This window comes from Haliotis cracherodii, unplaced genomic scaffold, assembly GCF_022045235.1.
Source record: "Haliotis cracherodii isolate W230 unplaced genomic scaffold, xgHalCrac1.p SCAF_16, whole genome shotgun sequence".
Taxonomy (NCBI): domain Eukaryota; kingdom Metazoa; phylum Mollusca; class Gastropoda; order Lepetellida; family Haliotidae; genus Haliotis; species Haliotis cracherodii.
In genome coordinates this window covers 22,130,529-22,190,713 of record NW_027266271.1, presented here as the reverse complement: position 1 = coordinate 22,190,713, position 60,185 = coordinate 22,130,529, and the positions used below count along the sequence as shown (strand labels likewise).

The following is a 60,185-nucleotide window of genomic DNA, read 5'->3' as shown; positions in this document are numbered from 1 at the left end:
TTATTGATTCTTGTATTCTCATACTTTCTTATGCTGAATTGTCATACTTTTTTATCTAGTCTCATGTGCAATAATAGTGATTTTAGAAATGTTCAAGTCTGTTTGAACATGTTGTTAGGAAAATAGCATTGGAAAGGAATGATGTGCATAATACTGGTTCAGGTGCCGTGTTCAGTAAACAATATTTGTTACTTGTATTACAAGGTCTGAGCTGTATGTTGCACAGTCAATTTGGAGAGCTGCCATATCTCATTATGTTTTGGTTTTTATTTGTATGCTGTTGGTTTTTTATTTCAGCATTTGATTTCTTTGAAACCTGGTTAAGATTTTATTTTTTGTCATAATATCATATACTTATAACTAGTCATAAGGAAACTAGTGCAAATATTCTGTCAGTTAGCACTTGGAAGTTTAAAACTTCAACTTTCTCTGTACCGTGTAATGTGATGGCATTACCACCAGTAGCTGTGGGCACATTTGCAATGACAATTACCTGTATGTACAGGGGTCGATTTAACTGCTGGCCCGTTGGCCCGTGGCCAGTTAAGATAACAAAGGGCTGGCTGAAACGTAAGTAGATGGCCCTACTGGCTACATACAAATTTGTTGTTAAAGCTACCCCTGATGTATACAAGTAGTGTGAAAAAGTTTTGATTGTCGTCAACAAGTCATTTCAAACCAAAGTTACCAAGAGGAAGGGCCTAGTAAGTGATGTCCATCTCTTTTGATAGTTTAATAAATCATATTATTATGACCAATGGAAAACCATGAATATTGCAAGAAGTATGTCTAGATTCAAGGAAATATCTACATTACTTCAGGCAGAATATCATCACATAATCTGATACTGTATGTGATGATTTATCCGTTGAGGTTATTCCAGACATATCAGTTGTCCCTATAGATTGCTGTTACAGCAAATTAAACACCATGTCCTCAATCAGCATGTCTGCAGCGAAGAGATCTGAATTCAAATTATCTCAAGATGTGGATTGAATTTAATGTATTTCTGTTTGTGCTGTCCTATCCTATGAAAATCTTGTACTTTACTCGTACTTTATTCTATCAATAACTGTATTTGACATATCAGTCTTAATGTAAATGTCATGTAAATAGAGGAACATATTATTTTCTCATGATCTATATTCACCTCATCGCCTTCACCCTCCTCCGTCCCTAGCTCGCACACTGACAGTCTTGTCTACTCAGGGGGTGGTCGGGTAGCCTAGTGGTTAAAGCGTTAGCTCGTCACACCGAAGACCCGGGTTCGATTCCCGACATGGGTACAATGTGTGAAGCCCATTTCTGGTGTCCCCCCCGTGATATTGCTGGAATATTGCTAAAAGTGGTGTAAAATCATACTCACTCACTCACTCACTTGTCTACACAGCGATTTAGTTTTTGTCACCCCCCTTAGCAAATTAATGAAGGCCAGACTAAATAATTAAGTCAGAACCAGACAATCCATCAGGGTACGATGACACGCATTCATCAAAGTCTGTCCACCAAACCTTTAAGTCGCCCTTATGACCAGCATAGGTTGCATTGGGACCGATTCAAACCTGGTACCCCCACAGAGCCTTAACATACCAATACTGTTTGTTTCTTCACTATAGGTGAAAGGGGCACAGACGGCCAAGTTGTCTAAGCTGCTGCTTACGCTGTGCAGAGTTGCATCCCTTAGGCACACCAGAAACCTATGATTGTGGTTCGAATCCTGGTTCGCCCCGATTATGTTTCTAGGTTTGCCAGCACCATACCCGTGCTCGTGGATTTCACCGAAGTGGTAAACATCTGAGACTGCATCACTTCGGGCTTTCCTCCCTCATTAAGCTGACACGCCGTGATATAACTGGAATACTGTTAAAAGCGGCGTTCAGCCCAATGCTCACTCACTCACTCAGTCACTCACTCACTCTAGGTGAAAAGATAAATGAAGCACTACAAAAGGGTGTAGTGAGTGGATGTTGTATAAAGTACCAATGAAAATGTTCTGAAATGTTGAATCAACATTACAATGGTAAAGACTCAAACGTATTCATACGTTATTATCTATTCACAAATTAAAATATTAGTTTGTTCATAACTTTGTTCTCATCTGACAATGTATTCATATCCTCGGAAAGGAAAAATGGAAAATTCATTAAAAAAAGTTAACAAATTAGGCTGTGAAGTGGTACTAGTTTTTCATACTGCAGGTTGTGCAAAAGCCTAGTGGTTAAACCGTTTGCCCGTCACACCAAAAGGACTGGGTTTGATTCCAACATGGGTACAATGTAGCTCGTGTCCCCTGCGATAATATGGATGGAATAATACTAGCAATAAGCAACATAAAACAATACTCACTCACTCTTCTACTTGCTGGTGGTGATAATGATGATAAATGAACAAGACTGACAGTGTGTGCAAATCTTTGGTAAGCTTTGTGATGCTGCTCTCAACTGCAGTTTAAACACTGTACTTTCCCTTCTTCAAATAACTGCTGTCCTTCAATAAGTATCTGCGTTAGTCACAGTATCTGATGGTACCTTCATGGTTAGGTGAAATGGCACTACCACTGTATGGTACCAAGCCCCTAGCTGGACCTTGTCATGCCTACACAATATGACACCTGTTGTCTTATATGATTATACTTATCTGCTGTCAGAGCCTATGTTCATCATAACCTACCACTGTGTCGTGAGGAACATCATGTCTACGGCACAAAAGTATCATGCTTGTAAATAATCCTAGCTAACAACTGTCTGCAGAAGCCAGTGATTTATAAGAAGATTAACATCGTGTGTTTTCTGGAATTTCATTTGGATGCAACAGTCTTAGCCAGAGGTTTAATTCCTGGGTATAAAATACACCCGCAAAATGTGAAACACAATGTTTTCATAAAGTCATGGGGGAAATCACCCAACCCAACCCAACCCATAGTGCCCCGCCCTGCCCCGCCCCGCCCCAATTTATCCCCCCTTTCCACCCCCACCCCCCAATCCGCCAAGACTTGTTGTTCAAGTGTTTAGAATAGATTGAACCTTTGCAATAAGTTGTGTAGAGAATGCAGGGTATTATTTTTTCAGCTTTGTCATCCCTAACCTCATATTACTGCTTCAGATAACAGTCTTTCAATAAGTTTGTTGGTTGTTTTGCATGGCATTTCTACTAATTATTATTATTATCATTACGTTTAAGGCATAGATTTTGTCTGTTTGATAGACTTCTGTGTTGTACTTAGTTTTGTATCCTGCATCAATGGCACTTACTTCAGCTTATTTGGAATATTTATAAGTACAATTTTTGATGATCATTGAGCAAGAAGTAGCTCTAAAACGTCGTACAAAGAATAATAGAAGTTGCTATCCATAAAAAAAAGTGTCATGTATTCATGTTCTCCCAACTTCTAAATGCCTATCAAAAAGACTTCTGGTATTGTCTGTATATTATACCAATAGTGTAAACTTGTGTTTGTTTTGTGGAACCATCTAGACCCACCTATTCTATTTCTTGATGTGTAAAAAAAGTAAAAACACACAATGGGGGAGGGGGGCAGATCCCAATTCTTTGTAACCTGCAGTCTATAGTGGAACTGACATAAGTTGTTCAAATCATTAAAATCCAATGTTGTACTCTGATTTGATACCTCTGTCTGAAGAGAGGTATCAATTCAGAGTACAGTGTCTGATTTTAATTAAATTGTAGTTAGTATTTTGTGAAGCATAATGTGTAGTTTTTTGGTGAAAAGTATGTACGTTTTAGCCATGTTTGTAAGGACAGAAAAATGGTTTTACAGACACTTTGTTACCTTTGATCTCAGATTGGTGCTATATCTCATGCATGTACGTTGTGTTCTCTTCCTCAGTCTCTCACATTCCTCTTGCTTCATAGACATGTTATTTATTTGTAGGAATGTACATGAGACGTGTTATAGACTGTGCCGATCTTTCTACCTGTTATCTATTGAGTTTCTGTTTGTTGTTGCAGTTAGTTTGTCATGAGAGGGATTAGTGTTGACATGAAACAACAAGGTCTTGTGTGTGCAACTGAAATTTCATTCTCGACTGTCAGGGTGGATAATCGGTCCTGTTTTGCCAAGCAAATCCTTATCCTTTCTTTCAGAGTGTTTCAACTTTCACGTGGATATTTGAATTGCTCATTTGTCGGCAATATGCTGCTCATTATTTGCTAAGAATATTACTAGTGCTTGATATCAGAAAGGAAGAGGAGTCCTCTATTCATGAAGCAACCATACAACACAACCATATATACCGTATTCGAGGTAATAAGCGCCCACCGCGATATTTGCTAATATATTGGCTAGTGAACAATCCCAATTAGCACTCCTTCCTATTGATCAATGTACACAAGACTTATTTATTCGCGTATAATACGCAGTTGTGTTATATGCATTCTTAATTATGGGCAATTAAATTCTGGAAAAATGTATCTGTCGCATATAAACATTTCAGTGTGTCAGCATTAACCATGAAATTTATCTTTCAGCTCTTCTTTTTTCCACCAAAATGATATTCTAATAAGAGCCCCCTATTTTTAATTTTGAGAGCGCCCTGGGTGCTTATTATGTCGAATACGGTAACACAAAGAGCATCTTGTTTGGATAATAGGGCCTTTTTTTATATCTTTAATTGTTTACTGAAACAATTTAAAATACACAGGGTCGGTGGTTGAAACAAAAAATGCAAAATATTTAAATATTGTTTCAGGTGTCCTTAAAATATTTTTATTTGGGTGATGAAAGAATAGGTGCTCTTGGTCCTGTCCGTTGTGACATCCTTTGATGCAGCGGATGGGTGTACATCCCTTTTTATTAGGCATAAATTCAGACATTATTATATAAGTGATTGTTTATACTAAATGTAAATGTATGATATGACTATGACTAGCTTGTGTGGGATATATTTAAAAAAATATTATGCAAAGCTAAATTTGAATTGTCAAATCACAAATCATCTTTCCTTTCCCCAAAAGCTGTAGCAGCGGTCAGGTAGCCTAATGGTTAAAGCGTTCGCTCACCATGCCGAAGACCCGGGTTCAAGTCCCAACAAGGCTACAAAAGCCCATTCCTGGTGTTGTCCCCCGCCATGATATTTCTGGAATATTGCTAAAAGCAGCGTAAAACCATACTCACTCACTCACCAAAATCACTGTCCTAGCTTGAATATAACCTGATTGGTCCATGGTCCATCCTGTAGCCAGAATCACGTTGACTCTACAGCAGTGCAGTAAGGTTGGCACATATTCTTAGCATATTGTGAGTTGCATATTGTCCAAACAACAGAGAATTTGATGTTTAAGTTATGCAGAGTTTCTCTGCAGTAAGGTATTTCTGCTGTTGATGTTCTAACTGTTGATACATCGAGATTGGACTAAATACTCACCTCATGTACAGATGCTACCGGCTATGCATGTACAACATATTAGCATAGAATATAATAAATATGCTTTTAGGAATACAGTATCTTGTTACCTTTATTTGACATGAACGAAATGCTTGCGATTTTAGCTATTTGACACACAGATTATGTGTGCAGTAGTTGGGATATTTTGGAGGGTGTATGTAATTTCAGACACAAAACGATCTTGTACACAGGTAATCTGGTACACCAAAGACGTATGTAGATGTATATACGTCCGTGGGTACACGAACCAATCTTGAACACCATAAAAAAAAGTAATTTTGTACACAATAAAACATAATAGCCAAATAAGTATGTTTAATCAGATACAATGCAATATATTACTTTTCATTACTATTTCATAGATTATTATTATATTTGAGACATTCACTTCAGAGTTACCTCCCTTGGAAATAAACAACTATAAATAACAAACAACGAATGTTAAAAATGGTAACTGAAATGAGTACGTATCAATTATCAATTAATAAATATAAATGATAAATATCAAAGATTTATAATATTTATTATTTAGAAAGGATATATATTTTTTTTATCTCGACATAATGTATTATTTAGGGGGTTTATTAGGATATATACGGAAATAAAATACTCTTCGTGAACCACTGGCTCAACTTCGAAACTACACTGGGTAATCTATAGCAGCCACTGTCTTATCTTTATTCCATATAACATAATATTGCATAATATATAGATATACCGAAATTGTATCAGTAGTTCAAATATACTCTGAAAAAAACACCCGCAAAAGCAGTAAAATCGTAAATATTATGCACGTGAAACATCACATATCAAAAAGATTATTTACTCGCCAACACAGCTTCAACACAGGAAATACTATCAAATAATATCTCTCAGCGACCTAGGAAGAGTGCCCAGAACAGCTTATTGAAAGTCAAAATATCACAAAGACCTTTCAAAGATATATATTGTTTAATACACATAAGTTAAAATAAGGTTTATTTTAAATGAGGCACATATCAATGTATAATAGCACCCAATCACCATCTTCCAAATATCAATGGACCTGAAGAGTGAAAAAATCAAGTCGCAGTATATAAAAATAGGAAATATACAAAATACATGTACGTGTATTCCAAAAAATATCACAAACGCACGCGCACACGCACGCACACACACACACACCTTGTTATTAAAGGTGGTTCTTAAGCATCTCGTGGAAACGTTATCCAGATTACCAACTTTCGTATTGCTGGAAAATTGCTAAAAGCAGCGTAAAACCATACCCACTTTCATAATATCTGGGGCGGTCGGGTAACCTAGTGTTTAAAGCGTTCGCTCGTCACGCCGAAGACCCGGGTTCGATTCCCGACATGGGTACAATGTGTGAAGCCCATTTCTGGTGTCCCCCGCCGTGATATTGCTGGAATATTGCTAAAAGCGGCGTAAAACCATACTCACTCACTCACTCACTCATAATGACATCAGCCAAAATGGCTTGTACCTCCTGTTCAGGTGAGCTACAACATGTTTAAAAAGCCTATTGGTACATGTTCAGTCCAGCTAATCCCCAGTACACTTAAAACAGATGTGTTTTGAGCTAGGTCTTCTACAAAGTGTCAAATAAAATAAATAAGAAGATGATCTCAATTCAGTTTGCCCTGGAGGAAATAGTCAGACTATCAACTGTAATTCACCATACCTACGACTCAAATCACTCGCTCACTCATTCGCCATTGATATTTTGTTTCGCATAATGACAGTTATGAATCTGTACTGAAGTAATGAATATAAGCCACAAAAACCTCACCATATTCATCAGAAATCTCTGCTAAAAACTGCGTCCATATACGATTCCGACTATACATGAACAGATCTTTAAGAACCACTATCAAATAGTAATGATAGCAAGTGTTCGCGAAAAGGTGAACGTATCCTTCCCCAATGGTTGCGGCACTTGCGGCACCAAGTCATGCGAAGACAAGCTCACTTTTGTTAGTAACTTGTCTGCAGGCCATTGTGTTCACTTTTCAAACACCAGACAACATCTCGCATTTTTGGTTCCATGTGACAACAAATGACACAAAAACAGTTTGATATAATTATTGTTCTACATTATTGGTGCCTCATATATTTGTTGTTTTATCCCCCTACTGACGATTTTCACTGACCGATCTGAAAGTATCTTCTGCCATTCTCGGCAACGAAACAACAATTAAGAATTAAGAGTTACTTCCCTTTGAGATGTTGATGTTTGATTCTTATGATTTATGTCACAGAACTGAAGAACGTTTGAATATATCTTGGGAAAGTTGTATGTTTAAACGGGAGACACGTAGGTCAACATGGTTAATCTTATCACAGAGCACTTGAAATCATTAGTCACTAAAATTATCTTCTTAAAAGAGCTTTTTCAATCCCAAGACATGGCGCCTCAACAAGCACCGCAAATATGAAAGACAGTCCATAGGTGAAGCTCCACGTGCCCAGGAACTCGTAGCTCTAGAAGAAAGATACGTGACATCATGTTACTTCCACACAGACTGGGTGTGGCATATGATTACAAGTTATACATAGAAACATAACCAGAGCGGGGGACATGGGTGGCCCAGTCGTCTAGGGCGCCGTAGGTTGCTATAGATATATGCAATCCGAGGACGGGCCAGAAACTGGCGATCATGGATCCTGGTTAAGATTCTAGGTTTGTCAGTATAACTTCGGGGGCACGGGTGGCCCAGTCGTCTAAGGCGCCGTGATTCGCTGTGCAGAGTTGCGTCCCTTGGGCACGCCAGAAACCTATGATTGTAGGTTCGAATCCCGGTTCGCCCCGATTATGTTTCTAGGTTTGTCAGCACCATACCCGTGCTCGTGGTTTCACCGAAGTGGTAAACGTCTGAGACCTGCATAATTTCGGGCTTTCCTCCCACATTAAGCTGACACGCCGTGAAACAATGTGTGAAGCCCTTTAGTGATATTGCTGGAGTATTGCGAAAAGCAGCGTAAAACCATACTCACTCACTTCCTCCAACATCAACACGCCGTTATATAACTGCGATATTGTTCAAAGCGGCATTAATCACTCACTGTAATTTAAACAATTAAAATAATGTCATGGTAGATGTAGTACAGGTATAGTTAGGTCTGCGCCATGTTACCTTGAAGATTTACCAGTTAAAGTTTGTTTGTTTGTTGTTTAACAACGCACTCAGCCCTATTCCAGCTGTATAACGGCGGTCTGTAAATAGTCAAGTCTGGATCAGACAATCCAGTGATTGACATCATGAGCATCGATCTACGTAATTGGGATCGATGACATGCATCAAACTAGTCAGCGAACCTGACCTGCATCTTACGACAAGCACAGTCGTCATTTACGGCAAAAATGGGTTGCTGAAGAATGAGAACGGCTATTGTGAAGAATGTCCCTTGAAAACACTGTTAGAAATGAAATAACTGTTACGTGTGAAACGTACCAGATGTTCTATGCTGTAGTAGGGGGGTGTCCGCCTGTTGGCCTGGTGGTTAGTCAGAACCATCACGTGGAGGAGGTATGCCCCGTACGTCAGTCTCCCCACGGGGATCCAGGCTTTCCACGACAGTATGGAGTTGACAATACCTGCAAGAATATTCTATATAAGAACATAATTACCAGTCTCCTACTGACTATACGCAGCAGCAGTTGTCGACAGGGGAACAACTCAAGTTGCAATAGACACTTGCTGAAGCAGACTACCATCTATACCCTTGAGCTGTAGAATAGCCAATAGAAGACATTAGTTCCACTCCCCATCCATGTACCACTGCAGCAGAGGTTTATCATCAGGAGACACCCTTACCCCAACATCCACTGCGGCAGAGGTTTATCATCAGGAGACACCCTTACCCCCACATCCACTGCAGCAGAGGTTTATCATCAGGAGACACCCTCATATCTTACCCCCACATCCACTGCAGCAGAGGTTTGTCATCAGGAGACACCCTTACCCCCACATCCGCTGCAGCAGAGGTTTGTCATCAGGAGACACCCTTACCCCCACATCAGCAGTGTTCTAAGCAATGATTACAGTTTGTGTGAGCCTGACTGAGTGTGTGTCATTGTGACCTGGTGTTGTGGATCGATGTTCATGCTTTCAGTCACTTGTTTTCCTGAGTCTTGTTTTATTTAATTGTTTGTTTATTTAACAAACCAACCAACAATGACACACAGTCAGTTAGGCTCACACAAACTGTAACTAATATGGACCTCTTCTGGGTTGTTTTGTTTGTTGTAAAAGCCGTGCTCAGCAATATTCCAGCTATATGACGGCGGTCTATAAATAATGGAGTCTGGACCATATAATCCAGTGATTGACATCATGAGCATCTACGCAAATGGGATACGATGACAGGTATCAACCAAGTCAGCAAGCCTGACCAGCCTGATCCTATTAGTCGCCATCTTTCAACAAGCATAGTCTCCTCTTACGACAAGCATGGGTTGCTGAAGACCAATTCTATCCCGGATGTGCACGGTCTCATCCATGTGAACTCATACCTCCATATCCACTGCAGCAGACAAATATCATCCAGGAGACACATAGAGCCCAGGCAGGTCTGAACAACACCTCATGTGCGAGGAGAGATGAGCGACCCCAGGTGATCTGTCCATCAGTCCACTCGTCGTAAGTGATGTAGGTACATACCAGGCCCACGCCCACAGACAGGATCCACCCCAGGGTCAGCCACGCCTGAAAGACAAAGGATCGGAATACATGTACTATTAAGAGAGCGTTAACATGTAAAACACATTGTCAATTAATCACAATCCTGACAGATATAATCTGTATTCACTTATATATTGACGTAGTATACAGGTGAGGTGAGGTGAAATTGGGTTTAAAGTCGCGTCCAAGATTATTGCACTTATATAGCGACGTGCATGTACGTGTGTGTGTTTGTGTGGCTGCTTGTACTAGTCCGGACTGATGCCGATTTATAGTGCTAGCACACTGAGATACCATGCCGCAGTTTAACATGAATACCCTACTCAGACACAGCATACTGACTCCGAGCACACCAGTCCTTGTTTTAGCCCCTTAATGCCGAGCGCCAGACAGGATGACAACAAGGGTCCTCTTTAGCACCGAAATTCGCTGTGCAGTTACTTTTCTTAGTTGTGCCAGGATCCGCGACTTTCAAATACCATAGTTTTCACCTAGGTCCACTTGCACAAAACGATCTTAGCGCAAAGATTATCTTTACTCCCATACTATAACATAGGCTTACGATAGTCTTAGCACTAAGATCGCTTTGTGCAAGTGGTCCCTGGTTATGAGTTTTAATTTTTAAGCACAATAACCCTGCTCATTGGTTTCACTTGCAGGGGTAAACTTCAACGAAATACCACATTTTGGCTTTACTCACTCTCTTGTTTCAATTAACCATACCTTTGGAATGTTTGCTTTACACTGCGTTTTGTGTAAAATATATCCCAGGGTCATTCCGATAGCGAACACCCCCACTCTGCAATACGGCATGAAGTAGATCTCCGTCGAGAACTGGGCAGAATTGCTGGAGAATTCACGAAAAGAGTCTTTCTTTATAAAGGTGAGTGAGTGAGTTGGGTTTAACGCCGCTTTTAACAGTATTCCAGTTATATCACGGCGTGTCAGCTTAATGTGGGAGGAAAGCCCGAAGTGATGCAGGTCTCAGACGTTTACCACTTCGGTGAAACCCACGAGCACGGGTATGGTGCTGACAAACCTAGAAACATAATCGGGGCGAACCGGGATTCGAACCCACAATCATAGGTTTCTGGCGTGTCCAAGGGACGCGGCGCCTTAGACGACTGGGCCACCCGTGCCACCCTCTTTATAAAGGAGAGCTTTGTATTCTTTGCCTTACAGCAAATCTTCAGCACAAGCACGAATTGGCATCAAATATTCATCAACAGTCATCGGTCATTCCTGTCCAGTTATTGGGTATTTGCAAAAGCATTGGTCATTCAACAAAGATAAGTTTGAAAATATTGCTCGTTTCGTTAAACCTGAAATGTACAGAAGTAAAAAGTTCGAAAATCAATTTGAAAATTATTTGATGATGTTTACAGTGCCAGCCTATCGTATTGCATTGTGTAAATTCCGTTATTCTAATCATTAACTATTAAATGAAGAAGGGAGATAGATGCTTTTAGTCCGTAATGAAAGATTATGTCCATTTTGTATCGTTCCAATTTTTTAGTCATTTCTATCACTTCTGTATGGAATGTGCATTCTACAATGACCTACGTAACGACCTTAATCCTAGGTATTATGTTGTTGCTCCGAATAGCACGAAGTTTAAACAATGAACTAGCACACTAACTGCGCTCGCAAATTCTAAACCTCATCTGTGACAACTTACACGACTGCCGAGCCTTTGACGAAGTATTCCAAATACGAATAAGAGATGATGTGTGTTGCGATGAGGACAAGGATGACGAGGAAGCCGATGAACGGCCAGCTGGAACACAATGCAGGAAATCAGACGTGTCTCATGGAGGAGTTAGGACGCTGTTACCAGCAGGTGTTCAAAACATGCTTCTGAATTTCGTCAAGCCTTTCGAAAACATCGGACTTAGTGATAAAATGAGGTTTGTTCAGTTACCTTATTGTCGAACCGTTCTGGAGTATTAACCTGACTATGTAACCAGGTTGTTTCAATACCTTCGCTGCAAGATTGTGGGTGCGGCGTTAAATAATAATCACTCACTCATTCAGTTACACCTTCTAATCAAAACGTTATGGAGCATCGTTGATCATAAATTACAACGGTAGGACTTGATATCATCTCGGAAACATTTTCCTAAAAAACAGATGGAAACCATTCCACACGTGTTCACGATTGGGAGACATTCACTGAGGTACTCTGATATATAACATCACGACCCAAATGCAGAAATAGCAACAAAAGATGACACAAATATGGACAGTGTGGCACGATGGAACAAATGTGATACGTTTGGCATGATGGATCAAAATGTGGTCAGTTTGCATGGGACTGTTTTAGACCCCACGGACCTACCCACAAGCCAGGGGGACGAGAGCCAGGGGCGCAATCCAGTAGAACTGCATGTCATTTGCCAGAAACCAGGACTGGCCCAAACACTGAAATGGAAACGATGTCAGTGTGATTGTTTGTTTGTTGTTTAACGCCGCACTCCTACTCCGCAATATTCCAGCTATATGACGGGGTTTGTTAATAATCGAGTTTGGACCAGGCATATCCAGTTATTGACACCATGAGCATCGATGTACACAATTGGTATATACCACGACATGCATCAACAAAGTCAGCGAATCTGACCACCCGATCCCGTTAGTCGCCTCTTACGACAAGCATGGGTTTCTGAAGACCAGTTCTAACCCAATCTTCACGGGACACGATGTCAGTGTTAACAATTGAAGTATTCCCTGTCATAACTGATAATGGCCAAAACTGATAACACAATAATGTCCAATTTCTTATTTCTCATTCAGTTTCATGCATTTCAATCAACACATGAATGGTGACAGCGTCTGTCAGATTGATAATTATAAGACAATAGGATTAACTTGAACAACTGTTGTACCAAATAGGCGCCAGGATAATTGAAAGAGTGAGTGAGTTGGGTTTAATACCTCTTTGGACAGTATTTCAGTAATATCACCGTGTGCCAACTTCCCATCGAGGAAAACCCATTCAGGTTGCAGACATTTTGATAAACCCTACACTCGGATATGGTGCAGACAAACCAACAATCATAAGTTTAGCGAATTTGGATTACGAACCAACGATCATCGGATCCTGGCATGCCTAAGGGACGCAACTCTGTCAGCGAATTTCGTGTATTTGACGACTTGGCCATTCGTGCCCCTGATTTCGATCATATTGGGAGGAAAGAGCAACAAAATGTTTCAGTTGAGAAAGTCAGCACTTACAATTTCTGTTGGTGAGGATTTGTAGACATTGTTGATGTAGAGTAGATTGATCCACCAGTTCCGCCGGCAGTTCTCCCGGTCCGGGAGTGGTGTTGCCAAGGGCCCGTCTCTGAAGTAGCCGCTTATACACACATAGAACATGATCACCATCATGTACAGGGGCGTCAGCCTGGGGAGGGAATGAGTGGGTCAGGGAACAGATCAACACACCTTACATTGAGACACACCCAAGCACCCACCTTACAACCTAACTGTGAAAATAATTTTAACAATTTCAGAACAGAGATATGACGATTAAACTTGTAATTTATTAACTGGATCTGTATACCCAACCCCCCATCCACCTCGCTCATTCACAAACGCGTTTTTAACCGCTTCCTCGGACACTTCGTGAATCACTTTATGAAAATAGTCATCAGTACTAGTCATCAACTCAGGGGTAATCGAGACAAGAATCAGTCTAGATAGCTCATGATAAATGTGACGCATAGACAACCAGCGACCTTCTTCTCACGTTTTATACATACAATCCTGTGAAATATAACGTGTGTGCGCATCTGCTTCTTCCTCAAATAAATGACGTCGGGCATTTTCGGAAGTGACGTCACTGCCTCTGTTATAACTAACGATACTTAGCACAGGATTTCTCTCGTTTATTTGTGATTTGATTAGCCGGCTATTTTTAGCGTCGTGTCATTCGAATCCAACTCAAAACGTAGCTATATATAGCGATGTGGTCCGAGGTATTTATCGAAAAAGATAAGCGATGTTAAACACAGTAACCAAAAAATATGACGTCGGCAAGTAGGCTACAGTTTCACATATCACTCAAGAGTCGAACCACGTCCACTCTGTGACGGGAGAACACGTTACCTACTGAGCAACATGCTGCCGCGAAAGAGTAAGTGGGGTTAACGCCGTTTCATCAGTATTCCAGTTATATCACGGCGTGTCAGATTGATATGGGAGGAAAGCCCGAGGCAATGCATGTCTCGGACGTTTACCACTTCGGTGAAACCCGCGAGAACGGTATGGTGCTGACAAACCAAGAAACATAACTGGGGCGAAACGGGATTCGAACCCGTTGTGAAACAGAGAGAGAAAGTAATATATCGACAAAGAAGCCACACTTGTACATACGTCTGCAGGGTACATCTTACCGTAGGAACCTGTGAACGTAGTACAGAACCATCTGGCGCGCTGTCAATTTGCCGTTCTTCTCTTTCTCTCTCAGAAACAACACCGCCACCAAACAACCGCTAGAATGTAAATAGAAACTATCACAAACACAACAATGTTAGAACATAGGCTACTGACATACATTGTGAGAAGTGAGTAAATTATGTGAATTCACGATGCAATTTAGAAAGTGGTCAAATGTAACAAATGTTTTATTTAAGATTACACTCTCTTTGTACAGTACACATTCTAGTTCTTTTGGGGTGAGTCCCATTCGTGATTCGAACCCACACTGCCAGAGTGAGGCACCTAATCCCCAGCACACAAAGTCAGCGATCTAACCCACTCAGACACCGAGGCTACCACAAAACGAAAGTTCGACAACTGGTCGTCTAGATCACGTACTTTGTGTACCCCTCTGACAAGTTTAAATTGGCACGGCTCCCACGACCGAAAGCTATGATTACACGATGCCATATTAGAAAGTGGTCAAATGTAACAAATGTTATATTTAGGATTACACGCTCCATAATTCTACAGTACATATTCTAGTATTGTTTTGATTGAGTCCTACCCGGGATTCGAACCCACATTCTCAGGGTGTATTCATAGCTTGAACCTAAATATAACATTTTTTCCATGTGTGCATTATGATTACCCTTAACATGAAGTGTAAAATAATTTTCGAAGAGTGTGTATCATAATAATATTGGAACACAAACATGTTCACACAAAAAAGATCAAACAAGTGATATTGGTCTTTGTCTTGTCTTGAACAAACGGTCAAGAAATTACATCCGAATATGTCCAGAATGAAGAACAGGAGAGGTTCAATATATTGCAACCTGCCCAATGCTGTAGTAAATTATAACATGTGATTAAGGTATAGTCGGTATCGTTCAACGGGTTTCTTTTGATTATGGACCTGGTTTTGTTGCTTCTTTTTTACTAAGAGTTCTACTTTCCTCACCTCATCACAAAGAACGTGTCTACTGCGACGGTGCCATTCGTGACAGCCTGCATGGTAAAACTGCTCAGATCCTTGAAGCCGTCGACAGGATTAATGGCTGTAGAATAAAATACGTCATGTATACATTCTATCCGTTGCATGGACGCGTATTGGTATTTAAGCTACGTCTGTGTTGCAGGTTTACCACTTTGGGGAAACCCAAGAGTACAAGCATGGTGCTGACAAACATAATCAGGGGAGTCTGAGATTCGAACAACGACCCCATGTTTTTAGCACGCCCAGGGGACGCAACTCAGATCAAGACTGTGTGGCCAAGGATTACCAACTTACTCGAGCTTAAACATATTAAGACTGTGTGGCCAAAAATGACCAACTTACCAGAGGTTACATAGATGAAGACTGTGGCCAAGGATGACCAACTGTCCCGAGCTTAAACATATTAAGACTGTGTGGCCAAGGATTACCAACTTACCAGAGCTTAAACAAATCAAGACTGTGCGGCCAAGGATTACCAACTTACCAGAGCTTAAACAGATCAAAACGTTGTGGCCAAGAATTACCATCTTACCAGACGTTAAACAGATCAAGACTGTGTGGCCAAGGATTACCAACTTACCAGAGCTTAAACAAATCAAGACTGTGTGGCCAAGGATTACCATCTTACCAGACGTTAAACAAATCAAGACTGTGTGGCCAAGGATTACCAACTTACCAGAGCTTAAACAAATCAAGACTGTGTGGCCAAGGATTACCAACTTACCAGAGCTTAAACAGATCAAAACGTTGTGGCCAAGAATTACCAACTTACCAGACGTTAAACAGTTCAAGACGGCGTGGCCAAGGTTTACCAACTCACCAGAGCTTAAACACTTCAAGACGGCGTGGCCAAGGATTACCAACTCACCAGAGCTTAAACATTTCAAGACGTCGTGGCCAAGGATTACCAACTTACCAGACGTTAAACAGTTCAAGACGGCGTGGCCAAGGATTACCAACTCACCAGAGCTTAAACATTTCAAGACGGCGTGGCCAAGGATTACCAACTCACCAGAGCTTAAACATTTCAAGACGGCGTGGCCAAGGATTACCAACTTACCAGACGTTAAACAGTTCAAAACGGCGCGGCCAAGGATTACCAACTCACCAGAGCTTAAACATTTCAAGACGGCGTGGCCAAGGATTACCAACTCATCAGAGCTTAAACATTTCAAGACGGCGTGGCCAAGGATTACCAACTTACCAGACGTTAAACAGTTCAAGACGGCGTGGCCAAGGATTACCAACTTACCAGACGTTAAACAGATCAAGACTGTGTGACCAAGGTTTACCAACTTACCAGACGTTAAACAGATCAAGACAGTGTGACCAAGGATTACCAACTTACCAGGCGTTAAACAGATCAAGACAGTGTGACCAAGGATTACCAACTCACCAGAGGTTAAACAGATCAAGACAGTGTGACCAAGGATTACCAACTTACCAGAGGTTAAACAGATCAAGACAGTGTGACCAAGGATTACCCAGGCCATGCTGAGCACCCTCACTCCGTGGAGGCACGACAGGTCAGAGGCACTTGAGTTGACACTCAACAGCTTCTCCGTATTCCTGGTGATGGAGAAGGCCAGGAGTAGCTGCTTTCCAATGCCTGAAATGTAGCAGTCGACATAATTTCGAATTTATGACGTCAAACCAATTCCTGTTGGAGGGGAAACAATCTTAAACAGAACAGAAAACAATGTGATTATACATATGTTGAAACTCATTTCATTTTGACTCGACTTGAGACCAATATAAACAGGATCCATGGTCCAAATGCCTTTGAAATTCGAATCAGATCTCTGTGGCCTTGAAACCCTTGAACCCATTGGCAAACGGTCAGCTCACAGACCAATAGTGTGTAGAAACGGAAATTTAAAAGACAATCGAAGTACTTACTCTCTTTCGGCTTGGCAAACAGTTCTCTTGACTCTTTCGTGTCATAAAGGCTCTGTCCGTCTACCATACTGTTGCGCTTCCGATCCATAGAGAGTTCGTTGTCGTGGTTCGAAACAGAGCCATCAACAGAGACGGGTTGGTTCACGTATTTGCCGCTGATGACGTCATTATGTTGTTTGTCTCTGTTTGCTGACGTGATGATGTCATATAATGTACCAACTATGGCCACCAGGACGAACACAGATGATATGATACTGAAAAACATATACTTGATTATGTTACAAATGTTATATTTGGGATAACACTTTCTTAGTAAAGTAATGTTTCTAGTTCTTTGGGGGGTTGAGTCCCATCCGGTCAGCGATCTAACCCTCAGCCACCGAGGGTTCCACAAGAATGAAAGTCCAACAACTGGTAGTTGTGGAAGCCTCGGTGGCCGAGTGGGTTAGATCGCTGACGTTGTGTGCTTACGACTAGGTGCGTCACTCTGTGAGTGTGGGTTAGAATCCCGGATGGGACCACACCCCAAAAAGGTCTAGAATCTGCACTTTACTAAGAAAGTGTTATCCCAAATATAACAAATGTTACATTTGACCACTTTCTAAACGGCATTGTGTATTGACTTGATTACGTTGACTGAATATACTGAATAAACAAGGGGAGGTGAAACGGCAATTAACGTCATCTTTAAGATTATTGCACTTAATCTATAGCGACATCAACGTGTGTGTGCTTGTACGAGTTCAGACTTTTGCCGGTTTTATAGTGCTAGCCCTACGAGACACCATGCCGCAGTGTAACATGGATATCCCATTTCGAGCCCCCCGGTCCTTGTATTTTCCCAGGCAGGGTAACAACAAGTACCATATTTTAACGTCTTGTGGTATGATGCGGCCGGGGATCGAACCACCGACCAGCAACCCTCCTGTCAGATGCTCTATCCACTAGACCACAGATGCCGATGTCCATGACATGAACACATATTTGGATTTGCAACAAATGTTCTCTTTAGTATATTTGAATATTACATAGGCTATGTGCAATGGAGACAATGGTGGCCCGCTCATCAAAAACCCTGCAAGTCTCTGTGAAGAATTGTATCCCTCAGTCGCGTGCAAGAGTGAGTGAGTCTGGTTCTACTCCGCTTTTAGCAATATTCCAGCAATATCACGGCGGGGGACACCAGAAATGGGCTTCACACATTGTACCCATGTCGGGATTCCAATCCGGATCTTCGGCGTGACGAGCGAACGCTTTAACCACTGGGCTACCCGACCGCCCCTAGTCGCGTGCAAGGAACTTATGATAGTAGGTTCGAATACCGCTTCGCCCTGATTATGTTATGTTGCAACCCCCTTTTGATACGCCTGATGCCGAGCACCTTATAATGGTATCACAGATACGGCAGGGTAGTACGTTTGATGCCATGAATTGTTCATTTCATATGGGGATGCCAACATTTCAATGCTGAAATATATTTTTCGTCTTCTTTATTTGCAAACATTAACAAATCAATGAAACATTTAGTCAGTTGCGGGTCCAAACTGGCGGGGTAATGGAGGGTGTGTGGGGGTGGGGGTTTCACACCTCTTTTAATATAAACAAAAACATTATACCTACCATGAAAACATGTTGAGAATGTAAATTTATATAACCTTTACTTATCGTGTTTGTGACTTTGGGGTGGATCGCCACCACCACCACAAATACAGCTCAAATCGGCGTTAAACAACACTCACTCACAGGCTGTCTATGCTATACATAATAAGCCATCAACAAGTTATACTCACACCCCAACGATGCCACTGATGTCGTTGCCGAGGTCTTTGTCGTGTCGACAGTTCAGGCTAAGCACAGTCATATTGAGATCCCGGAGTGGCACTTAAATACACGGAAATTTGCAATTTGATTGTTTTATAGCTTTTTTGAAATTATTTGGTAATATCCCTTAAATAGAACAGTACTCAGATAGCAAAATTTAAAACATGTTCTACACTTCAAATTCACAATAATTTCGTAAATTCGGTCAATACATTCTATTTATAACTGCCGGACAAAAGAAAGTATACAACCAAGTTTGATGGTCATTCGATAGTGATGGTATCATAGCTCTTGACCTTACGTGTGCTGTGTTTCGGACGCTGTTTTCAGCCTGGTCGTGTTTTGATAAAGTTTATGATTTTTTGGATAAATCCAATTTTCAAGTGTATGCTCTCTATTTTACCGGGGGGCACGGGTGGCCCAGTCGTCTAAGGCGCCATGGTTCGCTGTGCAGAGTTGCGTCCCTTGGCACGCCTGAAACCCAAGCTCCTTCCCAGCGCGTGACACCTTCGTTACACTCTCGGTAACATCGCTGCCACCAGTGTGGGCGCGGCCATTACAAGAATCTTGAAATTTGCCCTCTAACCCCATATGTAGTAACGTTTATAATTTTGTTTATGTCTTTGTGAATGCCATCATATTTCAATTTGAAAAGGTTTACGACTGACCATGTTTTCCAGATGAATTTACTTTGTTGTTTTGATAATCAGATTGGTTCGAGATTGCAGACTAACGGAAAATCAACCAACTTCTGTCTTACCTTCTTACTATATCAATAACACGATAGTTTTAATGAAAAAGAAATTCAAATTGACAAACGAAAAATGTAATTTAGCAGCGATAAGTGTATTTGGCGTCACGACAGTCGTCACTTGTTTGTAAACATAACGGTCATTCGGTTGCGAGTTCAACTCCAGGCATGGTTGTGGTCACATATTCACAGTGGGGAGTTTTGACTGGTGGCAGCGATAGTATAGAGAGCTCCGGGAACGTACTATCGCTGTGAGGAGCTTGGCCTGAAACCTATGATTGTGGGTTCGAATCCCGGTTCGCCCTGATTATGTTTCTAGGTTTATCAGCACCATACCCGTGCTCGTGGGTTTCACCAAAGTGGTAAACGTCTGAGACCTGCATCACTTCGGGCTTTCCTCCCACATTAAGCTGACACGCCGCGATATAACTGGAATAATGTTAAAAGCGGCGTTAAACCCAACTCACTCACTCACTCACTATTTTACCTGCACTTTATAATGTAGAAACAGATACGTTGAATCATAACCTGTCAAATGTTTAGCTGAAGTTATATTAAATGAAACGTTTCACATAAATATGTTTCGTTTTCTTTAACCTACCAAGTTCAAGGTTAACGATTTACAACTAAACTGCTGTACGTGTTCGCTTTATCATACACTACACCATTTAAAAAAAAAATAAGTTCTGTCACGATGTTCAGATTTCGATATCGTCTTTTTTACAAATCTTTATCAAACGTATTTTTGTAATTAATCTTGGAGAGGGGAACTCGGTAACAAATATTACTAACATGAGAGATCCGAAGACAGTCCCTGGCTGGTCGCAAGAGACGACTTAAGGGACAGATGGTCATTCTCGCTGACTTGTTTTATTGCATGCCATCGTATCTCAAAAGTTCGGTCTCGTGGTGTACAAGCCAGTTCGTCCCGTGAAGATCTGGGTTAGAACAGGTCTTCAGCAACCCATGCTTGCCGTAAGAGGCGACTATGCTTGTCGTCAGAGGCGACTAACTGGGTCGGGTGGTCAGGCTCGCTGACTTAGTTGATGCATGTCATCATATCTATCTGCGTAGACAGATGTTCACGATATCAATCACTGGGTTGCCTGGTCTTGAATCCATTATGTACAGACAGCCGTCGTATTGCTATATATTGCTGAGTGCAGCATTAAACAACAAACACACAAATACTCACGCGAGTTGAGGACTTGCTCCATGTCCTGTTCACTGCATGACTTGGGGACACACATGTGCCACTGGAAACTAGGCACTGAGCCTTCCAACAGACGCTGCAGAGACACAGGGAGAGACAGGTGTCATGGTTACGTTCTCTGGCGGGGGATACGGCATTTTACGAGCCGAGCTGGCTTGTAATTTGTTTTGGTTGTTTGTTGTTTAACGCCGCACTCGGCAATATTACTGCCATATGACGGCGGTCTGTAAATAATCGAGTCTGGACAGACAATCCAGTGATTGATATCATGAGCATCTATCTTCATGATTGGGATACGATGACATGCATCAATCAAGTCAGCGAGCCTGACCACCCGATCCCGTTAGTCTCTTACGACTAGCATAGTCGCCTCTTACGGCAAGCATGAGTTGCTGAACGTTGTTTTACGCCACAGTCAGTAATGTTACATCACCGTGGCCTGTAAATAATCAAATCTTAGCAAGGCAAACTGTAACAAAGGACGACTGCATGAAGAACAATCAAGGTACGATGACACAGTGCAGTCGCCCACGTCCTGCATTGTAACCAGCGAATTCCCTTTAACAAGGCGTCTGTGGCATGCGTGGGGTATGTGAAGCCTTTACTGACCCGGTATCCTCACGCGCAAGGTGAGGTGAGGTGAAATGTGGTTTAACGTCGCGTCTAAGATTATTGCACTTATATAGCGACGTGCATGCACGTGTGTGTGTGTGCGTGGCTGCTTGTACTAGTCCGGACTTATGCTGATTTATAGTGCTAGCACACTGAGATACATGTCGCAGTTTAACATGAATACCCTACTCAGACACAGTATACTGACTCCGAGCTGACCAGTCCTTGTTTAGCCCCTTAATGCCGAGCGCCAGACAGGGTAACAAGTACCATCATTTAACGTCTTTTGGTATGACGCGGCCTGGGATCGAACCCCGGACCTTCCGCTCTCCGGGCGGACGCTCTACCACTAGACCACAGAGGCGATCTTCACACGAAAGAAACCCAAGGTCTTAATCCCTAATGTATAATTACACCAGTAATACCCACTTGTAGCTCTGCATAAACAAATGGACACCACACTTTACGGTCTGTATTGAGATATTTACCCCAGTGATGGGGTTATTGAAGATGTCTGTGATGCTGCTTGGCAATGTGATGATGGCAAGGCAATGGTTGCCCTCGATGGTGTTGCTGTCATTTCCGTCAACCGCACCCCTGACTTCAAGACATTCGTCAAAGTTGCCGTACATCTGGAGGTTACCTTTCAGGAGCCCCGGACCAGGCTTCCCCGTCGCATCAGCCACTGCGAGGAATAATAACAGCATGTCAGTACTTGAAACTGCTAAACGATCAGTGGTTTAAAATGTCCATAAAAACCTGAGAGATTATTTTCAGTCAGTGTTTCAAGACATACATAGCTATAGGAGACAGACATTTTTGGGGGGGATCCACAGCATACTGGTTTTCAGAACATCCAGCATGCCATGAGAGAGAGAGGGGGGGGGGGGGGGGGGAAGCGAGAGAGGGAGTAATGTTACATATATGTTTCATACCTTTACTAATGATACATATATTATTTCATACCTTTACTAACGATATATATATGTTTCATACCTTTACTAATGATAGATATATTATTTCATACCTTCCTTAATGATACATATATGTTTCACACCTTTACTAATGATACATATATTATTTCATACCTTCACTAATGATACATAGATGTTTCATACCCTAAATAATGATACATATGTTTCATACCTTCATTAATGATACATATATTATTTCATACCTTCACTAATGATACATATATAGTTCATACCTTTACTAATGATACATATATTATTTCATACCTTTACTAACGATACATATATATTTCATACCTTTACTAATGATACATATATTATTTCATACTTTCACTAATGATACATATATATTTCATAACTTTACTATTGATACATATATTATTTCATACCTTTACTAATGATACATATATCATTTCATACCTTTACTAATGATACATATATTATTTCATACCTTCACTAATGATACATATATTATTTCATACCATTACTAATGATATATATATATTTCATACCTTTACTAATGATACATATATCATTTCATACCTTTACTAATGATACATATATCATTTCATACCTTCACTAATGATACTTATATTATTTCATACCTTTACTAATGATACATATATTATTTTATACCGTTTCTAATGATACATATATCATTTTATACCGTTACTAATGATACATATATTATTTCGTTCATTTCAGAAACTCTGAGACACCTCTGTAGTCGTCACCCAGCAGTGACCGTATTTGTATGCAACAAGGACAACCCCAGACAACAATCAATCTCAATTATCTGCCGAAACAGATAACAATGGGAGTATACGGCAACATAAAACAGATAACAATGGGAGTAAACGGAAAATAAAACAGATAACAATGGGAGTATACGGCAACATAAAACAGATAACAATGGGAGTAAACGGAAAATAAAACAGATAACAATGGGAGTATACGGCAACATAAAACAGATAACAATGGGAGTAAACGGAAAATAAAACAGATAACGATGGGAGTAAACGGAAAATAAAACAGATAACAATGGGAGTATACGGCAACATAAAACAGATAACAATGGGAGTAAACGGCAAAATAAAACAGATAACAATGGGAGTAAACGGCAAAATAAAACAGATAACGATGGGAGTAAACGGCAAAATAAACCAGATAACAATGGGAGTAAACGGCAAAATAAAACAGATAACAATGGGAGTAATAGGCAAAATAAAACAAATAACGATGGGAGTAAACGGCAAAAATGTGATGAAAATTATATGAATGGATCACTGAAAAACGAGGTGTTCGTGAAAAGGGTAAGCGTGTTTACCTGCTCCATCGGTAGCACCAGACACAATTCACATACAAAACTATTACGATGAAAAGCGACAATAACTATTTCAATAAGGATAACAAATCTCCACTTAAAGCAGTGTCCACTGTACGATTCCGACTTTATCATAAGCAAATTAATCTGTATGGTACTGACACCTGGTGTTGACACGCTTGAACATTTACCCACTTTGTAATGCCCACCAGGTCTTGTTCTTCAGAGCGGTTAAATATTCAGCCAAGTCTGCCATACACTGTATTCCAGGATCTCCAGGATTCCTCTCAACTGATCCTGTCAACATATCCGGAATCATCTTCCCCAAAATGTTCTCCAAATTTGAAAAAGTCTGCAGGAGTTCAGCTCCAAGAAGAGGGTTCTTCTGGACCTGCTGAAGGAACTGGTTCTGTCCATGACTCTGTCCCCCAGTGAGTAATGCCAGTATGGAGTCGGTGTAGCTGTGAGCTGTGTGTTGGGGGTTAGCACTGTGTGTGATGTTGCCAACCAAGTTACCGAGGTCATCACCGCCAGTAGAGTAGTTGTGGACGTTGCCTTGACTAGTGGCAGCAATGGACATGAGGACAGTTCCAAGAAAAAAGCAACGTGCGCCCTGTTGACATGGATACATATCTGCTAGCTGCCCTGAAACGGCAATATTAACCTTAGTTTAACAAAATGATAGACTAACAATTAGTCTCTGAAAAAATGTTCAAAGAAGTTTATTGTATTGCTAAATTACCTAATGATATATCAAATACAATGAAGCCAAGGGAATATCTTTTTCTTAAGGATGATTCTGAGGAAACAATCGAGACAAGTTTGGGGATATTTTAGATAATTTTGTGTTCTTTGTGTATCAGGCGCCGCAATTCGCTGTGCAGGGTTGCGTCCCTTGGGCCTGCCAGAAACCATTAATTGCGGGTTCGATTCCCGGTTGACACCGATTATGTTTCTAGGTTTAGTGGTTCAATACCGTGCTCGTGAGTTTTACCAAAGTGGTAAACGGCTGAGACCTGCATAACTTAAGGTTTTCCTCCAACATGAAGTTGACACGCCGCATATAACTGGAATACAGTTCAAAGTAGCGTTAAACCCAACTCACTCACTCGCAGGTGTACGGACTTATATTGCCTTCATACAGCCCCTGAAACAAACATATCTGCAACTCCCAAGCAAGTCTGTAATAAGTCTGTCCAGATTCAGCAGTTTCTGGAAATCGAGAGATTTTCTTGGCTCCATTCAATTATATATCAAAAGGTGGGGTTTTTAAAATCTTAAAACGTTTTGTTTATAATTTCAGAGACATTTCTGACAGGACTTGTAAATAGGGCGTTACAACATTCGGCACTTGCTGGCAGCGGAACAGATGGAATCTGATGGCTATCTCGTCTATCAATACGAGGCTTCTTGGTATCCCAGTGCTTTGCCTGTGGCTAAAAATAACCAGCAACTGCATGATATACTTTGTTCTGCCTCAACTGCCCCACTAGAGCATATTCTTTTTCTGTCATTCATATTTGCAATCTTTTTTATATGAAGATTTAAACACCAAACTAGCAGTTGATATTCATGCGCGGATCCAGAGGGGTGTGGTTTGTGTTGTGTTCACTGTAATCATTACAAGACCATCTTTTCTTACAGTTGTAGGAGAGATATGTTGAGCGCCCTCGAGGGGCGGTCCGGTAGCCTAGTGGCTAAAGCGTTCGCTCGTCACGCCAAAGACCCAGGTTGGATTCCCCACACGTGTACAATGTGTGAAGCCCATTTCTGTCGTGCCCCGCCGTGATATTGCTAGAACATTGCTGAAAGCGGCGTAAAAACAAACTCACTCAATCCTGTTCCCTCAGGCTCTTGTATGGCTCATTGTTGAAGTGAACATATACTTAAACATGTACATCTTGAGAAATGCATTTATGATCCAAAACTGGCTTCCACAGGAGATATCGCTTGGATTAGATCAAGCGATATCAGTGAAATTACATCACAATGCTTTGCAGACCATTGTCACGTCACCGGTTACCATGACGTCACAATCAAATGACATCACTAATGGCTCTGCTACTGAAGCTGTTGGCAGTACTTTTTACAATGAAAACACTTCTAATTACTGTCTACAAATTGAAAAAGTTGGAAGAATGATGTTGGATGATAAATAAAATCTCACCCTCGTGTCTTTTGATATCAAATATATGAACTCGTTGATATATTTGATATCAAAAGACACTCGGGTGAGAATCTCTATGTAAACATAGATAGATGGATGGATGGATGGGTGGATGGATGGATGGGTGGGTGGATGGATGGGGGATGGATGGATGGATGGGTGGGTGGATGGATGGGTGGATGGATAGATATTGTGTACACAGTCACGTTTTCTGTTTCTAGGTGATGCTTGAGCGACGGAGATACTTGAGTCTACAGTGGGCCACACTGAGCAATAAGGCCATACAGAACATGCCCATAGATATAAGGTAGCATACCTTTTAGATATGGGTTCGAGTTAGGTGATTTTATTTTTCTGAAAAGTGTTTTAAATCTTCTTGGCGAGAACGCAAATATGATAAACATTTCAAGTGAAAACCTAGGGTACCAGAAACGAAAGAGTATTTCTATTTATTTCCGAAACCCACGTTCCTAAGAAGTACTGTTAGAACCATCACACCTTTCACTGTATACACGAGCCACTGTACGGGGAGGAGAGGCCTCGAGCTGTATGGAAACAAGAGTATGGCTGCTTTGTTCCTGTGAGCGCCATATCCAGAACCCGCCTTGCTGGAGTAAGCTGACCCCATGGCTGACCTTATCGATGCACCCCAGACCCACATCTCCTCACCTGTCAAAATACACATACGGGCCCTTGTCTGGCTTGGATCATTTTCCACAACAGGGCCTGCAGTCCAACTAAAAACACGCTGGCTTGAACAGTTTATGCAGTTTTTCACCTAAGTTGATAGAGTTCGTCAACATATACAGTCGACACTGCTTCACGGGGTCTAAATACCAACATGCATGATATACTGTGTGGTGTCATCGTTTCAGCATACGATTTGAACCAGACGAATCGTTGTAACACTATTTCGCTCGTGCCCCTCCCCAAATACATAAAAACATTTGTTCATGCCCCCCACCCACCCCCCACCCACCCCCCACCCACCCCCAGAGATTATGACTCTAGTATGACCTTATGTACCAGTATGACCTAATGTACCCAGTACAGCACACACGTATCGCCGAACCGTCGTCATGTAGCGGGAATACTATGGAGCGCGGAGTTGAACAATAGCAATGAAACGTATCGTCGACGCAGGTTATTCGTCACTCAGTTCACAGGTCTTCTCTACATATATGTCGTGGAGCAAAATGGTAGTAGTAGAATACGCAAAACAAAATTTTACAGTATCCTACCTTTATGAAGCCGGTCGTGAACTTCCGTCTGTATCGCTTGGCGTAGCTTCAAATGAAAGCACCGGGGTCCGACTTTATCAGCCGGTAAGTGGGGCAGCGGGCGTACGTGGTTTCACGTTTATATCTACAAGTTGGCTGCCTCGGTGATAAAAGCACGTTCATTGCACAACGACGCGCAATGTCTTATCAAAGGCCTAGAAACACGCTGACATGGGTGTTTCAATGCCTTGTTTCTGTCACTGGTATAATAGGTATTTCTTATGGTGTGGACCGCCTCCGTCGTCTTGTGGTAGAGTGTCCGCCCGGAGAGATGAAGGTCCGGGGTTCGATCCCCGGCCGCGTCGTACCAAAAGACGTTAAAAGATGGTCCTTGTTGTTACCCTGTCTGGCGCTCGGCATTAAGGAGCTAAAACAAGGACTGGTCGGCTCGGAGTCAGTATACTGTGTCTGAGTTGGGTATTCATGTTAAACTGTGACATGGTATCAATATGCTAGCACTATTATCGGCATCAGTCCGGACTAGTTCAAGCAGCCACACACACAAATACACGTGCATGCACGTCGCTATATAAGTGCAATTATCTTGGACGTGACGTTAAACCCCATTTCACCTCACCTCTTATGGTGTGAGTGAGTGAGTTTGGTTTAACGTCGCTTTTAACAGTATTCCAGTTATATCACTGCGTGTCAGCTTAATGTGGGATGAAAGCCTAAAGTGATGCAGGTGTCAGACGTTTACCACTTTGGTGAAACCCACATGCACGGGTATATTGCTGACAAACCTAGAAACATAATCAGGGTGAATCCCACATTCGTACCAACGATCATAGGTTTCTGGCGACCCTTAGGGACGCAGCTCTGCTCAGCTACTGGCGGCCCCATCGACGACTTGGCCCTTTGATCCCCCGTGGGGGTTTGGGGGCAGGGTTAAGGTTAATATCCCCACAGACAAATTGGCAATCCTGCACCATGACTACAGAATGGGTGCATTTAATTTAAATGAAAACATGTCTAGATGACAAAAATTACATATCCAGCTGGTTACATTTCACATAAAAACAACATAAGAAAAAAATATAAGAGATTACGTGGACTCTATGGCAGTCTAATAACAAGGCTATACGGTGAAATCTCGTTTACTCGAAGTTCTGATTGAGTCATTCATCTCGAGACAGGCGGATTACTGATATTAATCCTTACATGCATGTAACAGGGCCTTAAGACAGCATCGTATAACACGATACATCGACTGAAGTTTAACACCATCTTCAACACTATCGTAGCAATAACAGGAACATATTTACTATAAATAATCTAACATGCCAGATTAACTATAGCAGCATGAAAGAATCGGGTGTTCTTTATCTTCTTTGAGTAGGGGCGGTCGGGTAGCCTAGTGGTTAAAGCGTTCGCTCGTCACGCCGAAGACCCGGGTTCGATTCCCGACATGCGTACAATGTGTGAAGCCCATTTCTGGTGTCCCCCGCCGTGATATTGCTGGAATATTGCTAAAGGCGGCGTAAAACCAAACTCACTCTTCTTTGAGTAGTATTAATACTAAAACACTGAAAACATGTATTCGACTTTTTGCAGTAAGTGGCAAAATGGCCACAAATATCAAATTCGGTTGTTCTGTGTATTAAGGAAATAGGTAATTACACAAAACAGTGTATCGTGTTTGGAGATGGAGCACAGAAACACATATTTTCTGATTTCATTTAGTTGGACAGAAACCCGACAAGACACTTTACAATGGGGACAAGGAAATGACCTCGCAACTAAAAAACTACCATCCTGTTAGGATCAAGCCTGGAGTTTTATACAGAATCACCTGTCCCGGAGACACTAAGCACAAACAGCTGGTTTGACCTTCTAAATGTAGGTCAGCGGTCCTTCAATTCGTAGCTTGCATGACAATATCGGACAGCCTGGGAGAGACAGGACATTTCCCTGCTAAAGGAACGTGGTTTTTTGGTTGTTTTTTATCTGGCCAGGCATGGCACGTGATGTTGACATGCATCTATAGACACGTGAACGGTGTGTCAAGAGGAAAGCGACTACAGACAGAGCTCCGTTAGGAAACATCGAGACAACCCAACCACTAGAGTTGGTGAGCATGGATCTTCTCACCTTAGAATCATGAAAGGGAGGGCATCAATACGTGCTACTTATCACAGATCTCTTTACTTGATACTTCCAAGCTTATCCCTGCAAGAACACATCGGCCAAAACCATGGCAGATCTATTCTTAAACAACTTTGTCAGTCACTACGGGTACCCAAAGAGGATCCACTCCGACAAAGGTGCTCATTCACTACTTGTCAATTCATCTCGTCGCGGTAGCACTGTCCATTGAGATTTCCCTCTACTACTATCAAACGGGTCCTCTGTCTTGCTGTAATCCCATCCATACCATAACGCTGCCGCCCCCGAACCGATCTTCTTCCATGACACAATGATTGACGTAACGTTCACCTCGACGTCGGTACACTCGTATCCGTCCATCCTGTGGCTGAGGTGAAAACGAGACTCGTCATTGAATAGAACTTGTCCCCACTGCATGGCCGTCCAACGTAGACGCTGTCTGCACCACTGTAGACGTCCTTGACAGTGGTGTCATGTCAAAATGGGACGTCTGGCGGGTCTTCTGGAGACAATCCCTGCACATCTGAGGCGACGACGTACGGTTTGTGAAGATATTCGTCGAAGGCCAGGGATGCTTCTTGCAGTCACTGTTGCTGGCTGGAATCGATTCGTAGGTGTGTTGTTCGAATCCAGTTGTCTTGTCGATTATTGGTTATGCGTGGCCTGCCACTCCGAGGATGGTCTCTGACTGCATTCGTCTGTTGCCAACGTTGCCACAAACACTAAATGGTGTTTCTGTGGACGTTAAATTGTCTTGCAACATCACGTTGACTCGATCCTGCTTCAAGCATACCAATGGCTCGCAGACGCTCATTTTCGGACCGGCGTGGCATTTCGTATTGTTTTTCTGAGTGGTTGTTGTCAGCACGATGCTAAACAATGCTTAATCCCGTTAACGCACGTTTTTATACCCATTCTTTGGTAGTGAAATGCATGGGGCTTGCATAAAAGTCAACATTTGCATGGAATGCATGCTTTTCTGTAGCAGTTGCGGTCTTGTGACCTGATTCCATACATGTACTACAATATTGAAAACCAATTTTTACTTGTTTGAAAAATACACTGAAATATTGGTGTCACAGAAACTTTTGTTGTTGAGTATAACTGCGTCACACTGCGTGAGGACTGCGTGATTATTTATGATACATTTTAGTGGTTATATACTATGTAAGATAAAGTCTTATATAAATCATTGCATAAAATAGGTATAAATTTGTTCATGATAAACTTAATGTAAGTAGCACACAATCTGCCATAAACTTGTATGAATGTGCGTATTGTTTGTTTTTCTGTTTAATCTGGTCAATATGCTGGTAGTAATTCTTGTTTTGTAACTGTTTTCTGTATGATGCAAGATTGATGTCTCATCACCGATACTGGCGGGAGTCTTCCCTGCGTTTGCTGTCCAGCTGCTGGGCGCATGGACACTCCCGTGTCACCCACTGGCTAGGTTTCAATGTAGTGTCTATAGTCTGTTTCATTATTATCCCTTGTGTTATTGTAATAGCCCTATGTCAACATATATTTTGTTCATTAAGTGTAAACATGTGATCATAGTCACCTGTATACCATTGTATTATTGTGTGATACCTGTATAGATTAGAGACATGCACATTTATGTACTTTGGTCATTATGACAATATGTTCACCAGGTGACCAGGTGACTTTGTGTTATGTGTATCCTGTAATTATTGTAATTACAGGATGTCTTCTTCCACTACTCTTGAATAAACAGATATAAAACTCACAACCTGTAGCCTGTGGCTGCAACAATTCCCCTGTCAACAGAAGGCCCGTCTCAGGCCACATAGTAGGTGACTTATTTTGTTCAAATTTAATATGAATATGTTAGCCCCATGTGGTGCACCAATGTAGCAGCCATAAAATTTCCAAGTCTCTGATCGGATTCGAACCACCGACCTTCTGATCCGTAGTCGGACACCTTGTCCACATGACCAAAGAGCTTAACCCTGACAACCTGAAAAGACAAGGATGTCATCTGTGCCCTGCTACACAAGTAAAAGGTCCATAGGTTTCTAGAAACAACAAGGAACAGCAAACAGCCCAACTGGGCCACCATTCCCCTAAAGGACTTGAACCTGCAACTGGCTAAGAAAGCACTTGAACCATGAGGCTACCTCGCCATCCACAGTAAGGACACATAACACAGGTGACAGTTGACTTCTTTATTGGTATAGGTAATATACACATCCCTGTATATATGAATCCCTGGTCCTGGCGCTGCGAGGAAGGTGGCATTCCTCAAAAAACATTTGTAACAACTCCACATCCACTGCCCAACAAGAATAGAAAGAGCATAACGAGCAATCCTTTTACATGAATCACAGCTCAAATTGTGATAAGGTTACTCCTCCGCCCCCACAAAAGAAAGATCTATAACAGTGTAATGAGCAAGGCTGAAAAATATAGTACAGCTGTACCATCATAATTTCAGCAATTTCATTAATTCGCCTGTATGACTCAAGGAACTTTGTGGCTCAACAGAAGACTGGTGTATCAATACCATTGTCCAAATCTAAACAATAACATAATGAAAGCATATATTATTTTCTTCCAAACAGTAATCCAATGATGGCAATACAGTACCCCAAACCCAGCTTCATCACTAGTACAGAGATGACTCCATATGTCCATAATACTCCATGCAATTTGTCTAAGCCAAAAGACCCTTAACTTATCCAGCAGGGAAACCATAGCATCTATATCAAGTTTCAAACATGAAGAAATATGTTTACTTCCTTCTATTGGGTTCATGGATTTGTGAAAGATTCTTAACTGAAACTATTGTCATTTTGTTCGAAATTGGGATTTTGGTAAACGTTTGAATTTCAGAGGGATCATTGCATTGTTGTAATATTGCATTTCTTCCAGTAATGTCAAATTAAGTATTCAAGGCTCTTCCTGTGCGTTAGTCCTGTTATCAGTGAAATACAAGTCATCTTGATGAAGCCATCACATTATTTAGAATTACATCAAAATGAATTGGGACCTTTCTAATTCCCTTTTGTTCTTTTCCTGAGGTGTTCTGTAGAAAAGGGTCAGATATCGGCCTCCATGCAGGTCTCGATAAATCCCTGAGGTTAGACTTTTTGATTTGGTTTGATGGATTTTGGGCTTGTGAAAAATCCTTGTCTGTAGGTTAATAAAACAATGCAGAGTGTTTCAAGCAATACGGACAGTGATATTAAAGCTTCCCTTGTCTTTCTTGCAGCTCAACCTATTGTGCACACAATGTTTTCATACATAACTTTGCACTCAGATAAAAAAAAAACCAGCGCTTTTAATATTTATCTCTTCCCCTTTTCATTATCATAGCATTGTCAGAATCTGTAAAGCATTTATTAAAACATATTTCCTACATTGATCACTAATATATGATACACATACAACAATTATTTGCACATGAAAAAATCAACAAAATAGAAATTTAGCACTGACAATTTCAAATAAAAACACTGCTGAAAAATTAACTGGGCTTCATGGAGCCAAACAAATAAAAATTGCATAGAGATAAAGAAAAAACAAAAGCATTTGAAAAATAATCTCTCAAAGCCCTTTTAGCAATCACAAAAATACATGCCAAGTACCAGATATTTCTATAACATATAATTAAAGCATATTCCATACTCATACAGACAAAAAGCCATTATAAAAATTCGCAACAGTTATAACATCAGTTTATTTATAACCAATACTAACAAAACATCAAATTATTGATAAGGAACTTCATTTGTTCTTTATTACCATGATTAATGCAGGACTCTGATTTGTTAGAATCAAACTAGCGTCAACATTAACAGAAATGGCCAAATAACGGTGTAAGAATCTACATCGAAGCGTCACTATATGCAATAAACAAGAAGTTGTCCATAGAGTTAACGTTTTCTTATAAAACATGAAACTCGCGTGCTTGCCATAATGATTCCATGTGTTATGGCACCTAAAACAATGCTTCTATCAACAGGAATGTAAGCTTAGAAAAAAATGTGTTATGGAATACCATCAACATGGCTGAACTTTACGTAACATTTGAACCCAAGACATACACAAAACAACAAGCGTCAGCTGATCTGACTGAAACACTGAACTCATCTGGAAAATGTCAGAACAGAAATAGGCCCAAGGGATGAGGGACCATACGGAGAAAGATTACATTTTCACTTATATTTTAAACCTACAGTATCTTAGGATCACAAAAATACAACTGATAAGCTATACTTTATATTTAAGGCATCAAACATTTGGACTGATTTTCTGCAAAGTTCCATTTTCAGACTTATGACTGTTTATGTAATAGTTGCAGTGTTTAGATATAATGTCTAATTTCAATTGACCCGTGAAGATTCCCGGGTAGAATAGGTCTTCAGCAACCCATACTTGCCATAAAAGGCGACTATGCTTATCGTAAAAGGCGACTAACGGGATCAGGTGGTCAGGCTCGCTGACTTGGTTGATACATGCCATCGATCCCAAATGCGTGGATCGCTGCTCATGATGTCAATCACTGGCTTGTCTGGTCCAGACTCGATTATTTTACAGACTGCTGTCAAATGGCTGGAATATTGCTGAGAGCGGCGTTAAACAACAAACAAACAAAACAAATCTAATTTCAATTGAAAGTAGACATGTACGCTGAAATGCTTTGAAATAATGTTTATATCACATTACGAAATATTGAGCGAAGAATATGACGTCTTTTTACAGTCCGCACACATGGCGATTTTTACGGAAATAAGTTTACATCAAACATCTGTCCTTATGTCATCGCAGTTCAATCGTATCCTTGAGACCCATAAGGTTTTTTGTCTCCTGTTGGGTCTCCTCTATTGATAGCAACGACACACTCAAACATCTGGAAAGAATTCGTGCAGAACCAGGTCTGTGGACTGTAAACTATTGTGATATCAGATTGGCATTTTGATTACGGATATGGCGTAATGTAAAGTCACATTATGATTGACAAGGGCTATAGCCGTTTTAAAAACACAAAAATATCCAAATTTACAAACTCGAATAGACGGAAAGCAAGTGACAGATAGACAACACCTTCCTACATACCACTCTTGACTTCATGGGACTCTGACAGTGAGATTATGTCGATATTGATAATCAGTACTGTCTTCCCTCTTACTGTGTCCCCACAATGGTAGAAGACTGTACACCATAACACTGTATACAGTGAACCCTTGTTAGTTTAAACACTCCTGAAAGCCAGCATTCCAAACCAATTTTGGGGGAAGGTCATACATAAAGACATTTAAGAATTGACTTTCACTTTGTGTGAGCTCATTGGAGTATGAACCTTCATAGAGTGAGGCCCAAACTGTATGCACATCGGAGCTTGGGTCATTCATAAGCTAATGAACGTCAGTTTCGCTGTTATGTGGCCGGCCTCTCTTCCAAAAGCTGTATATCGTGAAGACTCCAAATTAACAATTATTATTTCTTCCCCATGACTTGATGATCCAGAATGTGTTCATCAAAGAAATTCCACTTGGCACAGTTGTGTTTCTATTAGCAATGTTTCTCTGTACAAGAGTGTAATACAGTTTGTACAACACAATCAGAACTATAAATAATGTACTTCAATGGTGTTTGTGCCTCTGTCAGTCACACCCAAAACAATGCAAAATAGTAGAATATAGTAAATATTACCATCTTGATATCCGATATTGCGCAGTGTTATTAATATATCAAGGTTATAGTAATAGTTACCATGACAATCACCAAAATGTAACTTTACAGTGTATTACAATGAGTTTCTCTGTGCATAATTGTTTGAACATTGTATTCATTTTTCTAATCCTCAAAATTCATTTTGCCATTCGAAGGTCAAGTATTTGAAATTTCACAATCTCCAGGCCATTATTATCACAAAGCAGAACCCTACTTCAAATCTAAGTGGACAAATAAACAATGTTTACATATTCTTGGTTAATATCAAATAGCGGGCAATAAACAGAACTCAGGGAGAGACAATCTGCTTTCACTGCTGTAATAATTAGTAAAACTTAAATGTAACTTTTACAGGGAATTTTTTCTAAAAACAATAAGGAGTGAGTGAGTGAGTTGGATTTAAAGTCGCTTTTAACAGTATTCCACTTATATCACGGTGTGTCAGCTTAACGTGGGTGAAAAGCCCGAAGTGATGCAGGTGAAACCCACAAGCACGGGTATGGTGCTGACAAACAAAGAAATGGATTCAGGGCGAACTGGGATTCGAACCAACAATCATAGGTTTCTGGCATGCCCAAGGGACGCAACTCGGCACAGCGAATCGCAGCACCTCAGACGACTGGGCCACCCGTGCCCCCCAAAACAATAAGGAAATAATTTCATTCACAGAATGACAGCTATGATTTTAACTCTCAAGATTACTTTGACCTTTAAAGACAATGCACGCTAAATAAACAAATGTAAGTTTAGATAACCCATGCATTTTGCTCTCTCCATCATGTAATAACCCTGTACAAGTAATGCTGTACAAATAATGCATCAATACAAGTAGAAATACAATCATGCAAAATCAATTTCATCTGAATGGATTTCATAATGAAATTGTTTTTTTCAGTTTTAATTTCCAATATCCAGCTATCAAACATAATCAGGGACAGTTAGTCCATTGTTAGTCCATTCTTTTCACAATTTATGCATTGGTGTATTTCATCATCGCTTCTTGTGGTTACCTGCACGTACCTGAAGTTGTTACAAAATCTTGATTCTCATGGATTGTCACATATATATTTCAGCATGTACCTGTAGAGGTATTTGCAATATGAACGACTGGATGGAATTGTACAATAGTCTAATAAAGCTGATCGATGGTGGTCTGGCCCCAACAATAAATTAGCTATCTAGAGTCAAAATTGAAGTCAGCAAACTTAAAGGCCTGAGACTAGTTGCTAAATTGCAAAAACAAAATACATGAAAAATATGTCAAAAAATATCTTTTAACTTACCAACAGATTCATACATAAAGTAAAAATTGTTTTGCTGTTTTTCCATAAAATAGGAACAATTATTTATCACAATCTGGAAACATGACAAGATTTTATTTTCTGCTTTTTAAAAACTGGCAAACTTTGTCTGCCGATTCTTTCATCCATCTTGCATTGAGTCTGATGTTCTCCAGGGACTGCTGCACTGTCCTTTCTGCAGCCGGGGCGGGGTTGGCCTTGAAGAATTCCTGCAAGAATAGCACATGAAACATTAGCTGCCAACCCAAATTACAATTTGGATCATCAGACACTGTAAGGCTAAATAATGACCCCCCTTACCAGTGTTGTTAAATTATAGTCCTTGTGATTCTGTTTTCTTCAACTGGCATATCATTTGCATGGATTGAGGAAGAGATTGTATTTTCATAATTTAAATACAAAATTCCATCTTTTCATAGATCATATCATATTAAGCATTCATCATAGAAAAATGGGCTTCGCACATTGTACCCTTGTGTGTAGGCAAACCCAGACCTTTGATGTGACAAGTGAACACTGACTGCAAGGTGAGCAATCTACTTTATCTACTCTATATACGTGATGTAAGTAATTCATTCAGTTTGTGGGGGCAGTCGGGTAGCCTAGTGGTTAAAGCGTTTGCTCGTCACGCCGAAGACCAGGGTTCGATTCCCGACATGGGTACAATGTGTGAAGCCCATTTGTGGTGTCCGGGGTGATATTGCTGGAATATTGCTAAAAGCGTCATAAGACCTCACTCACTCACTCACTCACTCACTCACTCACTCACTCAGTTTGTGTACCTACCTCAACTGCCTGGGCCATTTCCTCTGTAGCAAAGTTTTCTGTGGATGACTGAAACAGATAGATTGTCAGTTTCCCTAAAAGCCTTCTGTGAACAGGAACAGCATAGCTATGTTGTAGTAGGAAATATTCATAGAAAATTTACTTTAGTGGAAAACAAAATGATCAGGCAATAATGATTATCCCACTTCAGAATTTCAGAAGGAGAATTGCACTTGCGCAAATTCACGGAGAGTATACAATCCAAGCTTCCTGTGAGGCGCTAGGAGGTTAAGTCACATTACCATCTCATCCTAATCAAGACTGAGTCAATCCGTGAAGATCCAGGTTAGAATAGGTCTTCAGCAACCCATGCTTGCATAAGAGTTGACTAACAGGATTAGGCTCGCTGACTTGCTGATGCTGATGCTCGCTGATGCATGTCATTGATCCCCATTGTGGGGATCGATGATCATGATGTCAATCACTGGATCGATGATCGATGATCATGATGTCAATCACTGGATTGTCTGGGCCGACTCGATTAATTACAGACTGCTGTCATATAGCAGGAATATTACGGAGTGAGGTGTTTAACAACAAACAAACAAAACAAAAACTGAGTCAGGAAAACAAGTGACTGAAAGCATGAATATCGATCCACACCATCAGGGTACAATGACACACGACCCGTGAAGATCCTGGGTAAAATAGGTCTTCAGCAACCCATGCTTGGCATAAAAGGCGACTATGCTTGTCGTAAAAGGTGACTAACAGGATCGGGTGGTCAGGCTCGCTGACTTGGTTGATGCATGTCATCGATCCCAATTGCGTGGATCGATGCTCATGATGTCAATCACTGGATTGTCTGGTCCAGACTCGATTATTTACAGACCGCCGGCGTTAAACAACAAACCAACCAACCAACCAACAATGACACACAGTCAGTTAGGCTCACACAAGCTGTAACCATTAATTCCTAATATGGACCTCTTCTGCCTCAGGAACCCAATGGGTTGTTTTGTTTGTTGTAAAAGCCGTGCTCAGCAATATTCCAGCTATACGATGGCGGTCTGTAAATAATCAGGCAATCAAGGCAAATCAGACCAGGCAATACAGTGATTGACATCATGAACAGCTGCGATACAATGACATGCAGTCAACCACACCACCGAGTCTGGGATACGGATCCATTGAATCATCTAGCATAGGTTGCTATTCTAACCCGGAATCTCCACGCATGGACATCCAACGTGAGGGGATGTTGATGAGTATCATGTATGATGCAGACATATGGTCCCATTGCTTCAAATCTCACTCACCTTCACAAGCCTGGCCAACAGGAAGCTGTGATATCTCTCATACATTTCTTTCCAATTCTCTTTCACAAAGTTCCAAGTGAGTTCTCTCCCCTTGGCTGAGCCAGTGGCCCCAGCTAGCACAAACACTGTGTCCTGAGCACGGACTTTGTCCTGGAGACATGAATAAATATAGTAAGTGAGTATGGTTTACGCTGCTTTTAGCAATATTCAAGCAATATCACGGTGGGGGATAGTGAATAATAACAGAAACTGTCCAACAACCATCTGACGCAGATACTCTTGTATTTTCCAGTTGGCTATATATAGCATAACACAGTGACCTCTCCCAATATGTTTCTGCCCTACAATATACCATCTTTGATCTGTGAAAATTAATAACAAATGATACAGATTCACCTTCAAAAAGAAAGAATATCAACTTGTGAAACAGAAGTACTGTATCGAGGTACGTATCATATCACAACCCCTTCGTATCGTTACACCTCTAATACAGTGATTCCTCTACATAACGCTCCTCAATGTACCACTAGCCTGGATGGAGCGCAGGGTAGCCAGAGCTCCAGATAAGCTGCGTATCTGCGTGAAATACGCATCAGAAATGCAGAAATACACAGTAAAATATAATCCAAGCGTATCAAATACGCAACGAACATTACAGATACGCTACAAAAATAAAACTTGTGCGTATCATCAAAATATTGTGAAGTAACCCTGCGTATTCGATTAGCAAATCAGCAACTTATTTTGAAATTATAAAGGGCCATTCCGTCAACCTTGCCAAACTCCACGATGACAGTTACATCATGATCATTTGCCATCACACTTTCTTGTGCAAGTATCGTGGTATTTTTGAGTCCTATAAAGCTCTCGAACCCACACGACACCAGTGTGCAGGGACTAGATGAATAGTGTTTTTAAATATTTAACTTAAATACCCATATGTGTAAAAACTAGTGGGTAACAGAAATTTGAATACGCAGGTAGAATTACTGATACCCAATGATTTTAAAATGTATGGGTAAAATACCCACAACACCAAAAGCTTATCTGGAGCTCTGGTAGCCCTTGGCTCCCAAAAATCCATGGAGATTTCCCTAAAAAGCGTGTTAATACAAAGAATGTGACCAGTAAACTGATGAGATTAAATTCGACCACGTGTTTTACAACAACAAAAACAAAGTCTTCCAGTATTTAATTCGGCATATAATCCGGACTTGAGTAGCCAGAGATCTCAAAACCAATTGAAACTTCATTGATTAAATAGCGGAATTAGGAAGGGTACAAAATAATCTTAGTTTGTTAGTCTTTACCATTTGAATCATAGCAACCACTGAGAGTAATTGTAAGTGACAAACGTACAGTATTAAAGACAAATTGCAGGTTGTGAGGCCAGTGAGAGAAGGTGAAACACCATCTTCCCAAGGCAAGGGAGTTAATTGACGATAAAAGTCCAGTTTCCACCCTTGCCGAACTAGTCCACCCTTGTCCAATCAAAATCGCGAAATGAACTAGATATCTGCTTTGAAAACAACATGGATTTTGACAAGCAGATTTCGGTCGAGTGAAGGATTTTCAGAGCATGTATACTGCCAACAGCGCGTCGACAGATATTTTATTCATGTTTTTAATTAAGGTGCTCAAATGGTCCATTTTATTACAATATAGGTCTTGATCATCGATCAGATCATCTTGACTGGGCGCTGACATTTTGACTGAAGCAATTGCAAGTGATTTTAGAGGTGGAATCTGATTGGTCAGTAGGAGGGACATAGAAGGGACGTAACTCATAATAACCACTGGTGGCACTACAATCGAGCCTGGGGTGGAAACTTGACTTTTGTAGTCAGTTAACGCCCTTGCCTCAGGAACAGGAAGATGGTGAACCACAAGATAGTGTTAGCCAATCAACTGGAATTTCGGCAGGGATCTTACGTGGATGGCTTAAAGAAGAAAAAAACCTTCAAGACCGTGCATTTTAGACGCAGGAAAACGGGGGACTGCAGAAGAAACGGAAAATCAAGGTGCAACAAACTCTACACTAGACGTTGTTCATGCATTGGGAGATTGTGAAAATGCAAGCTCAGAAACTGTCCCGAGATATCCATGGACCCAAGGACCATAAGGAGGTCAAGGTTACATAGATTCATGTCACATGCCACTGTGAAATAATTACATTCCATGCACTGCCATCATAATGAATATCTGTACAGCGCTTATTCCAAGAATGCAGGGTCAGGATCTTGGCCCCAATGGCAGCGGTATATGAAGGAATCAGTGTTTTCATCCATGAATGCAGGCTCATTGTTATAAATGTTGTTTACATTTTAGTCATGAATATATCAATCTGATTCCCTGTACCTTAACAGTTACTCATAGCTTCCCTACATAGAGATCTACTCACAGTCATAGCAAACTCGTGGACTCGCTTTATCAACTCCTCGTCTTTCACTGCACCAAGAGCTCGCCCAATACGACTCTTCTCCTCCTGCATGTCAGCCTTGTCGTAGAGCTGAACAGAGACACAAATAACACATCAGACAAAGTGTCAACACACATCAGACACAGATAGTGTCAACACACATCAGACACACATCACACACAGTGTCAACACACATCAGACACAGATAGTGTCAACACACATCAGACACACATCAGACACAGATAGTGTCAACACACATCAGACACACATCACACACAGACAGTGTCAACACACATCACACACAGACAGTGTCAACACACATCACACAGATAGTGTCAATACACATCACACACAATGTCAACACACATCAGACACACAATGTCAACACACATCACACACAGACAGTCAACACACATCAGACACAGTCATAGATATGCATGTTGATCACGGGGGGAAGTTTAGCCCGCAAACTTCAGAAATTCCCCAAAAATCCTTACATTCTTCTAGCCCTCAGCATACCTTAAAGACAGGCAAACTTAATTTCTTGGACAAATAAGCTACTGTTTACGTCTCTTCTTACCTTTCATTCATTCATTAACCGACAACGGACAGCTAACGCTAATGATGCCAAATGTATTGGAGTAGCTTACCTCCAACATCTTGTCGAAGTCTTCACTTTTGCCTTGAGACAAGACTGTGATGAACACCTGAAGAGCAAGAAATATAATATCTCCATATTATTTGAACAGGTGAGTGAACATGGTTTTTCAAATCAGTCAGTGATATTACAGCTTTATCATCCTGATCTTTAATCTCAGTGATACGACTGTCACAATTCTATGTTAAAGCAGAGGAGCTACAATCGTCAGTTTGTTAAACAGGGCCCAGGAGCAGACAAGGCTGAAGTTGGTAGCAAGATCCAGGTCCCTTGTCACCTACACATTTAGTGGACTCTTGCAACCTGCATCCACTATTGGGGATTAGGAAGATAAAATATAGGGACCACTCCACCAAACACCTTCAGAACTCGTTTATGTGCTATCTCAGAATCCACAGGTCTAGTCTAGTGTTAATAGCATCTGCACGTCTAGTTGACTGGAATAGTAGCATAAAACCTGATACCCATCCAAACTTTCCATTTTTCCACATGATACCTCTGCACTATTCACTATAGCTGACATTGAACTTTATTCACAATTTTCTACTTTGGTCAAAAAGTAGCTAAATTTCTCTTGGAAACAATGTAAACCCCATTGTGACAGAAGAGTTGTCATCGAAACTCATTCACTTCCTGTTCAGCATGCCGATCTCCCAATTCATGGACCCTCAAATTGTTTGACACTTCAGCTAATTTCTTGATTTTCTCACATGCAGAAAGAGACCTTTACCCAAGCCAATCGTAACAACGTTTATAAATGATATGAACCAAGCAAACAGTCTCCATCTGCAATGCTTATTCCCTAAGCAATATGTTACAGTTCAATGTCCCAACATTGCATATCCAGAGAATAAATGCTGCAATTATCCCTCCAAATCATGATCTTGTTGACATTTTAACATTTTTATCAAACAAACCCAAAAAAGTGATTCCTCCCAAAACACTCACCGGAGCCCTGAGATCAGGTGAGATGACATTATCTCCCTTGTAGTGACTCTCAAACCTCTTCCTGGCCTCTGCTACAGTCGGTTCATCACCATAGCGACCCATCTTGGTCAGAATGAGATCTCGCAACATAGCAGTCAGCTGGCCTGAGATAGGAATCAAGGAATGACATTACCAATTGGCTTGCAAATTTCCTCTATCCACCCAGGCAAGTTTGCTGCTTAACGCCACACTCAGCAATATTCCAGCTGTATATGGCAGTCTGTAAATAATCATGTCTGGACCAGACAATCCAGGGAATGACATCATGAGCATCAATCTACCCAATTCGGATATGATGACATGCATCAACCTAGTCAGCGAGCCTGACCACCCAATCCTGTTAGTCGCCTCTCACGACAAGCATGAGTTGCTGAAGACCAATTCTACCCCGTATCTTCACAGGGTGCTGTAATAAAACAATAGCTAATACACAATCAAACCAGAATGAATGAATATCGTTTTACGCCACAATGAAACCAGAAGATGGTGTTTTAAGAAGATTTCAATCACTGGCATGACATACTTTCCCCCTCCTTCTTGTCCCAGCCCACTGTCTGGGCCACCTGGGAGAAGAGGTCGCGGGCGAAGGCCTTGTAGAGGTCGTAGCAGTCCGTGTACTGGAGGAGGACAGCCATGCTGGACAGGTTAAGGGCAAGGTCGTTCCACACGGTGTAGTTGTCTTCGTTAATGAATGCTTCGGCCACCTTCAACACGTCCTCTGAAGCTGCCATACCAGCTCGGGCCTGATAGAATGAACACCAATAATGAAGACATACTTGAATCTACTTGTACCAATGCAGTTATCATTAAGGCCCCATCCTCATCATTTCAGATAATAAATATATCAACTTGTAGCATTGAAGTATTTAAAGTCATATAGCTGTTTAAGAAACGGATTGAAGAATAAAATGTTTTCTTCGTTGTGCATGGAAGCTTCTTGTATTATTGGTAGAGAACCAAGCCTTTTCCAGGATTGTATTTATACTGACCAGTGCAAAGAGGTCATTCTGTAGTCCGAGTCTGTCTCTTGGAGGGAGGGATCGGTCCTTGACGGCCGGGATCAACGCCGCCAGCATCTCTGTGGTGTACTGGACTCTGTAGACACCCACTGTGTTGGTGTTGACCTGTCACAAGCGAAACCACCCATGTACCACCTGTGTACCATCTATGTACCATCTATGTACCACCTGTGTACCATATGTGTTCCACCCATGTACCATCTGTGTTCAACCCATATACCATCTGTGTACCACCTGTGTACCATCTGTGTACCATGTGTTCCACCCATGTACCATCTGTGTTCAACCCATGTACCATCTGTGTTCCCCCCATGTACCATCTGTGTTCAACCCATGTATCATCTGTGGACCACCCATATACCAACTGTGGACCACCTGTGTACCATATGTGTTCCACCCATGTACCATATGTGTTCAACCCATGTACCATCTGTGTACCACCTGTGTACCATATGTGTTCCACCCATGTACCATCTGTGTTCAACCCATGTACCACCTATGTACCACCTGTGTACCATATGTGTTCCACCCATGAACCATCTGTGTTCAACCCATATACCATCTGTGTACCACCTGTGTACCATCTGTGTACCATGTGTTCCACCCATGTACCATCTGTGTTCAACCCATGTACCATCTGTGGACCACCTATGTACCACCTGTGTACCATATGTGTTCCACCCATGTACCATCTGTGTTCCACCCATGTACCATCTGTGTTCAACCCATGTATCATCTGTGGACCACCTATGTACCATCTGTGGACCACCTATGTACCATGTGTATCATCTGTGTTCCACCAATGTACCATCTGTGTATCATTGATGTACCACCCATGTACCATTTGCATGACATCTATGTACCATCTATGTACCTTCTGTGATGACAGGCATCAACCAAGTCAGGGAGCCTGACCACCCAATCTTGTTAGTTGCCTCTTGTGACAAGCATATCCTGGGTTACTGCAGACCTATTTTCTACCTGGATCTTAACGGGTGTGTATCATCCATGAACCACCCATGTTCTATGAACAACATATTTGCCATCGGTGAACTTAACTCTTTACACATTCACTGTAGTGGTGGAGAAACCACCTTCATATATCTATGTATTACCTCTGTACCATTCGAGGGGCGGTCGGGTAGCCTGGTGGTTAAAGCGTTCGCTCGTCACGCCGAAGACCCGGGTTCGATTCCTCACATGGGTACAATGTGTGAAGCCCATTTCTGGTGTCCCCCGCCATGATATTGCTGGAATATTGCTAAAAGCGGCGTAAAACCATACTCATTCACTCACTGTACCATTCGTAGCATCAATGTACCACCCATATATACCACCTATGTACCATCAATCTATCATCTTGATACCACTGATGTACTATTCGGCCCACCTGTGTTTCTAATCATGCAGCCTCGAAAACTTTATTCCGAACGATAGTTACGGGTTTAACAACTGAATTCATACAATCTAGACCATTTATTTGCTATTCCAAAATGTTCTTTTGTGCAGGTTTCAAATTTGTAATCGAGAATTTGTCAAAATATGTTTCGAAGCGATTCACCAATTTGAAATCAGAGCCGTAAAGCACGAGAGAGCTGCCTTCTGATTGGTCATTCCATTGATCGGTCAAAGTTCGCGCAAGGTCGGTCTGGCGTGACCCGTAATGGGATGTCCTCAGATCTTTGTTTAGCGGTTGAAAACTAAGACCTGATTTTAATGAGATTGCGACAAACATAGTTCACAAATTCACTGAACTTAATATACATTATTTTGGGGCTTAAAAGGCATGCTGACCTTGACCCACTCTCCAGCCTTGACATTGTCCAGTGTGACCTCTGAACTCTGTCCCTCCAGCATGATGGTCTTGACAGGGGTGGAAGGGCTGCCGGCGGTGGAGAAGCTGATGGGCACTAACCAGCTGGACTTGTCCTCTGTCAACACGGAGGTCCACTCACAGTAATATACACGCCAAATACACATGGGCAACGACCGACAGGAAAAAACAAACACCCTATACACACCACTGGCTGACATTATCTCCACAACATCAGCCCGACCAGCAGTACAGTAACCTAGGTCCCCACTAGCTTTTCTTTGTCTTAAATTCATTTGGTTTCTAAAGCATTGGAATTAAGGCAATTAGGCAAGTAAACTACTGTATTATGTTATTATTGTTGACATATTTGTCATGAACAAATTTGTCATGAACAAATATGCGAGCATTGGTTGAAACAAAATAGAACATTAAAAAGTAAATAGTTTCCACTTCTATCGTTCCCTCCTTTAGGTGTTGGGTCATCCTATTCTGTGCATTTGATCACCATCATCTGAAGAATTATTCAACCTCATCAACATCAGATCTTTTCAGGACACCCCTCTGCATGAAGGTCTGACGACATTTCAATAGGTCGTGTCACATGAAACCTGTGCATACTTTGAGCACCCAATGTAAGTGAAGGACACATGGGTTCTTTAGCCACACAGATTTAAGATTGCTATAACGATTCATCTTCATTTCTTTACAACCTCATTTGTACGATGTTACACTTTTATTCATCTAAATTTTGGAACAAATCATTCTAGTTTCTTTTCTTGATACAGGAATCAAATATGCCTCGTTCAATCGTACCAAGAACAGTACTTGAAATGTAGGTTTGTTCATGAAGTATTTAAATCTGGGGACCTACTCAGCTTAAACCAAGGGCTTTGACAAGGGCTTTGACAAGGACCCATGACTTTCATGCTTAATTTCGAACACTTATTTACATTATAAAGTACACCAGACCTTCTATTGAAATGTTGTCATATCTTCACGCCGAGATGTATTGTATCGGAGAGTAATCTGATTTTAAAGAGATTGAACATTCTTTTATTGTTTGGTCATGCATGGTTCTGTAAATCGTTCATCACATCAAGTGTACAGTTAACCTTACCTGCAGGTAATTTACCGTCAGCACAGAACTTCTCCTGGCTGATGGTGAGGATCCGCTTGTCTCCATCCTGTCTCTCACTCACCTGGAGATGACACAACTCAATCATAAGTATTACGAACAAACTAAATCCCCACCAAAACAAAGAATAAAGTGAGCTGGATTCCATAGTGACACATATTATTGCCTGATCCCCATTTCAAACACTGTAACCACCCAATCCCCATTTCAAACACTGTAACCACCTGATCCCCATTTCAAACACTGTAACCACCTGATCCCCATTTCAAACATTGTAACCACCTGATCCCCATTTCTAACACTGTAACCACCCATTCCCATTTCAAACACTGTAACCACCTGATTCCCCATTTCAAACACTGTAACCACCTGATCCCCATTTCAAACACTGTAACCACCTGATCCCCATTTCAAACACTGTAACCACCTGATCCCCATTTCAAACATTGTAACCACCTGATCCCCATTTCTAACACTGTAACCACCCATTCCCATTTCAAACACTGTAACCACCTGATTCCCCATTTCAAACACTGTAACCACCCGATCCCCATTTCAAACACTGTAACCACCCGATCCCCATTTCAAACACTGTAACCACCTGATCCCCATTTTAAACACTGTAACCACCTGATCCCCATTTCAAACACTGTAACCACCTGATCCCCATTTTAAACACTGTAACCACCTGATCCCCATTTCAAACACTGTAACCACCTGATCCCCATTTCAAACACTGTAACCACCTGATCCCCATTTCAAACACTGTAACCACCTGATCCCCATTTCAAACACTGTAACCACCTGATCCCCATTTCAAACACTGTAACCACCTGATCCCCCATTTCAAACACTGTAACCACCTGATCCCCATTTTAAACACTGTAACCACCTGATCCCCATTTCAAACACTGTAACCACCTGATCCCCATTTTAAACACTGTAACCACCTGATCCCCATTTCAAACACTGTAACCACCTGATCCCCATTTCAAACACTGTAACCACCTGATCCCCATTTCAAACACTGTAACCACCTGATCCCCATTTCAAACACTGTAACCACCTGATCCCCATTTCAAACACTGTAACCACCTGATCCCCCATTTCAAACACTGTAACCACCTGATCCCCATTTCAAACACTGTAACCACCCGATACGCGATGTCTGTGTCTGTCTGATCTCCTCTCCTCACCTTGATGACAGGGAAGCCCATCTGTTTGGTCCAGGTGTCCATCATCTTGGCCACCGGTTTGCCGCTGGCTTCACCCAGGGACGCCCACAGGTCCTCAGTGACAGTGTTCTTGTACTGGTGCTGGGTCAGGTACTTGTTCATGCCCTTGCGGAAGTCCTAAGGGCAGTGAGTGTTTGTTTGTTATCACATGCTCTAACCATCTCATTTTTAACACACTATAACCACCCGATCCTTAACGCAAATACTGCAACTACCTGATCCCCATTTCAAGGACATTATAACGACCCGATCCACATTCTTAACACTGTAACCACTGATCCCCATTTGGAATGCAGTAACCACCCGATCCCCATTTCGAAATACCTATCAGGTTCTTATCATGCCCTTGTGGAAGTCATGGGGACAGAGAGTGAGTGTTTGTTATCTTATGTCGTACTCAGTAATATTCCAGTTATATGATGACAGTCTGTAAATAATGAGTCTGGACCAGACAATCCATGTGATTGAAATTGTGAGCAACGATCCATGCTGTCGAGGAACAATGAAACACAATCAATCAAGTCACTGAGAATGACCACCCAATCCATTTTGGACCCAGAATCTCCCACAGAGATGAAGGATTTTAGGATGAGGATGAGATTTTAACAATATTCCAGCAATATCACAGCAGGGGACACCAGAAATGGCTTCACACATTGTACCAATGCGAGGAATCGAATACGGGACTTTGTCTTGACAAGCAAACACTTTAATCACTCCTGACGGAGAAACAACATCAATGTGGCAGCATTTAATACTGTAATGCAGGTTTCATCTTCATTTGTCAACACCATTACTGTTCACTTCTCTGAATCCTGACTTGGGAGAAAAAAAATATTAAATGAGTTGTGTTTTGAACATTTTTTAAGTAATATCATGACCTGTCAATACACTATAGGAGGAGGAAAGGCCAATGTGGTAAATGTCTTCCTCTTTGGTGAAACCCACAGGCATGGCGCCGACATATAAACATCATCAACTGACCTCGTCCCCCAGGTAGTCGTGCAGCATCCTGATGACAGAGGCTCCCTTGCTGTAGGAGATGGCATCGAAGATCTCGTCCACCTCTGCTGGGTGGCCCACTGGGACCTGCGAGTTACAACATTAACAAGAGTTACTTAAGTAACGTATACTCTACTTTTGGTTCAATGCCATTGGATACCTTCAGTTCAGTGAAGAAAAAAATAATGCGGATGAGTATTTTTCAAAGTCCCAAATAATCAAAAGGCACCAGGTCACTACCAGACTGATCTGTAGACCAAGTTTCATCCATCCTTCTGGTGCACACTGATCCACAGACCAGGGGAATAATATTGTAAAGTAATGCTATATGCATACCATCGGGTGTAGAATCGTTTGTTGTTTAATGCCGCATTGAGCAATATTCCAGCTAAATAACGGCGGTCTGTACATAATCGCAGACAATCCAGTGATTTTATATCATGAGCATCAATCTACGCAACTGGGATACAATAACATGCATCAACCCAGTCAGCAAGCCTGACCACCCGATCCCGTTAGTCGCCTCTTGCGACAAGGATAGTCGCCTTTTATGGTAAGCATGAGTTGCTGAAGACCAATTCTAACCCGGAACTTAACGTGTGTGGCACTATGGAAATGAACTTGTTGTTTTTATTATCATTATTATCCCATACCTCAATAGGGTGACTGGTGTGAAGGGCGTCCAACTCCAGAGCCCGGCCCAGATCCATGTTGACAAACTGTGTCCAGATGTCATACTCTGGGAAACACTCGTCCACACACAGATACTCGATCCACGACGCAAAACCCTCATTCAGCCACAAGTTGGTCCACCATTCCTACATACATCAATACGATAATCAAACACAAGCCAGTATCAACATATGGGTAGCTTTATAGGCAGTATAAAGCCCAAGGATAAAAATGGTATTTGATGGGATCATATATTGATAAATCTGCAAATAAAATAGGTACGGTAGGAACTTCTTTCACTGGTCTGACAGCATTCACTGAACATACAGCAGATATTTCCAAGCCTCCTTTCAGAATCTATTTGGATGTATTCCAAACAAAGACATTTCAATGAGCCTTTAGCTGCACGTACCATTGTGACCAGGTTGCCAAACCACTGATGTGCCAGTTCATGTCCAACAACAAGGGCCACCCACTGCTTCACCCTGGCCGAGGTGTTGGCGGGATCTACCAGCAGGGCCGTTTCTCTGTACGTCACCAGGCCCCAGTTCTCCATGGCACCTGTAGGACACAACAAACATATAGCAATGGAGGACAACAAGAGCCACCCACTACTTCACCCTGGCCGAGGTGTTGGCGGGATCTACCAGCAGGGCCGTTTCTCTGTACGTCACCAGACCCCAGTTCTCCATGGCACCTGTAGACACAACAAACATATAGCAATGGAGGACAACAAGAGCCACCCACTGCTTCACCCTGGCCGAGCTGTTGGCAGGATCTCTCTGTACGTCACCAGACCCCAGTTCTCCATGGAACCTGTAGGACACAACAAACATACGGCAATGGAGGACAACACGGGCCACCCACTGCTTCACCCTGGCCGAGCTGTTGGCGGGATCTACCAGCAGGGCCGTCTCTCTGTACGTCACCAGGCCCCGGTTCTCCATGGCACCTGATGGACAAAACTTTATGAAATACAAGGTCACACTTTCATTGATCAAGAATACCCAATTTTATAATATACACTAAAGTTAATCTGTCATGACAAATCAACTATAGTCACATGAGTGAGAGTATGGTTTTACATCCCTTCTAGAAATATTCCAGAAATATCACAGTGGGGCACACCAGAAATTGGCTTCACACATTGTGCCCATGTTGGAAATTGAACCCAGGGCTTCAGCAATACGAGCAAACGCTTTAACCACTAGGCTACCCCACCACCCCTATAGTCATATGAACAAAATCAAAGAGTTCTGTAACTTCTTTTGTGTAGTATAGTTTGTCAATGGCACAGATTTGTCACCTAGCTCAGATTTCCAGGACCAAAAAGATTTCAGGTTGCCCTGTTAGTCAGAAGGGGAAACTTGAACCAAAATTGGGTAATTACAACTTCTAATTAACCTGGCTCATAGCTGGAATATTGCAGAGTGCGTCATTAAACAACAAAGAAACAAAATCATTTTATGTAATTAACCACTGGCCATATCCAGGAAGGCATGATATCACCATCATGTTACTGCCTGCAGGACTAAACACCAATCACTCACATTAGAGCCTGTTAGGAATAAAAATTTCCGCTGTATCTTGGCAAACTTACTTTCCTATGCAAAGGAGACTCCGTGAAATTTCAGATTTTGAAAGCAAAAATGATGCCCTCTGTAAGATGCCATCACAATAACAAAGCAATGAGTTGTCAGTATTTCACTTACCTGAAGCAAAATCTGCAATAGCTATCAGATCCATCTTTGGTAGAGGGTATGGAATGCCAAAGTAATCTTTGTAGAACGGCAGTGTCTTCACAGCAACCTGAAACACATCTTGTGTTTATTACGCATCACTTCATATTTGTCATATCAAGCGATCCCTGACTTACTCCAGGACAAATATGCAAGCAACATTCATACGTGGCATGCACTTAGCCTTGTATATGAATATTTAACATTTTTTGCAAAAAACAAGAGTGTGGAAGGCATGTAGATATTATCCACTTAAGTATTTGGGACTCAGTCAGGCCCTAAGCCATATCCCTGATTAATGAACTAAATTATCCCTACAGCAGACATTCTTGGTGACAAAACTTAGGGCTATTGCCAGTCACAATGGCTGGATCAACTAGATTGATTCAGGTCAATCGACTCAAATTGTAATAGGTATATTTTTCAGTCTAATAGTAATAGTCAAATGACTACAAACTACGACAACATATCCATTTTACATGACACTTATTACACAGTTACACCTAGACCAAACAGACCACAGACCATTGAATATAATCTTTAAGGATGAATATCTCGGCACAAGTCATGCCATTTCAGTTTCTGGTCTATGGTCCTTACCAAGAGACAATTAAAAAACAGACTTGGACAATGTGTATCTTTAATTCTTAGCATAGTGAGTACCAGTGTGTGAAAGTCAAAATATTGCTGGCCAGGTGGGATAGCTATCCTTAAAATTTAAAATGGCAGTTTCAAATTTCAGTAGCTTAAAAATGAGAGAGTTTATTTTTCGTCCACACAATGTTTGAAATGGGAAGTCAAAGTTAGGTAACACAGCTTGTGATTGGACATGATTGGATAAGCTACAAATTACAACCAATAAAAACATTTATCTATAGTACTACAGTCACTCAAATTAGATGAAAGCGGTCAACTCTAATCTTGCAACATTTATAAAAACATTACAGACATAAATTATATTCTTTTATTTTTTAGGGTTGTATTGATCTACAGAAAGGGGAGATAACTTTTTTTAATCAACTTAGGTGTGCATAAAAAAACTCATTTAATTTCAGAAGCCAAGTGGGACATTTCAGAATCTTTACCCTGACGGATATTTTGCAAGCCACAGGCAAGCAGGCAAGAGGCTATTTTGCACACTGGCTGGTACTGTAGTTTCAGTTCCCAGTCCATGTTATAACTTGTCCACCTACATCAAGAGCAAAGTTGCCCTGCTCCTTCTTGCCCATAGGTGTATAGACTCTCACAATGACGCCATCCGCATCCTTGCCCTCCACGTAGTCGTAGTCCCCCACGATGAAGGCCAGGAGGTATGTTGACATGACTGGCGTTCTGTCATACTCCACCACACGCCAGTTGGGGTCCTTGTCTGGGGTGTCAGACTTGACAGGCTGCAGGGCAAATACATTGTGTCACTAAGCTATCTCTGTAGAGCATGTGAGCTCAATAAAAACGTCCATGGAAGATTCGATTTTTTTAATTTTAGGGGAAAATAATAAGAGGACAAAGTCATCAATATTGTTATATTGATTGCATGTCAAATGTAATGGCATGAAAAGGCACCAGTTTACCACAAGACCTATCTATGTGCCAAGTTTGGTGAAGAAATATTGTACGGTTTTCAAGATCTGCTCCAGAAATGAGAACTAGCATCATTTCCAGTCTAAGTCAAATTTGTTGCTATGGAAACTCAAAAAATACATTTATAAAAAATCCCAACTATCAAAAAGTACCAGTTCACCACTTGACCCATCTATGTGCCACCTTTGGTGAATAAATATTGTACAGTCTTCAAGATCTGCCCCTGGAAATGACATCTTGCAAGGATGGAAGGACAGTGTCCATTTTAATACCCCCAGTAAAATGTGTTACAGGGGACAATGACAATCATACCTTTATACTGCAACATTTCCTCAACATGCTCAAAGAGGTATGCTCAAAGAGTATGACATATCAGCTACTTCATCAAAAGATATGTGTTCATTTGCATTGTAGCTTGATGAAAATACAATACTTGTTAACTTCAAAACCCATCTTACCATATTGCTAAGAGCTACTTTCTCCTTGGGCACAACAAGCGTGACGTCGAATGAAGCCTTGACTGCTGGCTCATCCCAGCCAGGGAAAGCCCGCCGAGCATCTGTGGCCTGGAATAATTGTTGCCAAATATTACATAGTTCACACACCACATCACATTTCACGATTCAACACACGGTTTACCTGCAAAAATACACTCTACCATAGCAGCGGTATAAACTAACATTTTTTGTCCACTAGTCCTTATAAAGGATAACATATAGCAAATCCCTTAAAATGGCAAATTTCTACTCGTCCTTATGATACCTCAACTATTGGGCAGTTTGGCAAAGACTACAGGATACTGCCTCAGTACAATGTGCCAGTATTCAACATAGTGTCATCACACTACAGGCGAGTGAGTTGTGTTCAACACTGATTTGATATTTCAGTTAATATTCAGCATGTCATCTCAATGTGAGCGAAAGCCCAAACCGTGTGCTACCATAGTCAATTACTGGAATGAGTATTTTTAATGTGCGGCATTCAAAAATAGAAGATGGAATAATGTTTGAACCTCAATCTTATTAACATAAGGAGGCCCGCAATAGGTCATGTGAGGTTAACATTCTATTCAGCATAGAGATTTCTAATTTCTCAGAACCAGTGAGTGAGGCATTCAGAGAAGCATATCTGATTTCTGTGTCTTAAAAATGAACTTAACGGGCTGTTCCAAATTCAAATAAGAAAGACCAAGCTGCAATAAGGCTCTAAATACGTTATACACCATCATAACACCGAAGTCAAAAGGGAGTATTTGTAGTGTTTGTGGGTTTCCTTCAGTTAAGATCAAAGTTTCTGAATTAAAGTGGCAAAGAAATTAAAGAATTTCAGAAAGCTGACATCTAATTGGCTCAAGAACCCACATATCCTGCAATTAAATTGGGTTGTCAAACTTTGCTTGGTGTTCCCTTGACATGACCCAGTGTTCCCGTTTACCGGTAATTACCAGTTTTTTACCGGTAAAATTAGGCTTGGACCAGTAATTCATGTGACTGCCAGTCCCTGTGGACCGGCAAATAAAGTACCTAATAAATCCTTGTTGTTGAACAAAACATCGGTGATATTCATATAAGCAGCTTGTCTGTTACCATCAGGGTTTCCCCTTGTCTACTTCTAGGTTAAATATTCATGTGTAGCGAGTTCGTCTCGAAATAATAAAAAAAAAGAAGAGAAAATTGTGACTGAAGCTTGAGTGAATGACGTATAGATCTAACTAAGTTACATCAGAGATGACATCTTTGCACTGAACAGGATGTTGAACGAATTAAAACCAAATAATTTTCATACGTTTTTTATTTGTTGAAAGTTGGGACTAACACAAAATGGTGGAGACTGGTAATTTTTAGAGTTGCTAGTCCTTGTGGACTGGCAGTTTCACAAGCAAGCAGGAACACTGATGACCTCCTATTAACATGATGGAATGTTACTCAGAACTTCATGCAGAGAGGTATTCCAACAAAGTAAAAACGAGTATCATAAAAGAGTTATCAATGATTACCTCAAACTGTGTGACAGCTCCAAACCTCTCCTGCCCATCTGGCATGGTGTACTTGCTTCGGTAGAAGCCTTTCATCTTGTCATTAAGCTCCCCTGTGTAGCTCACCTTCAGCACTCCTTTACCTGGCTGCAAACAGTGTAATAGCATGTCATGACATTAAATATTTCTGGCCGGGTGAGCTAAATTGTCAACAATCAGAAGATTTACTGATATGTTCGGTGTCTGAGATCAACAAGCATGGTAAGACATTATGAAACTAGTCCATCTTGAAAGTTGCAGGCAGCATTTGTAAATACAAACAATGCGTGCAGTACATGCTGTTTGAAGCAGTAATTAGCCACAGAAATTCAGACTTGGACTGAAACTTTTCTCTTGCCAAGATCACAGTCTTGCTGTCTTTTCTCTCTCATTTTCTTCCATCTTCCCAAGGCACAGAGTTAACACTTTTAAAGTCCAGTTTCCACCCTTGCCGATCTAGGCTGGAATTACTGGGCTCGATTGTTGCGCCACCAGTGGCTATTACCAGTTATGTCCCTTCTAAGCCTCTCCTATGGACCAATCAGATTCAACCCTCGTATCACTTGCGTTTGCTTCACACAAAATGGTGGCGCCCAGTCAGGACGATCTGACTGATAATCAAGATCTACATTGTGATAAAACGGGTCTTACATCGCGAAATACATCAAATCACGTGAGCATCTTGATTAAAAACATGAAAAGATTTGGAATAATATCTGTTGACAACGAGTTGGCGGTGCACATGCTTTGCAAATACTGTAGTCGATCGAAATCTGCACAACAGTTTACGAACCAGATTTCGATTTCGGTGCACGATTTTGATAGGACTATGCATAGACTCGTTAGTCCAGCCAAAATGTAACTCCATAATACCAGCCTAGTTCGGCAAGGGTGGAAACTGGACTTTTATAGTCAGTTAACTCCTTTGCCTCGGGAAGATGATTTTCTTCTGTTGAGTGTTGTCTTTACTTTTCTAAGTCTTTAACATTTCTCATAAATAAATATGGTCCAATGATACAACATAAATCATGAAAATAAAAAATGTCTAAGGAACTGGTCATGTATTACTTCATGCACCACCACCCCTCCCCATCCTCCCTTCATAATAAATGAGCCTAAATACTGTTCAAATTAACAATTTTATTTAGAAAAATAGAACCATTAAACTTGTATCACCCCATCCCCCTCCCGAACCCTTAATAATAAATTACAATGCTGTAAATAATGTTCCAATTTAAAAAAAATAAAATAGAACCGCCACACACACACAGTTTTAGATAACTAAATGTACTTTTTGTTTTATATAGCTTGCAATTGATATATCTTGCTTCATAACACATGTCTAACACAGTATATATTTCATTTAAGAATGTGCACACTTCAGTGCCCAATTAACATATTATATATACACCCAAGTTGTATCAAATAAATATTTCTACACCAATGGCTTTTTAATCAATACTGTATTGTTTAGTGATTCAAACTTATCAGACACACTGGACTGGAGAATAACTGGATCTGGCTATGACTATTTTACACTTAAAAAATGTTATGGTCAGCCTCAGAATATTTAATGAACATTTATATACATGTACTACAGCTTGTTTTAAAAGGTGCATATATTTGATCATACCCACATAATGTGTTGTACTTAGAATGGTTCTAAATTTATTAACATTGAAGAGGTCTTAAAACATATTGCCTGTTGATCAATCCAGAAATAATATTCACTCACTCATTTGCTAGTGCTGTCCTGACCGATTTTATATTGCTAGCCCACTGAGATACCATGCTGCAGTTTAACATGGATACCTCACTCAGAAAACAGTATATTGACTCCGAGCTGACCAGTTCTTATTTTATCCCCTTAATGACGAGCACCAGGCAGGGTAACAACAAGTTCTATCTTTTATCAACTTTTGGTTTGACAAGGCTATGGGATCGAACCACCCACTTTTCACTCTCCTGGACGACGCTCTATCCACTACACCACACTGTGCAGGAGAATGAATACGATCAACAGACACGAAGACTCACCTGAAGGGGTGAGGGGAACTTGAAAGTGGCGGTCTCCTCTTCCTTGTCCACTGACACCTCGGCCGCCAGGGACTTGTCTGAGAGAGAGAGTAGGGGTAGACACATGGAATTTCAACATCATGAACATTTCATGAACATCACACAAAAATGATCCTGAAACCAGATTCAAACTTAGATCCAAAGAATGCAGTACTGACAGTCAACAAAGCCTCCCCAAGCAATCCAGAGGAGAGTTGGGTTTAATACGGTTTTGAACAGTATTTCAGTTAGGGTAAATCACAATGTGACAGCTAAATGCAGAAGGAAGACAAAACTGACGCAGGTCCTAGATTTCTACCACTATGGTGAAACCGACCTGCACGGAAAACCGAAAACAGTGCTCTTTTGTTTGGTTAACGCCACACTCAGCATCATTCCAGCTATATGACTGCGGTCTGTAAATATCAAGTGTGGCAAGACAATCCTGTGACTGACATCATGAGCATCGATCTACGCAATACGATGACATGCATCAACTGAGTCAGCGGGTCTGACCACCCGATCCTGTGTTAGTCATCTCTTACAACAATATGCTTTTTGCATATTTACTCAAAGCTACTTCTCCGATATATATTTATAATTGATTGATATATAGTTAATGATTATTGATTTCTAAGATTAATATTGAAAGTCAGCCTTAATCAGTATGCTATGTTAGAAATTCTGTACATAACTGATTAAGGGATTAAGGGTATGACGACACTTAACAAATGAAGCCATGGCAGCAGGTATGCAAGAGAGGAGCGTAACAGCATGGAGATAATTCACAAGATAATTGAGAATACTATCATAGTTACTAGGGCTGCAACAAATACACTATGAGGCGAATATGATTCGTATCATGATTATATATGGTAATGAATACGAATATTAATCAACGAATACAATAATAAGTCAGCAGTTGATGTATTATTTGTTATATTCAGTGAAACATTAACATAAATTATTTGACATGGTTTGTTAATTTTCTATATCATACATTTATATACTGCACTTGACCAGGTACTTAGTCTTAGTACTTGCTCAAATGCTACAATGACCAGTGACCACATTTCTGTCAAATTAAATATTATAAGAGCGTTGTCTTTAAAGAAATCTATGCATATCATATGTTCTTATGGATGTTTTAGGTACAGGATACGTAAATGCACATGATTGCATATTCATAAATAGTCGATTCTAGTGGCCACGAATAACGAATTCAATTATGAATGGATAAGGTTTGATTCACCGAATACGCGACTGAATTGTAACGGTCCTAATAGTTACACATCTTTTCATATCTCACCTCCACTTGCATAGGTAACTTCATTGATAGTGATGTCAAGTGAATTGACAGTCACTGTGTCTGTCGAAGTCTTCACCTGGAAAATATTCACTTCTTGCATTATTATCCCTTGTCAAGGTGTGACATGGAAGCATAGATGTTCGTTGAGAAAACTAACAAATTGGGGCCATCCTCAACGAGTTAAAGGACAAAGTAAGATATGGGCAAAGGTTTGGTGCGCCCAAGGGACTCATCTGTGCACAGTGAACTGCGGAGCCTCAAACAAGTGGGCCACCCGTGCCCCCTGGGGAATGTTAAGGGGATGATGAGGGAGGTCATTCTTAAACTGGCTACGATTGTTTTGAACCCATGCTACATTGCAATTTATTCTCATATTTCAAGGTTTGCATGTTGCTTTGTATTTGGTTGTTTAATTCTACACTCCACAATATTCAAACAATATATGACGATATGTTAGCACTGTCGTGTACCCAGTCAAATTCTACCCCGGTTACGGCCCTGCCTCCACAAATCCAAGTGGTAGGCCTATAAGGTATAAGCAAAATGGTAAAAAAAGAAGAGGTGTGGTACAATTAAAGCTGAATAAGAAACTGAATACATGACAATTATAATAATACCTTGGCACAATCGGCTTCATTCATTTAAATATACCAGATCCATGATATTATTTTATTTACAGTTATGTACATATCAATTTTAAGTCATTTAATTTCACAATTTCTACTTTCATTTTCACTTTTATATTTCAATGAGAAACATATTTTTTCATTACCTCCACATCTATTTCTTCCTGGCCCTGAAATACAAATGCGTCTAGATCTGGTTTCAAACGAATGTTGTAATTCGATGGAACAACATCGGTTGGAAGACGTTTGAACTCGCGTTTTTCAGGCATGGTGCTGAAATTCCTAGCCAAAAGTGTCGACACGGATCTGACAAGTTTTGGAGTAAGGAAAGTCGCAAGACGACACGTATGTAGCAAATGTAACGCTGTTGATGTTTTGACTACCCGGAAATGCTGCCGTTCGGATCTTGTCTGTCTATACACAAAATGCAATCTTCTATTTGGTTCTAAACCTTCTCTGAAAATGACAGCTACGCGACGGAGAGACGACCACAATAATCTAGGACCACCAGACACAGACTGCATCAATGTCTCCAGTAGGCAAGGGGAGACAAGGCTAATGTTGTCATGTATCGAGCGTGACTGCGTGAAAGATGTCACTGCACGTGGTAGCGTCAGGTCAGAATGAGGTTGCCGGATGCTGTTTTCTCAAAAACATATCTTTTGTGAGAATGTATTTCTTTTGGACTTGCCACAATATGAACATTTACGTAATATCAACACGCCAGTTTACCGCATTGACGCACCTTTTAAAATAAATATAATTAATTACTGTAATATTTTGAACCGTGGAGCATGAAGTCTCTCTCCAGTACTTGTTTCATTACCAGTGCCAACGTAGGCTACATATGCACGTGTCGTTTTGTTATTTATTTAACGTATATCTTAATCCAAAACAACAATATAACTACCGAATCAGGGCTGGCTAACAATACATTATTCGCTCCCAGACAAACTTTATAATCTAGTAATTAGCCCAGCACACATTTATTTATTTATTTATTTATTTATTTATTTATTTATTTATTTATTTATTTATTTATTTATTTGTTGTTGTTGTTTTGTTTTGGGGGGTCAACAGTCCACGCCTGTCCATTTTCATCAGAATAGGATATCTATTTATGGTGTTTTTATACATGAATACAACAATGCATTTCATACCAAAGGAAAGAGAAATAGAGGACAGG

At 41.0% G+C, this 60,185-nt stretch overlaps 2 protein-coding genes across 2 annotated transcripts; both read right to left on the bottom strand.

Annotated features, from left to right (window-relative positions):
* Window positions 1-7,356: 7,356 nt before the first annotated feature.
* Window positions 7,357-27,565, bottom strand: LOC139463475 (nose resistant to fluoxetine protein 6-like). The gene is made up of 16 exons (XM_071244747.1): window positions 27,506-27,565; window positions 24,293-24,742; window positions 22,291-22,487; window positions 21,173-21,266; window positions 19,196-19,286; window positions 17,406-17,659; window positions 16,951-17,115; window positions 15,471-15,567; window positions 14,482-14,580; window positions 13,322-13,490; window positions 12,426-12,508; window positions 11,766-11,864; window positions 10,811-10,934; window positions 9,919-10,111; window positions 8,858-9,000; window positions 7,357-7,886 (listed from the first exon to the last, which is right to left on the bottom strand). The coding sequence occupies exons 2-16, from the start codon at window positions 24,726-24,728 to the stop codon at window positions 7,776-7,778; spliced, it is 2,355 nt and encodes a 784-aa protein (XP_071100848.1). The 5' UTR covers window positions 24,729-24,742; window positions 27,506-27,565; the 3' UTR covers window positions 7,357-7,775.
* An 8,266-nt stretch (window positions 27,566-35,831) lies between these two features.
* Window positions 35,832-59,598, bottom strand: LOC139463937 (puromycin-sensitive aminopeptidase-like). The gene is made up of 21 exons (XM_071245394.1): window positions 59,146-59,598; window positions 58,374-58,449; window positions 57,047-57,123; window positions 54,992-55,117; window positions 53,454-53,561; window positions 52,608-52,805; window positions 51,388-51,484; window positions 50,088-50,236; window positions 49,657-49,821; window positions 48,986-49,090; window positions 47,963-48,118; window positions 46,749-46,830; window positions 45,610-45,746; window positions 43,786-43,920; window positions 43,320-43,539; window positions 42,758-42,900; window positions 41,802-41,858; window positions 41,134-41,241; window positions 38,733-38,882; window positions 37,435-37,482; window positions 35,832-36,857 (listed from the first exon to the last, which is right to left on the bottom strand). The coding sequence occupies exons 1-21, from the start codon at window positions 59,521-59,523 to the stop codon at window positions 36,723-36,725; spliced, it is 2,850 nt and encodes a 949-aa protein (XP_071101495.1). The 5' UTR covers window positions 59,524-59,598; the 3' UTR covers window positions 35,832-36,722.
* Between the last annotated feature and the right edge of the window lie 587 nt (window positions 59,599-60,185).

What these genes read in the sequence shown, in the direction of transcription:
- LOC139463475 (XM_071244747.1), bottom strand. Translation starts at nt 24,728, where the DNA reads ATGTATCCATGTCAACAGGGCGCACGTTGCTTTTTTCTTGGAACTGTC. An exon ending in TCAATAACCCCATCACTGGG is followed by an intron (nt 21,267 to 22,290) that starts GTAAATATCTCA and finishes GTGTCTCTGCAG; the next exon opens with CGTCTGTTGGAAGGCTCAGT. An exon ending in CTCGTCCCCCTGGCTTGTGG is followed by an intron (nt 11,865 to 12,425) that starts GTAGGTCCGTGG and finishes ATTGTGTTCCAG; the next exon opens with CTGGCCGTTCATCGGCTTCC.
- LOC139463937 (XM_071245394.1), bottom strand. Translation starts at nt 59,523, where the DNA reads ATGCAGTCTGTGTCTGGTGGTCCTAGATTATTGTGGTCGTCTCTCCGT. An exon ending in AGTTACCTATGCAAGTGGAG is followed by an intron (nt 57,124 to 58,373) that starts GTGAGATATGAA and finishes TCTCTCTCTCAG; the next exon opens with ACAAGTCCCTGGCGGCCGAG. An exon ending in ACTTCGACAAGATGTTGGAG is followed by an intron (nt 41,242 to 41,801) that starts GTAAGCTACTCC and finishes GTCTCTGTTCAG; the next exon opens with CTCTACGACAAGGCTGACAT.